At 42.5% G+C, this 68,217-nt stretch overlaps 1 protein-coding gene and 1 pseudogene across 5 annotated transcripts; one reads left to right on the top strand and one right to left on the bottom strand.

The window, feature by feature from the left end:
- Positions 1-19,481: 19,481 nt before the first annotated feature.
- Positions 19,482-57,879, bottom strand: Clrn1 (clarin 1). 5 transcript variants are annotated; one of them, XM_035451643.1, is made up of 5 exons: positions 57,490-57,879; positions 49,777-49,793; positions 43,355-43,387; positions 33,336-33,515; positions 19,482-20,086 (listed from the first exon to the last, which is right to left on the bottom strand). In XM_035451643.1, the coding sequence occupies exons 1-5, from the start codon at positions 57,744-57,746 to the stop codon at positions 19,821-19,823; spliced, it is 753 nt and encodes a 250-aa protein (XP_035307534.1). In that variant the 5' UTR covers positions 57,747-57,879; the 3' UTR covers positions 19,482-19,820. The 5 variants fall into 5 exon arrangements, 4 of the variants coding, with proteins under 4 accessions (XP_035307534.1, XP_035307535.1, XP_027247461.1 ...); XM_035451644.1 differs by lacking the exons at positions 43,355-43,387; positions 49,777-49,793 and adding exons at positions 28,575-28,590; positions 30,510-30,535 and having other exon boundaries at positions 57,494-57,879; XR_004772017.1 differs by lacking the exons at positions 19,482-20,086; positions 43,355-43,387; positions 49,777-49,793; positions 57,490-57,879 and adding exons at positions 34,470-34,553; positions 51,674-51,832; positions 55,831-55,934 and having other exon boundaries at positions 33,380-33,515.
- Positions 57,880-63,695: 5,816 nt separating this feature from the next.
- On the top strand, positions 63,696-66,298 carry LOC100773710 (annotated as a pseudogene).
- The last annotated feature ends 1,919 nt before the right edge of the window (positions 66,299-68,217 follow it).

The raw sequence follows: 68,217 nt of genomic DNA, 5'->3' as shown, positions 1-68,217 counted from the left end.
TGTAGAGCAGATTGTTTACATCTCAGTAGATGGGATACAGGGCTCAAGATCAGGATCGAGCCAATCTATAAGCACTCCCACACTCATAGTGGTCTACTGTCTTAGCTAGGCCTAATGTCAAAAGGTTCCACCATCTGCAAAACAGCACCACCAGCTGGGGACCAAGTGTTCAAACATATACACATGTCCAGGATAAGTCACTGTCAACCTTGGATTCAATGCAAGCACTGCAAACAAAAATAGTATTTAATACACTTAACCTAGCATCATGGGTCAATCTCACCTGTCTAAGACATATTCAGGGCACTTAATCAACAGACAGTAATGTAAAAATCACCTGATCCAAGTGACACCTATCTTATATCAGTGTTGAATATCTCCATAGTTTATTGAATACCAGAATGGCCATGTGGATAAGCTTTCCTTTGGTGTTCCAAGCATTATCACAGAGAATCCAACAACCAACACTTATAACATATGTCCTAAGGCCTGACTTTATTACTGGGAAACTTTACTTCTCTTTGTGTTAGTGTAGTACAAATTACCATAGACCTGACCACTTCAAATGGTACCTCTTTATTATCTCAGCACTTGTGGGTTAGGAATCTGGGCATGGCTTAGTAGGAATCCTGCTAAGAGTCTCACAAGCTCGTGGGCCAGGCTGGGGCTCCATCCTTGTCTAGACTTGGTGGACTAATTCTGAGCTTCCATGGTTGATAACAGAACTCACTTTTTGTTTTGTTTTGTTTTGCTCTGTTTTGAATGAGGGTCTCACTCTATAGCCTTGGCTGCTTGCTATGAAAACCAGGCTGGTCTCAAACTTATAAGAGATCTGCCTGCTCCTGCTTCCCAAGTGCTGGGATTAAAGACCACCACACCTGGCCCAGAACTTATTTCTTTGTAGTGATAGAATTGATTGCTTCAGGACGACGGCAAGAGAAGGGTCCTTGTGTCTAAAGACTCTGACCCTGGGGAGAAGTTATACGTGTATCAAGGATCCACAGGCATGGATTTGTGATCTCACTACTTGGGAGGCTGTGGTGAAGTTCTGGCTAGCCTCAGTTGCATAGTAACACTCTGTTTTAGAAAACAAAACAAGGTCAGCTGTTTCTGTGGGTTTCCTCAACATGGTCCTGACTCCTTTGCTCATTACTCCTCCCTCTCTACAACTGGATTCCAGAAGTTTGGCTCAGTACTTAGCTGTGAATCTCTGCTTCTGCTTCCATGAGCTACTGGATGAAGGCTCTAGGATGGCATTTAAGGTAGTCATCAATCTCATTATAGGGGAGGGGCATTTAAGGTAGCCTCTCCACTATTGCTTAGATTTTTAATTGGGGTCGTTCTTGTGGATTCCTGGGAATTTTACTAATGCCAGGTTTCTCAGTAAGCCCATAACAGCTCCCTCTATCAAGGCATCTCTTTCCATGCTCTCCTTCTCTGTCCTTCCCCCAACTCAGCTGATCTGAACAAGTGGGAGCTCACAGACTCTGGACTGATGGCTGGGGAACCTGCATAAGCCTAAACCAGCCCCCCCCATGTGGGTATCAGTTGGGGGGCTTGGGCAGTCTATAAGGCCTCTGGCAGTGGAACCAGTATTTGTCCCTAGTGCATGAACTGGATTTTTTGAGCCCATTCCCTATGGAGGGATACTCTCTCAGCCTAGAAACAGTGGGGAGGGACTAAGTCCTGCCCCAAATGATATGACAGACTTTGATGATTTCCCCCATGGTAGGCCTCATCCTCTTTGAGGAGTGGATGAGGGATTGGATGATGGGAGGATGGGAGGAAGAGGGAACTGGGATTGGTGTGTAAAATAAGATTGTTTTTTAATTTAAATAAAAAAGTAATGAAACAAACCAAGGAATAGCCAAACAAAACCCAACAGGGACAACTGTCCTCTCAAACCACATTACTTCTTGAATGAATGCTAGGAGAGAAGGACAACTGTTATTTCAGAGCACACAGCATCCTGAGTGATTGCTCATCTTTCTCCACCTCTGAATACTAACCCATTAAACCCAAGGACCACATGCTCCAAGTGATGGCATTGAAGTTTATCACTGGATAGCTCCAGCAATGTGGTACACCCTGTTCTTTTTGTTCTTTACTGTGTTAACAAATGTCTGTTCTGTTTTCTTGACCTGCAGTGACAGACAAGTGGGTGTTTACACTGACAGAGTGGGGACACAAAGGCTCCTCCTGATTCATCATGTATCTGCTCATTTTTCAGCTCAGAGCTGATCTCTGTCTGGATTCAGGGGCCACTCCAGCATCTCAGAGGTGATGAGGAAGCAACTCAGTCCCAGTTTGTTAAATCTTCTGGGAAGTCTTACATAATTCACTTTCCTTTCTGGACCTGAGTAGGGGAATAAAATACTGGGTTGGACAGCACAAGACAATCCCTATGTATTATGTTCCTGGTGTCAGATTCTGATTTCTACCTAATTCTCAGTGTGTCTAGCTCTCCTGAAGTCTCTTGACTTGGGGCCAAGGGCTTCTTCTGGCCCTGATCTGTTTGTGGTTAGATTTTGTAGCACTCTGGGCTTCTTTCATGGACATAAACATTCCAATTTATTTGGAAACAGAAAGCTCCTTCAGCAGCAACAAAATTCTAATTCTGAGAGCCAGAAGCCTCAGGTATTGCTAACACAATCAGAAAGGAGGGTAGGATAGCTGAAATGCCCGATAAGAAATAACATGTATCGAGGCTCCCCAAGCCTCCATGTTGGTGGTGGGAGGCCACCTCTCCTCCCAGGGCTTATACCATCTGCTCCATGTGTCCAGCCTGCAGGAACTGCTTACATGGGGACAACACTGCATGGAGCTTTCCCCCACCTGGCAGCTGTGGCTGTGAGGCTGTGCCTATCCTAAGATCGTAGATCAGGATTCCTCCGGCTATTGTAAACTAAATGTAATCAGATCACTCGCTTTCTCCATTGGGAAATAGGTTATAAATAACAAATCAGAGCGCTCTTCCATCAGAGCGCTCTGGTTACTAGGAGACAGGCACTGCAGTCAGGTTCTCTGTTGTCATTGAACATCCTCATTGCAGTATGAGCATGGGTTCTTGCCCTTGGCCTTTCGAATCGTTCTTAAATAGACATTCTTGCATAGCAAATGATTCTTTGGTGGCTTTTGAGGAATGAAGACAGGTTCTAATCTGATCTGCTGTGAAACTTTGGATGAATTGATTCATTTCTCTGGTTCTCAGTTTAATTCTAATTAAAGATATGAGATGGTTGGATTACATTAATGCCTAACAAACTATAGTCCACAGTCCACGTTTATTCTTCTATCTGTTTTGATACATCTTGTAATTTAAGAATGATTTATGTGTCTTAACTTATTATTGCTATTCTGATTTCTTGAGACAGGATTTCTCTGTGTATCCCAGACTGGTCATCTTCCTCTGCCTTCTGAGTGCTAAGATGACAGGCACAGGTCACCATGCCTGCCTGATTTTTTATGTGTTTATATGACTTAAGAACTGAAAGAAGACTATTTATGACATGAAATACTATACTATTTCATAGTATATTATACAGGATACAATTATAGAAGGTATGATAACATAATTATCTACTGTATGACAACATAAAACTTTATAACTGAAAATTTGTGTCTATAAATAAAGTTTTATTGGAACACATATACACTCTGGGTTTCTGTACTGTCACTGAATATTTTTGGGAATGAAGAGTGGCAACAGAGATGGTAGGGTCTGTAAAGCCTAATATGTTTTCTATTTGACACCATCTAGAAACTTTGCCCACCCCAGAGCTGGCAGCCTCTTAAATTTTTACAGTTCCACTTTACAAATTGCCTAATTCTCACCATAATTCACTGTCTTTCTTGAAAGAAATGCTAGGCTCTTGGTGACCCAGGCATGGGACAGTGGTGGAGGATGTCAATTACTTGGGCAGGTCCTGCAAAGAACTAGGACATGTATTGTCCAGGGAAAAGACTGGATGCTGAATTCAGGCTTCCTTGCTTAGTATCAGTCCAGATCTCAGACAGGCTAAGGATGCCCGAGCTTTACCTGTCCGGGGGCCACAGTGGCTCTGGAATTAGGGTACCCTTGTTTTGAAGAGAGATCCCTAAATATGCAAATGAAGCATTGGAGGCTCAAAAATCCTTTTCTTAAAAGTATGTCAAAAGACATGTGGCAATTAATTATAATATACTGAGTATATTTGAAGTCTAGAAAAGTCACTTAGGGAAAATTAAGCACTGCATGCTTGACAATAAAAAAGTTTTATTCTTTATATATGATACTGGTATTGTGATAATATTTTTTAAAAAGAGGTCCGCATTATTAAAATATTTATGAATAAAATATATGATGTCTAGAATTTGCCACAATTTTGTTTGCTTCCTGCTGTTAGCTCTACATTCCAGAACAGAGAAAAAGGAAAAGGAGGAAGGCTTTGTACCTCAAGAATATGACATGGAATTTTCATATGGCATTTTGCTCATTCTATCGATCAGAGTCCTGCCACTGGTGTCAAGGGAAGTTGGACATCCAACCTAGTGGAACAGCTATCCATTCATTCAGTCAGAATGTCTGAATTATTATTATTACCCAGAAGGGGAGAGTTGACATTGAGGGACCCTAACCAGGTCCTTCCATGAATGTCTTAAGTGTTTTCTAGGTCCCTCCTTTAGGTCTGAGCCTGTTTCTTGCCTTTTCCTTTCCTGCTGTTCTGTGCTCTGTTTCCTGTCCCCTTCTCCCTGCCTTGTTGTCAGTGGCTTGGATCATGGCTCTGGTGATCACAGCTCATCCTGTCCTGGTATTTTTGGCTCAGTTGTCCTCTCATTGAGTGTTCCTGCACTCCACTCATCCCTCAACTATCTCCTGTCTGACAGTCACAATTACTTCGTAGCCCTGGCTGAAGTCCAGCCATCTTTAGTACAGCTGTCACCACTGTAAGCCTTTTCTTCCTTCTCTTGAGGAAGTCTTTATTATCTTACAGAGTAGGCTGCTTTACCCTCCTTAAAACACAGTTGTGGAGAACCTGCCCGATTCATGGAGAAGAGAGCTTGGGCTCAATGAAGGGGAAAGAACCGAGTAGTGGAAGTGATAAGAGCGTGGAGGAGGTGAGTTGTACTACATGTGCCCAGTGTGTAGTCACACTGCTCTTTGCACTGAGGGAATCTCCAGCAGCTGGTTCGTGACAGCTCATACCTTCATCCAGCCAAGGCCACCTGATTCAGATGTAGAAGCCTGTACTGAACAGGTAGATGCTTATTTAGGGAATATAATATAATATTTCAACTCCAGGGTCAGATGCTGATGATGATAATGATGGTGGCGATGATGGTGGTGATGGTGATGATGCCACTGCCTGAGGTCCTCAGGGATCACTTCAAACCTGCCTTCGCTTACATCTCTTAGAGTATTCTCTCATTTGCTCCCCTTCCTTCTTTCTTCTGTTGTATCCTCCTTTCCTCTCTCCCTCTCTGAGACAGGGTACAGATGCCATGAAACTCACTATGTAGCCCAATCTGATATTTAACTTGGGGTCTTCTTGCCTTAGCCTCCCCATCCCAAAGACACAATTTCTCTGATAAGAACCTTAACTAAGGGGAATGGGGAGACAGCTCAGAGGTTGAGAGCACTGGGTTGCTCTTCCAGAGGACCCTGGTCCAATTCCCAGCACCCACAAGGCAGCTCACACCTGTCCAGTCAGTTCCAGGGCTTCTGACACCCTTACACAGATATGCATGCTAAAAAAACCCCCAATGAACAGAAAATGAAAATGAATTATATATATGAACCTTAACTAAGCAATTGTATTATTGACAGAAGGAGGAAGAGGAGAAAGAGATGACGATGATGATGAGGAGGAGGAGGAAAAGGAGACGAGAAGAAAAGCAGCTGCAGCTGCAGATTAGACACACAAATCTGTGCCCTTGTCACACACCCACGGTTAAAGGCAAATTGTGTTTTCTTAACATTCCGTGTTCTGGCTGCAGTCAGAACTAGCCATTAGAAAAGGCTCCACCAGGAAGCTGGAGAGCTGGCTCAGAGGTTCGGAGCATTTGCTGTTGCTATAGAGGCCCAGAATTCTGTTACTGTTGGCTTACAACCACTTGCAACTCCAGCTCCAGGTGCATGCACACGCGTGCACGCGCGCGCGCGCGCGCGCACACACACACACACACACACACACACACACACACACACACAGAGGAAAATAAAATAGGAAGAACAAAAGGCTCTGCCAGCAAATCATTGGCAACCAGGGAAAAATGTGAGTTTGTAGATGTATATGTTTACTAGAATGACTATAGAGTAATTATTACATAATTAACTCTCATTATGTAATGAAATGTATTTTGCCTTGGTAAGGGAATTTTGTGTATTATGGTCAAGATGAGCTGGTGGGCTTTCTGAAGAGAGTCCACCCTCTTCCTCTCCTCTTTACGACATTTGAGGCATCTCCATCTCCATCATAATCCTTCATTTGTGTGTCCTGTAGGCTACACAGTGGCAGGTGAGTTTTCCTGGGCTGGATTTGCAGGCAGAGGACATGCCTTCCCTTGTGTTTGCATGGCTGCTTCACCTTTTCTTCTAAGACACCATCACACCTTTAGTCCTCAGAATGGAACTTCTGATGACCCCTCTTTGAACCCTGCCTGTAAGGCTTCTGTTCTGGCTCCTCATCTCCCTTGCATTGTAACACATGGGTTGTTTCTCTACAGAACAATAGAAAAACTTCCACCAGATCCTTGTTGAAAATTAGTGGGTCAGTTATTCATCCACCTATGCTCTTTACCCTTCTGCTGCCTAAGTCAGTCTTATTCTCTTCTCGGTGAGTTTCTGTGAAGTGTTCTGATGGTCTGACTGGTTTCCGATCGTTTGTCTGTCAGGCCCCAGGATGCTGTTTAGTAATGCAGGTCTGATAAAATAATTTCGGCTCAATGATCTGCTGGATAAACTCTAAGCACACAAGACCTTCCCCAGCATCTGTGCTTAAGTGTCCCCAGAGTTGGCCTCCACCAGGACACTGGGCACTTCTCGAGGTGGATCCACTCACATCCATGTTGCCTGTACTTCCTTGGCTCCATCAACTCACTGCATCACCACTGCCTTCTCTACATCTAATGGATTTGGGGGACATGCCTCAACTGAAGGGAGTCATTAATTGGACCTAGAATCGGAAGTGTATGCAATGCACAGAATGAGAACTTTGAATTCTCTGGGCAGTGAAAAGATTTGGAAAGCCCCAAAATGTCTCACACTGAAGCTTCTAAGTTCAAAGCAGCCATTTTAAAAAATGCAGATAAACCTTACACTAATTAAAGAAAAAGGAGTTGTGGCACTCATAAAAAATAAAGCACGAGGGCAGAAGATTATAGGTAGGAAACACATGCTTCGGGTATGTCTTCATTCTCTTTGTTCACCTAGGATGACTATGTGCAGAGTCCAAACATCACTGACCTGAGATTGCCTGGGTAAGGCAGGCCTGACACCTCATACTCATCACTGAGTGGCACACACCATCTCGCAGTACAGTTTCTTGCGGCATCATTAGCTGTGCCAACTGTGATGGTGGATCATCTTGTATGTTGTGTATAATTCAGTCATGGACTGACTCCTAACCATACAGAATATGGGCTGAAGAGCCTTCTAGATGCATTAACAGGACATAAATGAAAACTGATAAGACTTAGGCTTCCCCTTCTTGTCAGAAAAGAAGTGTTTGCACCTGCATTTGGATAAGGGAAAATGAACTTGTGGGGAAAGGCTGTATGAAGACACGTGGCATCCCAGATGCAAACAAGGCTGGTTAGGACACAGTTCAGAAAGTACCTCAGTGCCAGAGGACTCTTCTCCTCCCTGACTTGACCCCATCACAAGTTCCAGCACTTTCAGAATGGGGAGGCAGCAAAACATTCCCAGGGAACAGTTTGTTGTTGTTGTTGTTGTTGTGGTTGTGTAGTTTGTTTGTTTGTTTGTTTGTTTTCACAGAGATCTAAGGTTGGCTGTGCTATTCGGATATAGAAAATGGAATAACAGACTTATTTCTGAGGACCCAGATGGATTTTAAAACTTTCAGAATGCAATGTGAGGGGCTTGAGGGAGAAAGGATGGGTGAGTTCATTATCTGCTGGGAGGGGCTATTAAGAGTTATGAAAGGCTATCATGATTATTATCTGGGTTCACGTCCTACAGTAGCCAGGTGTGATGGCTATTCTTGGTTGTCAGCTTGACTACATGCGGAATTAGCTAAAACCACCAAATGGAGGAGAACAGCTGTGAGTAAATTTTGCTTAATTTGAAGTGGGAAGATCCACTGCTAGTCTGGATCTTTGGGGTGTGAAGACATACCTTTAATCTGAATCTTTGAGCTGGGAAGACATAGCTTTAATCCAGACCTTTTGAGGTAGGAAGACCTAATTCTAATCCGGGCCATGCCTTCTGCTGGAATCTTTGTCTGCTTATTCTTGCCTCTTTAGTAAGTCCATTCCTTCACTGGTGTTACAGCTTACTTCTTTAGGATTTTAGTGTATTTGGAAGATCAGCTGAAACATCTAGCCCCATGAACTGAACTATTACTGGATTCTTTTACCTTCTGTAGAGAGGCAGCCATTATTGGATTAGCTGGGCCACAGCCTATAAGCCATTCTAATAAGCCACAAGCTCAAGTTGTAGAAAATTAAACCAAAAATTTTGTTATAAGGTTGGCTGAATTACTGCACAAAATCATCTTAGTTCAGAGGATGTTGGCAGTTAAAGTAAGAGCATTAAATGGTAAAGAATGGGATCCTATAACTTGGGATGGGGATGTGTGGGAAGATGTGTGGTTCTTCCAATCCAACAACCTGAAATATTGTCTTTTGCACCTTTGACTGAGGAAATGAATCCTTTATTCGATACTAAACTAGCAGTGGCTTATTTGAAGGAGATGCCAGGCAAAACAATACTGATGTCTGTCAGAGCCCACCAATAGTTGCCTCTAGAACTAGAACCAGACTTTAGGCAAAACAAACTCCTAGAGGAGAGGCAGAAAGTGTAGTCCATGAGGAAGTGTGCTATACTACCAAAGAACTTAATGAATTTGCTAATTCATTCAAGCAGAAGTCTGGGGAATATGGGTGGGAATAGATTTTAAGGGTGTAAAATACTGCTGGGAGGAACATAAACCTTCAGGCTGAGTTCAATGATATGGTCCCACTGAGTGGAGATATTAGGTTTAATATGGAAGTTCACACAGTTTGTTTTTAAGGTGTCAAAATTTGTTTGAATGGTTGGTTGAAGCATGTATCAAAAGATGGCCTACTGAAAGGGAGTTGGAGATGCCTGAAATCCCTTGGCTTAGTGTTGATGAAGGGATTTTAAGGCTCAGTAAAATTGCAATGCTAGAGTGGGTATGGTGTGTAAAACCTAATCCTCCACAATGGGAAGGCCCAAAAGATGTGCCCTATACTCATCCTATAAGATACAAAATTGTGAAAGGGGCACCAGCATATTTGAAGATCTTTGTTGTCACTACTCTTCTTATTCCAGTCCTTAAAGTTGGAGATGGTACAGCTCATTTGGATAAACTAAATGCAATTAGGCCCCAAAGTAGTAGTGCCAGGTGGCATCACTGAATCTTCAAAGGCAAGGTGACGAGTTATCATAGTGGGTAGCATAGACAAAGTAATGCCCATAATGGCCTGATGTATCATGGTCAGCACAGGCAAAGTGAATTTTATGGAGGCATGAGTCATATGGACCTGCAGTACTAGTTAACCAATCATGGTGTTTTCCATGCACAAAGTAGACAAGAAGCCTGCTGAATTCTTTTTATCTGTATGAGCAGAAAATTTCTCAAACTAATGGGGGAGGGGAGGCTACATTGGATTATAGCAAAAGAGAATTTTAGCTCATGAACCAATTTCCGGACCTGAGCCAGTTTGCAGACCCAGAGTGCCTTGAATGAAGGGGTGGCCAGGTTCCTCCGTGGAAGGACCTTGATAAAATGCCTAAGAGTTCTACTGTTAGCATTTCTCCAGTCCTTCCCCATAGAGGCCTGCAGCCTTTTACAAGTATAACTATACACTGGGGGAAAGGAAACAATCAGATTTTCCAGAGTGTGTTGGATACTGGTTCTGAATTGATGCTGATTCTGGGAGGTCCCAAGAACACCATGACCCTCCAGTTAAAGTAGGGGCTTATGAAGGCCAGGTGATTAATGGAGATTTGTCTGAAGTCCAACTCACAGTAGGTCCAGTGGACCCCTGACCTCATCCTGTGGTTATTTCCCTAATCCCAGAATTTATATTTATCCCAGAAAATGGGATAGATATACTTAGAGGTTGGCAGAATTCTCAAATTTGTTCCCTGACCTGTGGAGTGAGGGCTATTTTGGTTGAAAAGGCTAAATGGAAGCCTTTAGAGTTGTGTCTGCCGAAGAAAATAGTGAATCAAAACAGTATTGGATCCCTAGAGGAATTGAAGAAACTCTTGTCACCATAAAGAACTTGGAAGATACAGGGGTAGTGGTTCCCACCGCATTTCCCTTAAACTCTCCTATCTGGCTTAAAGACAGATGGGCCATGGAGAATGACAGCTGGCTATTGAAAACTCAATCAATAGTGACTCCTATTGCAGCTTCTGTACCAGATGTGATGTTCTTACATGAGCATAAAAACACATCTCGTAGTACAGAGTATGCAAGTATTGATCTAGTAAATACCTTTTTTTTTTTGGTACCTGTCCATAAGGACCACCAGAAGCAATTTGCTTTCAGTTGGGAAGGTGAACAATATCTTTACTATTGTACCTTAAGTATATATTAACTCTCCAACCCTGTGTCATAACTTAGTTAGAAGGGATCTTGATCATCTGTCTCTCCCACAGAATATCTCATTGCTCCACTATTTGGATGGCATTACATTGACTGGACCAAGTGAGCAGGAAGGGCAATCACTTTGGTCTCATTGGTAACACCTATGCACATCGAGATGGGAAATAAATCTAAGCAAAACTCAAGGACTTCTGATAGGGGACATTCTTCTGTGTATGTTTATCTTATTGGTTGTTGAATAAAGCACTGATCAGCCAATGAGGCAGCAAGTTAGGCAGGACTAGGAGTCAAGGAGGATTCTGGGAAATGTAGTAAGGTCTTGATCCAGGCAGGAAGTGACATAGCAGGCAGACTCAGAAGATAAGCAGGGACAAGCAGGAAATCGCTCTCTTCCTCCTCCTCTCTGTGGAGCTGCTATGTGATCCCAGGAAGACAGGATGTGTTCTGCCGGTGTCTTCCATAAGATAAGTCTTATAAAATATAAAGATTAGTAGTTATGGTTGATAATTAAGACTGAGTTAGCATAGAAGAAATCCTAGTCATTGGCCAGCAGCATTGTAATTAATGTAAGACTCTGTGTGTTATTTTGGCCAACCATGTGGTAAGCAGAACTCTGGTGGCTGGCGGAAAGATTTATCGTTACAGACTTCTACCTCAGTGAACATCTTAGGAGTCCAGTGATGTGGAGCATGCAGAGATATTCCTTCTAGCATGAAGGAAAAGTTATTGCACCTGGCCCCTCCCACCACCAAGAAGGAAGCACAACCTTTAGTGGGCCTATTTGGATTCTGAAAACAGCACATTCCTGGCTTGGGTGTGTTACTCTGGCCCATATACCAAGTGACTCAGAAAACTGCTAGTTTTGTGTGGAGCATGGAACAGGAGAAGGCTCTTCAACATGTCCAGGCTGCTGTGCAGGCTGCCCTATGACCTTATGATCCAGCAAACCTGACGGTACTTGAGGTGTCAGTGGCAGACAGGAGTTCTGTCTAGAGCCTTTGGCATGCCTCTATAGGTGAATCACAGAAGTGACATTTGGGATTTGGGAGCAAGGCTCTACTATAATCTGCAGACAGCTATTCTCTGTTTTAAAGTCAGCTCTTGTTCTACTATTGGGCTGTAGTGGAAACTGAACATTTGACAGTAGGCCACTCACCAAATCATGGTATATAGTAGCATGATCCAGTTGATCAGGCCCTGAAGGCAAAGAAATTTACATGAAGAAGTTGTCCAAATGCCTATGTTTTCATTTCCCATTACAATGCTGCCAAGCATGCAACTATAGCTTCTTAGGGTGTGTCATAGGATCAGTTCACTAAGATAGGGAAGACTAGGGTCTGCTTTATTGTTGGTTCTGTGCATTACACATGCACCACCCAAAAGTGGACCACTGAAACATTATAACCCCTTCCTGGAACAACCCTGAAGAACACCAGTGTAGGGAAATCTTCACAGTGGGCAGAATGTCAGACAGTGCACAAGGTCATATATTTTGCCTGGAAGGAGACGTGGCCAGATGTGTGATTGTTTACTGATTCATGGTCTGAGGCAAAGTATCAGTTGGATGGTCATTAACTTGGTTAGACTATGAATGGAAAATTGGTGAGAAAGACATCTGGTTTCCATTTCTATGAAGAGACACCATTACCATACCTACTCTTATAAAGGAAAACATTTAATAGGGGTCGATTTACAGTTCAGAGGTTTAGTTCATTATCATTATATTGGGAAGCATGGAGGCACACAGGCAAACATGGTACTGGGGAGGAGCTGAGAGTTCTATATCCACATCAGCAGGCGGCAGGAAGAGAGAGTGACACTGGGTCTGGATTGGGTTTCTGAAACCCCAAAGTCCATCCCCAGTGACCCACTTCCTCCAACAAGATCACACCTACTCCAACAAGGCCACACCTCCTAATAGTGCCACTCCTTATGGGCCTATGGGGTCATTTTCATTCAAACCACTACATTCCACTCCCTGGCACCCATAGGTTTATAGCCATATCATAATGCAAAAACGCATTCAGTCAGACTTTAAAAGTGGTCATAGTCTATCATAGTATCAGCACTGTTCAAAGTCCAAAGTTTAAAGTTTCTTCTGAGATTCATGTAACTAATCCCCTGTAAAAATAAAAATAAAAAAAAGCAGATCACATACTTCCAATATATCATGTCATTCTAAAGGGAGGAAAGGGAGCATAGTGAGGAAAGACTGGACCAAAGCAAGACTGAAAACCAGCTAGGCAAACTCTAATCTCTGCATCTCCATATCTGATATCAAAATGTTGTTCAGATCTCTAACTCCTTTCAGCTTGTTGACTGCAACACACATCTTTCTCTTGGGATGGCTGCACTCCCTGTTAGCAACTTTTCTCAGCAGGTATCCCATGACTCTGGCATCTCCAATATCTTGGGGTCTCTAATGCATTCTAGGACTCACCTTCACAGCGTCACACAATGGCCTCTCTAGGCCTCCATCTAGGCCCTAAACTTTTCTTTAAATCCCTTTTACAAGTTGGAAGCTTAGCTGGGTGGGGTCTTACCCTGAGGTCATCAACTCCCTTTATTTCATTTATTATCAGGCTTTACTTGAATTTGTTTACCTCCTTACAGGACTCAGCTTTTTTACACTCTCTGGGTCTCTCTTCATCCTCAGCGTGTTCCTTTTCATTATAGATCTGTGTAAGTGTGGCCACCAATAACCAAGCAGCACAGTCAATACTACACTACCTGGAAACCTCTGACAAACTGTTAATCCATAACTCTTCAATTCAGCTTTAGGTAGATTTTCTGGACAAGGGCATAAAACTGCCAAATTCTTAGCCAAAATATCACAAGGTTGGGCTCTAGGCCACAGAGTAATATTATTCTGCTCTGAAACCTCTTCAGCCAGCCCCCCCCCAGTTCAAGTCTCCTTCAGCACCACTGTCTTCCATGCTCCTACTAGTATAGCCCACTAAGCCCCACTTAAAGAGTTCAACTGTTTTTCTAGTCCAAAGTCCCAAAGTGTTTCATATTCCTCCAAACAAAAACATACTCTGGCCAATCACAGCAATACTCCAGTTCCTGGTAGCAACTTCTGTCTTAGGGTTTCTGTTGCTGTGAAGAGACACCATGACCATACCAACTCTTATAATGGAAAACATTTAACTGGAACTGGCTTACAATTCAGAGATTTAGTCTGCCATCATCATGACAGGAAGTGTGGAGGCACATAGGCAGACATGTTACTGAAGAAATTGGAGAGATAGCTGAGAGTTCTACATCCAGATTGGCAGGCAGCAGGAAAAGAGAGTAACAGGGGGCCTGGTTTGAGTACTTCAAACCCCAAAGCCTCATCCCCAGATGCTTTCTCCAACAAGTCCACACCTCCTAATAGTGCCAATCCTTATGGGTTTATGGGGGCCATTTTCATTCAAACTTCTAGGGAAGAAGTGTGTGGATAGTTCTTTCCAAATGGGTTTAGGATGGGAAGATATTTGTCCTATGTAAAGGCTCATCAAAAGGTGACTTCAGCTGAGGTGGAGTTCTGTGGACAGTTAGCCTCTCTCCCCAGCCATTCCTATCATTGCCCAATGGGCTCATGAATAATGTGGTCATGGTGTCAGAGATGAGTGCTATGCATGGGATTGAAAACATGGGCTGCCATTCACCAAGTCTGATCTAGCTACAGCTGCTGCTGAGTGACAGATCTGCCAACAGTAGAGGTCAACTTTAAGCTCCAGATATGACATCATTCTCCAGGGTGAGCAGCTAAAGACCTGGTGGCAGGTTGACTACATTGGACTACTTCCTCCATGGAAAGAACAAAGCTATGTCCTTATTTTAGTAGATACTTTCTCTGTTTGTAGATTTACCTTTCCAGCATGTAATGCTTCTGCCAAAACCACCATCTGTGAACTTACAGAACGCCTTATGCACTGTTGTGGCATTCTACGCAGTATTGTTTCTGACCAAGGAACTCACTTCACAGCCAGAGAAGTGCAACAGTGAGCCCATGATGATGGGATCCACTGGTCTTCCCATGTTCCCTACTATCCTGAAGCAGCTGACTTGATAGGGAGGTCTTTTGAAGACACAATTATAGTGCCAAGTAGGTGGTGGCATCCTGGAGGTTTGGGGCAGGGTTCTCCACAAGGTGATATATACTTTAAAATCAGTGTCCAATATATAGTGTGGTTCCTCTCATAGCCAGGATCCATGGGTTCAGGAATCATAGGGTGGAAAAGGAAATAATTCCACTATCACCCCTAGTGACACACTACAAAAAAATTTTGCTTTCTGTTTCCATGACCTTACATTCTGCTGGCCTAGACATTTTGGTCCCAAAGCAGGGAGCACTCTGGCCAGGAGCCACAATAAACATTTCATTGAACTAGAAGCTCAAACATCCCCCTGGCCACTTGGGTTTCTGATGCCCTTAAACCAACAGACTAAGAAAGGAATAGCAGTGTTAGGAGGGATGATTGATCCATATTACCATACAGATATTGGATTGCTTCTCCATAATGGCAGTAAGAAAGATCACGTGTGGAGTGCAAGAAATCCTTTAGGGTGTCTCTTGGTGCTACTATGTCCTGTGATTAAAGTCAGTGGGAAACTACAACAGCCTAATGCAGGCAGAATGACAAAGGGCACAGACCCATCAGGAATGAAGGTATGGGTCACTCCTCAAGCAAAAGAGCCAAGATCGGTTGAGGTGCTTGATGAAGGTGGAGAAAATACTGAATGGGTAGTAGAGGAAGGTAATTATAAATGCCAGCTAAGGCCATGTGACCAGTTGCAGATACAAGGATTTTAATTAACATGAGTTTTTCTGTCATGTTTTGTTAAGAATACATTTGTACAAGTATTTGTATTTTCTTTCCTCAATTTATCATGTGATATTATATCAATTAAGAGAATATCAATGATTGTCATATTTATGTTTGAGATACTAAAAGAATGCCCCACCTATTCTAAATTTATCATGTATTTGAGGTTGTATGAAGGATAGTTACATCACGTTAGGCATAATTATAATCTGGTTAAATAGGTAGTGCATTTGAGATTTTCCCATGGGATAGTTATGTCAAGTATAGGCATAATTATAACCTGATTATTGTTTTTATTTGGAAATTAATCATGACACAAGGAAATATGATTGTGTGTCAAGTTGGCAAGGAGTGAATTTGTGATTGCTACTCTTGAACTAGCTAAAACCTAAAATGCTTGTTTTTGCCTAACTAGCAAGTCCATTTCTTCACTGGTGTTGAGCCTACTTCTTTATTATTTCAGTGATTACAGAAGACCAGTTGAGATATCCAGCCTCATGAACTGAACAATTACTGGATTCTTTGACCTACCATGCATAGGCAGCCATATTGGGTTAGCTGAACCACATCCCACAGCCTGTAAGTCATTGTAATAAACTCCTTTGTGTTTGTGTGTTTGTGTATGTGTGTGTGTGTATGTGTGTGTGTGTGTGTGGTGTGTGTGTGTGTGTGTGTGTGAGAGAGAGAGAGAGAGAGAGAGAGAGAGAGAGAGAGAGAGAGAGAGAGAGAGAGATTCATTCTAAATTCTGTTACTCTAGAGAATCTTGACTAATACACCAGGTGTCCTGTGGGCTAGTTTCAAATAATCAAAGGAAATTGAGGAGAAGTCAGGTGATAGCCAGTGTGAGAGGAAGAATCTGGGCATAAACTTAGGTTCCTTCTCACTTTATCAAGCTGGTTCATTTTTAATTAAGTTCCTGAGAGAAAGATCTGTATTTCAGAGGGAATGCAGTCTCTGTGACCTTTGGAACTGATTTAAAAGCAGGCAGGAGGCCTGCACTCCCCTGTCATTCATGACGTGTAGCTGAAGCTCCATCAATATCTCAGGAGTTATTTGACTCATCAGAGTCAGCATTACCATGTTGCCCTGAGTGTCATATGTAGCTACAACACTGGGAAGGTCTGGTGGTGTTGAAATGCAGAACTAAAATAGTGCCCCTCCTTAAGAATTCCAAGGCCTTGTCAATAGTGGAATGAGATGGAAATCAAAGAAAATGAAAGGATCAGATGGTAGGAAAGTGGCCCAGTTTAGGGATGTTAGCCATTGTTAGAAGCTGTCAGTTCTCTGGAATAGAAAGGACTGAGACTAGCTAAGAGAGTCATTCAAGAAATAATTACCAAGTGTCTCACACAGGTTCTGGGATTCTGAACTGGCTACAAGTTGATACATTTTATGTATGTGTGGCCTTAGCTCCATGTTGTATAGTGGCAAGGTTTGGATTTGATAAAGGTATATCACACCTTTTTCTAAAACAAAATCCAGTTAAAAACTTAAAGCAATTTACAAGGGTGTGGTTCATAAAAATACTATAAGCCAGCAGGAAAAGTGAATAGAAGAAAGAGTAGGCCTGGTGGTTCAGGCTGTGATCCTAACTCAAGAAACTCAGGCAAGCATGATATAATGGTGAACAATAAAAAGGCCAAGTGCTCAGAGTGGAGTTAAGAATGAAATTAGTCCTTTGTATACAAGATGCACCCTTGCAATCCTAAACACTGGCTTTGCATTTTCAGTTACTAAGATACAGTGGCACTCATCCATTAAAACAAGCAGTGACAGTGAAAGCAGTTATTTGGAAAAACTAATCCTGGTAATAATCCAGTCATATTAGATCTTCATTCTACTCCAAGGGACACCCAGGACTCTTTCCTAGACAATTACCGCAACTCTCCCTCCAGGCAGTGTCACAGTCTTAATATTTGGTATCTGATAACCATGAATTAGGTCCTAATCTTGGCAGGATGCTTGCCAGCCCAGGGCCAGCAGGGGGCCCTGAGTCCTCATGAGAATGCTGGCCACCAACTGTGAGAGGCCTAGCTCAGCAAAAATGAATGTCAGTTTCAAGGCCTTTGATCCCTATGAAGGAGCAGACAAAAGAGTTTCACACCAGGCTCCCATCTCAGGGCAACAAACCCCAGGCATTTCATCTGTTGGAAGAGGGGGCAAACAAAGAGTGTGAACTGTGAGTGTTTAGACTGATTGCGTGTGTGTGTGTGTGTGTGTGTGTGTGTGTGTGTGTGTGTGTGTGTGTGTGTGTGTGTGTGTGTGTGTGTGTGTGTGTGTGTGTGTGTGTGTGTGTGTGTGTGTTTGGGGCAGGCGGGGGTTGGGGGGGAAGGATTTCATGAACACTCTGGTGACTTTAAGGTCTGGTTCCTGCTCCGGTCCAGGCCTAGGAACTACTGCTAATCTGTCTGTGAGGTTCTCATTCGATTTCAGTGCCTGTCCCAAGCCTTCATTTTTATAGAACAGAGAGCAATCAAACACTTTTTTCTAACATGAAGCCACCCCCCCCAAACAACAACAACAATAATAACAACAACAACAACAACAACCCAACTTGTTGCTACAGGAAGTTTTCTAGGCCTCTGAGCTAGGAAAGAGGGGGAAGGAGAGGCCTTGGGGGGAAGGGGGCATTCACTCCATCCTCCAGCCCTGTGGTGTTCCTGTCCACTTCCCCTCCTAACACAGCTTTGTGCTTGAGGATTTCAGCTGAAGAATTTCAGACCTGGGCATTACTAGCCCATCACCAAAGCAAGTACCTGCTCCTGGACAAGATAGCTGGCGGGCTTCTAGATACTTTCAGGTATTGTGAATTAAGATGCATGGACTCCATCCTGAAAACATGAAGTGTGTTCTATCTGTATAAACAACACTCTACTACCAGAGCTGGTTATTTCAGTTGTACAATAGCTCCTTCCTTGTAGATTATTCCAAGATGGAAGTGTGTGTGTGTGTGTGGGGGGGGTTGTGGAGGCTAGAGATCAACTTGGATGTCTTTCTCTATCACCCCACCTTATTTTGGGTCTCTCGATGATCTTGGAGCTCACTGATTAGGCTTGACTGGCTAGCCAATGAGATCCCAGATTTCTGCCTTCTCAGTGCTGGGATTACATGCACCACAGGCTTGTCGTGCTGGGGCTCTGAACTCTGGAGCTTTTGCTTCTGAGGCCAGCACCCTTAATTGAGCCTCTTCCTAGCTCCCAGGTTTGTTTTACTGAGCATTTCCAACCCCTTTATAAGCCCTAGTGTTTGTGATCAGGGCACAGTGGCAATCTCTCTGTTCTTTGCTCTTTCCAGAGCGCTTTCCTGCGGATAACACATTGAGAGTTAAGAACCTGAAACTGACTTCAGGTTCACTTGTGGCCTTTGGTCACCAGCAGATTAATTTGGTAGATAATTCAAGGGAAAATAATTTACTTGGATCATGCTTCATGACAGCCATGGCACACTGCAATACCACCTCAATTCAGGGTTTATGTGCTTTTCATAATTTGGAGTTCATTAGTGCTGAAGACAATAAGCTAGAAACAGTCTCTAGTGGGTCACTTTCACCAAGTTATCTGCTAGGGATCATTTCCCACCATGCTTGTGTGGCTGCAGCAAGCAGCATTTAGATGCAGAAGGGAAAAACATTTGATCTTCCTCCCTTCCTTCTTTTCTTCCTTCCTTCCTTCCTTCCTTTCCTATCTGGCTTGCTTGCTTTCTTGCTTATAAAACTTTTCTAGTTTTGATCACCATAATAACAATGCCATGCCTTAAACAAACTTTTACAAAGTACCCTTTCAAAGATTCAGTGCATTGTCACTTTAGGACATCAATTTTATCTCTGTTTTCTGGGATCTGTGACAACAAATATGTGGACAATTAGATATAATGTCTGTTTTATTAAAATGTTCCGGATGCCTGTGGAGTTCTCCTTGGCAGGCCATGCGCCTTATCCTTCGGTGAGTACGTCTGTCCATCTAGCCATTGCCTTGCACTAACTGTGCAAGCAGTTTCCCACCACACAAAACACCTTTCTGAAACCACCCTCTGCCTCCATAATTTTTTCCAGCCAGAATCCTTACCACACAGCCTGTAAGCATAACTTAAAGGGGGGGGGGTGCTTGGTGCTTAAGAAGTCTAAACACACTGATGAAATTAAGCATATCTAAATGTGGCCAAAGCACATCAATTCCCTTATTGAGAAATTATGGAGATATTTGCTTTTCAGTACATTAAGTCTGCAGCCACATTAGTAGTCTCTGTATCTTTAGATTTTGCAAAAGGGAACTGAAACCCAGCAAGTCGTATCAAGAGTCCATTCAAAAAATGAACAAAAAAGCAAATGAAAACAACCCAGAAAGAGGTGGTATAGTTTTCATTTTGCGTTTTGTAGGCATAGGTCCCTTCTTTAAAATTTGCAATTTTCTCTGAGAGGTGGTGGATTTTCACTTCAGAGGCAAACAATATCATGACGAGACAGCCACAGGAGCCTGCAACACAAAGAACAAACAACATGTTAGGACAAATAGAACTTGATTGTAGGAGTCAAAGAGGACATCAAGGAGCAAACCAAAGATAGTATGTCACCACCATCCTCTTTTGCATTCTTCTCCAAAATAATGCTATTGAAAAATTGCAATCATGAGCTCGATTCTCCAACCCGTGACTGGTCGTACTTGGGGTGTGGCTGTGAATAAGAAGATTAATGCAGGGAGGGGACATTGGTGGCTTGAATATGGCAGTTAGAATCAAGCTGACTTCACTGCAGCCTGAATTCCTGGGCACCTTCAAAGCACAGTGACAAACTCCACTGCTAAGCAGTCACTGTGGCTTCAAGAGAACACATTTCTCTGTACTTCACCAGTGATAATGGGTAAATGACACTTATGCAAACTCTGTAAAAAGCCACATGGTACCCCATAGAAGGGTACCATGACCCCTTCAACTCTCAACTGGCCACTACTGGCCAGATGAGTACCTGGGGTAAAGGTAGTTGTAGATAAAATGTGGTTGACCAAGAGCATATCTGCTCTCTCTGCAGTAAAATTCAGATTCTCATCTGGGCATGGGCGGCCTTTAATCAAGTCAGCATTGTTCAGGTGAGATGGGGATAGCTGAAGTGGGGAAGCAGGAAGTTTCTGCTTCACTCCTCCTTCTCATAGCTGCAATGTGGATGCAGGGCCTTCTGGTCCCGGTGGCATCAGAAATGGAAGCCATGGGCAGGGGAGAGAGCTCTCTGGTTAAAGTACTGACTATGCAAGAGTGAAGACCAGGGTTCAGACCCCCAGAACCCACATAAATGCAGGGTGGGCATGGTTGTTACCCTGTAATTCCAGCTTAGATGGTAAAGACAGGGCCTCCCCAGAGCAAGCTTGGCAGCAAGACTAGTCATATCTGTGAGCCTTGGATTTAAGTGAGAGGCCCTGCCTCAAAGAACAAGATGGAGGTGAGATCAGAGCTGATTCCCATCATCAGCCTTGAGCCTCCACACATATGCTCATACAAAAAGAAATAGAAGCCATGGTACTATTGCAAAACAAGAAAGGCAAAGTCTGGATTCCAGACACATGAAGCCACCAGACTGTCCCTGGATTTTAACCTCTAAATTTCAATGTGTGAAGAAATTTGATTTTGCTTATCTCTCTTCTATGATACCCCATCACTTATCACTGATTATAGCCTAAAATAAAGGGTGTGACTATAGGCTGTGTGACACCTCTGAAGAAGAGGGTTGCTCCATTCTAACTGGGTCATCTGTAGTGGCTCGGTTTTGCTCTTTTGGATTTTTTAAGGGACCCACCATCCAGCTCTCAGATAAATCACACTTGGATTCTTATACTTACTTATGAATGCCAGGCCTTAGCTTGGTTTGTTTCTAGCCAGCTTTTCTTATCTTAAATTAACCCATCTACTTTTTCCCTCTGGGCTTTTATCTTTCTTACTCCTGTATATCTTACTTTCCTTCTTACTCTGTGGCTGGCTGGCTGGCTGGCCCCTGAGTCCTCCTCCCCTTGTTCTCTTGTTGCTTCTCCTCTCCCCCTTTCTCCTTCTGTTCATTCTCTCTGCCTGCCTCCCAGCCCTCCCTATCCTTGCTCCGGCCTCGCTATTGGCCATTCAGTGCGTTATTAGACCATCAGGTGTTTCAGATAGGCACAGTAACACAGATTCACGGAGTTAAACAAATACAGCACAAACAAAACTCACAGTAAGCCCAAACAGTAAGCATTCTTCACCACTGAGCCACCTCTCCATAAACTGCTGCCCAGCCTCCCTCACACCAAGAAAACCTTACTACATCCAAAACAATAAAAGAGTATCTTATTCCCTCAAATAAGATTATTGTCAATTTAGCATACAATTCTTTTTATTCTTTGATTTGTTACTTCAAATACTATGGGAACAGCAACATAGTACTCTCAGTTCCCATTCATTAATTCACTCATTCATTTTTTTTTTCAGTTAGACATATTATAAGCCAGGCACATGGATAGCAATGAAGATCCAAACTTGAAAGAAAACATAGATGGTCTCTGTTCTCAGAGAGAATACGATGAGTTAGGTAGCATAGCAACAATGATAAACTCTTTGCAGTGAGTGTCACAGCAGGGAATGCTGGGTACTATTACTGTGTGGGGGGAGGGTGTGTAGACAGCATCCTCAGAGGTATCTATAGGAAAAGTTAGCTCACAAAGGGAGGCTAGACTGTGAAGGAGGATCCAGTGAGTGTAAGCACAGGTCCCCATTCCTTCTCCAAAAGCAGGCCTGGATTGCTGCCCAGATAGAGACTGATAACTGATTGCAAGGAAGGGGAGCAGGTACAACAAATAGGAGAGGTGAAGTCCTATTGCTTTGGGATTTCACAGAAACACATCTGCCATCTGAGCACTTGTGAGGTTGAGGCAGGAGGATTTCATGAAAAGGCAGGCAGACATAGAGAGAGAGAGAGAGAGAGAGAGAGAGAGAGAGAGAGAGAGAGAGAGAGAGAGAGAGAGAGAGAGAGAGAGAGAATTCTTCTACCCAGGGATGGTCCCATCAAATCGGTACTCATCAAACAACACCACAAATAGCCGGATGGTATCACTTTCTTGACACTTCACATCCACCCGCCTCAGCCTGGCTGCTGAGAAGATTCCTTTGTGAGATTTGTCAGCCTAACTATTTTTGTATTCCAAGCTTCACACCAGAGCTCTCCCCTTGCAAACCATATTATTCCTTTATTGTGAGATGCTAACAAAAAGGCCGAGATGCTGTTTTCTCTTTATCTTTTATTTGAAAATTATAGAGAAAATGCCATTGCTGTTACCATAAGAGCTTTCTTTGTCTGAGGAGATGGTGAGTTTCAGACAGGAGAGAAACACTATTTCCTCAGTGCCTGAAAGGAAAATTCAAGCTCAGTTTCCTTTTGAAGTTGTTAAATATTTTAAAGGGATCCTTTGTTAAAGGGACAGCATCTTAGTGAGCCTGCATTCAGATTCCTCAAGTCAAGTCACCTGCACATCTCAGGACACAAACAGTAACTCATCATGAAGATCACAAGCAACTGGGTTAGAGTCTGTCATCATTAATAGAGCAGTCTGGGGCTCCCCTCGAGATTCTGAGTTTGACCACAGTCAACATTTTCATCTTGAAGTTGAGCCCCGACAACCTGCCTGCCACTGCTAAAGGGAAACATCTCAGTGTGAACTGGAGATATTTTTGCTTCTCTTTGTCCATATCCATAAAAGAGATGTGGGATCAAGGATAGCTATTTATGAGTTATCAACCAAAAGTTACAGATGAAGGCTTTCCATTTGCTGTGTGGCCCAGCTGCTTGGGATGTGGAGAGAGGTGGGCTGAGAGACAGAGAGAGATAGTGAGAATAGGGCTTGTCACATTACCAACATGATTCTTGGTCCCAGTAAGAAGGGCCTCCACATCCTGTCCACTCTCTAGAGGGGCTTGCTTTGCTCTTCCCTCAAAGTAGGAGGTGCTTGAACTCACTAGAGCATGCCCACCTGGAGAACACATGCCTGAGTTATAGGCTATACTGTGGGACTCTAGAGCTCTTGCCCCCATAGATCTGAGACTATATCCAGGGCTGCATGATCATGAGGTCAGGGTTAGTCCTCTCAAGAGCATGTTGGTGGCTGTTGGTACCCATCCCTGAGCACTGTGAGTGTCTCATGAATAGCCATTTGGTATGCAGCTCAATGACACCCCCTCTATATATACTCAAAGCCTTTCGTGAGTGAGAGGAAGCCAAACTAGGAAGAGAAGTAGACTAAATGGGAACCCATGGTGCTTCTGTCACTTACTCATGTGCAGAGTTCATAGCAGTCAAGATTTCTAAATTGAAACCCCTCCTAGGTCCTTCTGGAGGGATGGGTCTTGGGGAGAGAAATTCAGCATATTGTATATAGTGGTTTAGTTCACTTTAAATTTAAATTTTTAAACACGTGGAATATGGATTTTCATTTGTATGCTCACAAATGTCAGGATTAGGCCTGCATGTCTCTCTCCTCTTTTATCCCAATGAAAATGTACATCAAATTCCTTAGCTCAGCTGGAGCTACTGGGACAGATCCCCCACGTGTCTGTCCATCTGATCCTCACTGCAAAGATAGAATGAACCAGACTTTAGAAGCCTGCTGAGCTGCACTCACAACCAGGCACAAGGCCCACATTTGCAGCCCAGGATCACACTCAATGACCGCAGCCGTTTTCCTTTCATCTGTCTGATGTCCCCACCATCTGGATGCTGCTGCTGTTGTGCTCCCCGCCTTTAATGGCTTTGATTACTGAGTTAATTTCTGACTGAATAAGATAGCTGAGTTATAGGGCTGTCACACCATGAATGATCAGACATTAACAATCATTTGTGATGTGCTAGGCAGTGCACATTCGTGACTCTCATCTGGCAGCTGCCTGCAAGTGCTGAGTTAGGTGTCTGTCTCCTTAGGTCTGACAATACAGGGAACATAGGTGTCTTAGGGTTTCTATTGCTGTGACAAACAGCATGACCAAAAATCAAGTTGGGGAGGAAATGGTTTATTTGGCTTACACTTCTAGATCATCATAAGCTATCTGGAGCTGATGCCGAGGCCATGGAGGAGTGCTGCTTATTGGCTTGCTTCCCCCTGGCTAGCTCAACCTGCTTTTTTTATAGAACACAAGACCATCAGTCCAGGAAGGGCACCACCCACAATGGGCTGGGCGCTTCCATATTGATAATCAATTGAGAAAATGCCTGGATCTCATAGAGGCATTTCTTCAATTGAGGCTCCTTCCTCTTTGATGACTCTAGCTTGTATCAAGTTGACATACAAAAAACCAACTAGTATAACAGGTCACAGCCAGTAAGAAAGTTGCTTCTGCTGTCCTTCTTGGCCCTAAGCTTAACTATGCTTTTGGGTGAGAACACTTGCCAGGATGTGTAGGCCTCCAGTGCGCTGTGAGATGAAGTCTTCATGGGGCAGAAATTCTGAAATTATCCCATTAGCACTAAACTCATATTTTGGAAAATAATGAATTAGAATGCCAGTTCCTTTGAAAGTAATAGCCAACATCTTCAGAATGAAAACAATTTCTCAAGTCTCTCTTAGGTGACAAATGGTAGAGGCATTCTCTGATTAGAATGACAGTCATTTACTTCTTCAAAATATGGAAAGATGCAAAATAAGGATGGGAAATTCACAGCATCATAGCTGGGATGTTGATCTCCTGTGACTTGACACAATCCCACTCATTGAAGGTGAAGTCCCAGTAATGATTTTATTCCCAGGTCGAAGCTTTCTGAGTCCACACTGCTTCAGAGAACATCGGTCACCACATAGAAAGCACTTCAAGAGACAAGGAAATGAAGCCCACACCAGGAGTGAATTTTGAGGTTATGATAGCAAGCAAGTTGGTTATGTGGTGACACAGAACAGAGATACAGGCAAAGGAGCAACATCAGCTACACTAAGCTTCCCCTGTGTTCTGTAACAGGTGGCTAAACCGCCCACATTTCCCCGAGTTCTGCCAATGTCATCTTATTGAGTAGGGCCCAAAACTCGAAATGCTTAATGTAAATAGTGTTTTAAAGAAGAATGTTGTTGTTGCTAGTAGATATGCAGAGCTGGTTTGTTTCATTCATTATTCCACAAATAATGTATAGTTACTGCACTATTCTGGGCACTAAGGATGCATGACTAAACCAAACAAGATTTAAGACAACTTTCCCTTACAGGCCCTTGGCACACTAGAGAGATGCAATAACAAAGTAAGTATATTCTATAGTTGAGCAGAGTATGGTACCTACCAAGGAGAATAAAATAAAGCAGGCAGGAAGGATAGGAAGGTAGAATGGGTAGTGAGAGCTTATGAAGGTAAGTGTCCAGTATATTCCAAAGGGAGAGAGAGAGAGAGAGAGCGGGGGGGGGGGAGAGAATGTGAAAGGACAGGTATTTCAGAGAGAAGGCAACTGTGTGTGAAAAGGGATCCGGTATGTTAAACAAAGAGGAGAGGAAGGCAAAGAGTGGCAGAGTCAGACATAGTATATAGGGAGCCAAGCCATGGATTTCATAGTGTGTGCAGCAGGTGACGCTTTGAGGGCTGAGGTAAGGACTTGGGCTTTGATGCTCAAGCAAACAGAAAGGAGGACATGCTTTCCAAACAGAACAAGAGTCTCAGTAAATCTGAGAGAAAAGGAGATGAATACATCCTTGCCCATAGTCCTTGACATTGGTGATCAGAAAGCAAAATCACCTCACAGCGCTGGCCCTTCACTTCTCTCCTGCATTTGAAAATGAATTTCCATGCCCACTGCCATCATGGAGTCCACCACCACTTTCTCTTTCCTTGTTTGGTCCTGTTTTGAGGTCTGTGCAGAACCTAGTGGGATATTTTCAGTCCTGGCTTTTCCACGGCTAGACATCCCTGAATCTTTCTCAGACTCTTGAAAAACATCTCCTCCATGAAGACTGAAATAGGAAAAGGTGCAAATTGTTTTCAATCTGCCAATTGCAGAGTATTAAGTTTTACAAGAATTACATATCATGGAGAGGCTAGGGTAGTATTAAAACAGAATTTGTGTGTAATGTAAGAATCCTTCTATTTTATGCCATTCTTTATTTTTCTCATCCTCATGTTTCACATACAACCGTGCTTATTTTTGTTCTGTGCCATAGCTGTAATCATAATTAATTGGACTGGTATTAGGAGCATGCCTTCTAAAGAAAGGCACAAATTGTTTTTCTTGCTTGGGATAACTCAAGACACATGCCATCAGTCCAACTGCCGTAAGTCCTGATTTGGGTGCTTTTCATCACCCCACAAAGGCCTGATAAGTGCCATGCCAACTGCAGAGAATGTCCCTACGCCATCAGGGTTTTCTGCCAAAGGTCCATGGCAAGTCTTCAACACCACAGTTTGGCTAAAACTCTCCATTCTCACTTCGGCAGCACTGAAAATCAAATATATATGGATGTAATACGCTCAAATATCAATGTGACTCTATGTGAAAGTATGGGGTCAGTCACCTCCACGCTCAGCTCCCTCTTCTATGGTTCCTTCTTTTTCTCCACCTGGAACTTGGAAACAACTTCCTATCCCCCCCCCCATATTAGCAGTCTTTCTCCATTAATCACCTCCAGCTTCTCTCACAGGAGGCCACCTTTATTAGAAGCTCACTGGTGACTGCTGTCTTGAAACACTCGTCTTGAAGCCTTTAAGCACCACAACTTCCCAGGTTTCCTTCTCTCCACATGCTTTTGCTAGACCCTTCCTCCTCAATCCCCAAAGCCACTCACAATGTTCTTCAGGGGCTAACCTTGAGCAACTGTTTTCTCAGTCCATTCTCCCCACAAGCGACCCCACCCATTTTCATTCTACAAACTTTCTGTACCCTGGCAACACTTACATTTAAGTCTTTCATCTAGACATGTTCTCTGAACTCTAGATTCATATATCCACTTTCTCCATCACACCTGTACTTGAATATCTCAGAGCATGGAAGAACTGACACACCCCAAATGGAACATTTGATTTCTAGAAATAAGTGCCTTGCTCTAAATTGTAACCCTCATCCCCCCTTTGCCTGTCTACCTCAGTGAATGCCACCGCACGACCGGCCCGAGGGCGAGTACCAGGTGGGCCGGCCCGAGGGTGAACACCAGGTGGGCCGGAATGAGGGCGAGCACCAGATGGGCCGGCACGAGAGCGAACACCAAGTGAGCCGGCCTGGGGCCCTGCCCCTGAGCCCCCGCCCGATGAGAAACACTCCATCCCAAGGTCTCCACCCCCAAGGTCAGCCATCTGGACGCGGAGGCGGGGGAATTGAGTCTGTTGTACCAGACACCAGACCTTGAGAATATGCTGATCTGGAATGGCTCTGTGTCTCATTTGAACCATCCAATAGAAATGACTCTGTACTTTACCTCATTTGAATGACTCTGTGTTTCACCTCATTTGAATGACTCTATACTTCGCCTCATTTGAATAACCCTGTATAGCGCCTCATTTACATTGACCAATGGGAATAGCTCTGTACAATGCCTCATTAGAATTATCCAATAGAATCCCTGCTTCTAGCTTGCGCCTTTTTCCCTATATAAGGACCCCTTTCCCTTGGCTCGGCGCGCTTGGCCTCACAGAAGTTAAGTCGCCCGGGTACCCGTATCTCCAATAAAGCCTCTTGCTTTTGCATCCAAGTCCATGGTCTCGCTGATTCCTGGGTATGGGTCTCCTTCTACGAAAGTACCTCTTCGGGGGTCTTTCAATCTCTCTAGCTCCAATTAAACATTTTAATTAATGAACGTGCATTTCTTGCTGTCTATCCCTCTAGCTGTGTGAGCTTGCATTCTGTTCTTCTGCAGAGCTCTCCTTCCTCAGGGTCTTGTGTGTACCTCCTCTGGTGCTTGGGACGATATCCCAGGGTTCTCAGCAACTCAGCCACTGGGAGTAGACCCTTTCAAAACTCAAAGCCTATCCTGCTCTCATTGACAGTAACCTATTTACGACCCTTAGAAGAATGGCGCTGTGTGGTCATTTAGTTATTTGCATACACCTTTGCTTGCCTCTCCCAGTAGGCTGTGGCTCCCCAAAGGCAAGACCTCATGCTAGCTTCACTGTGCAGTCACCAGCACCCTTTATGAGGCTGGCGGGTGAGTACTCTGTGTGTCAAGTAAGCTAAGTGAATACACCTGTGGCACACACGGGCTGCAAATTAAGATCTCTTCATTTGAGAAGCCCAAATCCAATCCAGTGCCCAAGCCCCAATCCCATAGCCTCCAGCTTAATTAGCATGGTAGGGAGCTGGCTTCACTGATTTCAGAAAGCTCTTCAGAGGATTCTCCTGGCTTAGGTGGGGCCAAATGGACTATGGGACCCATTAAGATGTTACCAAAATCTTACATTGGGGGGAAAAGGCTTCTTAAAACTAGTTTGTAAATGAATAGAGGACAAATAAAATGAACTGATTTGCAACAATAATAGTGGCCAGAGATGTCATATAGAGAAGGCAGAGGCACACAAATGATACTGGAATTTCTAAGGAGTGGAAAGCAGTATGCAGGCTCTTGGGCTGTAAGCATCAGTGAACTGCAGTGGTGGCAGCAGCCATGGCCATGGTTTTTCCTTTGTTCTGAAGAACTGACAAACTCCACACAGAGAACTGGAAGGCAACATTCTCTCTCTCTCTCTCTCTCTCTCTCTCTCTCTCTCTCTCTCTCTCTCTCTCTCTCTCACACACACACACACACACTTCCTCATGATTCAGGACACAAAGTGTGGGTCCCCACCTAGCTAGGAAGCAGACATCTGAAAGACGGCCCCATCATGACTTCAGTGTGAAGAACTGTGGAGTATAGAGGAAAGCTGGAGGCGAGTAGGGAGGAGAGAAAGGAAAGGAGGAAGTCCAAGGAGTGTGGGCAGCATCTATAAGCACAGACTCCTGAGCTGTGCACATGGTGAGGGAAATGGGAAGGGACCCAGTGAAGGGAGAAGCCCTCCGGTGTCTCCTAATGGAATGTGACTCACCTAAAATCAATGACTGTAATGCAGTCACAGGTCTATGAATATTCGTGTTGACACCCATATTCAGGGTTTGTGATTAAAAAACACTCTAAAAACTTACCTTGACACACCAGGATTTAGAACTGGGGTCTGAATGAGTACTACAAAGGTAGTTAAACATTTTCCCAACTCTAGGGACTCCTGGGTTCCCTGTATGGATTTAAAGGGAATGAGGTGGTTTATACTTCAAGAGTGACCTGTTTATCCCCAAAGGCTGCCACTTGTCAGTCTGTCTGATCCTCACTTTTTTTTTTAATTACTGACAATTTTTGATGTTTAAAGTGAGGTTTGGGGTTTCAGAAGCATCGACTACTCTGTGAACACTGGGGCTTGGCAAGGAATTGCTCTGGACACACTCCAGCCCTTCTCCTTCTGCCCCTTGATTCACTACTCTTTACCAAATACCTGCATTTCCAAGTTCAATATGAATTAAGATCCCGCATGAGCGTGGGACTGATTGTTCCAGTGTATATTTATGTGCCTGGGTTCTGCTTTACATCACACTTGGCTGAAGGCCAAGATAAGATCTGGGACTTGGATTAAATCCTGCATTCTTGGAGTCATCTTGCTTTCCAGACATGGCTGGTTAGGCTGTCCATCAGAACTGTCAATCTGTCTCCAAATGGGCTACCCTTCTGAATTTCACCCTGGGCATCCGAATCTTAGGTTAGGAAGATCAAGTGTCTCCCCTGCAATCACAAAGCCCTCTACTTTGTGAGGCTGGGTCAAGATCTCCAAACTAGTTTTGCCTCGTCAGCTGTTAGTTAACCTCTGCTCAGAACGAATAGGGAAAGGCTGCTCTTTCCACAGTGGCCGTGGGAGCAGCACTTTCCCCATTGGCAGCAGTTCGTACTTTCAACATCATTCCACACTTCCAGAAACCTCTGCTGGTGTTCTAAAGAGAGACACTGGCATCTCTTCCAGGTCTGAGACCCAGCACTCTAAGAGTCTTTCTAGTTCAGGTGAAACCCCTGAATGGTAGGTGCTTCCAGAAATTACCCTCCGAGCTACCTCGGGTTTTCAGTCTTCTACTCCCTGCTTAGTCAATTCCCTCTAGCTCACTGGCTCTCAACCTGTGGGTCAAGACCCCTGGGGGGGGTTCAAACGATCCTTTCATAGGGGTCACATAAGACCATTAGAAAACACAGATATTTATATTATGATTCATAATAGCAGCAAAATCACAGTTATGAAGTAGCAACGAAAATAATTTTATGATTGTGTAGTGGGGGTCACTACAACATGAGAACTGTATTAAAGGGCAGAAGTACTAGGAAGGTTGAGAACCACTGCTCTAGCTGTACTTGCAGCTTGCAACAGAAGGGCTTCGCCTACAGGACAAACTAAAGCACAGATGTGTGTCCACGCCAGCATCTCCCATTCAGTCACTCTGGGGCTGTGGTCTCAGAATTCACCTTGCTGACGTGTTCCGAGATGATGTGGATGCTGTCCACCTGGGGGGTCCTACCTGAGCCACTGCCCTGCTTTAAGTCTAGAGGGCTAGGGTGAGGGATCAGAGGTTAAGAGCACTGGTCCTGAGTTCCAGCGGTCCTGAGTTCAATTCCCAGTCACCACACTGTGGCTCACAAACATCTGTAGTAAGAGCTGATGCCCTCTTCTGGCGTGCAGGTGTACATGCACATAGAGCACTAGAACCCATAAAATAAATCTTTAAAAAAATTACATCTCTGTTGAAGTCATTTGTAGTTTGTCTACTTCCTAGATGCTCATAGACTCAACCAACTGCCTACCAGTTTGGTTTGGGATGCTTAGTGGGTGACATAATCCCCAAATGCTTAACCCTTGACCTTCCTGCGAGACTGAATTGCTATCTTGGCTTGTGTATCCCACCTTGAGCCTGTACCTTTCTCGCCTCCATTCAAAGCCAGTCCTTTGTCATAGTCCTGCCTGCTGCTCTCTGGTACAGGTTCTCCTGCCTTTATGGACTGCATTGTTAATTTTATCCCCGTATTCTTATTTCTCTCACCATCCAGTTAGCATCACTTTTCCCAGCTTGCTTTTTAAAGTCAACAAATGCTTCTGAAAATTTTTTTAACTATATACAGAAAGCTTTCATGCTGGCTGCTTTTGCCAGAGATAAATGAGAACTTACTCCTTGGATTGCCCTCATAGACAACTCATTACTGTAATAAAGATATATATATTATATATATATATATATATATATGTATATATATATATGTATATATGTATATATATATATGAGGAAATATTAGCAGAATCCCTACTGGACAGTGATCCTTTTAGTTGGGTAAATATTTTGGTTAGTAAGGTATGAATGGAGACCACCTTAAGCATATGTAAGTGCACACGCACACGTGTGTGTGTGTGTGTGTGTGTGTGTGTGTGTGTGTGTAAGTAGCGAGTAAACTGCCTTCTGAAATCCACTAGCACTGTTGACTACAGGACTCTGTTTTTAGGCAGTCACCAGTACAAGTTGGTGCTGGAGTTGGCTTGTATGGGAGAAGACAATCGTGTCAAGAGGAATGAGTCTGTGCTGACTGCCTCAGAGCTAGCTGCCAAGGGCAACTTCAAAGGAGAAAGAAATTGTCCAGCAGGGACTTTCATTATATTTTTGGCTGGCATGAGCTGTTATCTCCCAGAAATCATCAATAGAACATGATAGAATGTTAAACTGATCTGTAAGTTTGGAATGGTGTAAAATCAGAGACTCACTATGGAAAGATAGTCACACATGAATTATGTAAATAGATTTCATTTTCTCATCTTTTTTTCCACCTTCAAAAAATATATTATAGGTACCTTGTGGTACTGACTAGATTTTACATCTTTTTCATTAACCCAGTTATGAAGTGGGTTAGTCTACATGAAGTACTGACAGTCCTGAGTATGGTTATTCATTCATCTATGGTTGCCTTTATCACTTTCATGATGAAAATTCCTTATTTTTCTGATTATGAATAAATAAATGCACACTAGTGAACATTTAGAAATATTGATAATAGGGCCAGGCAGTGGTGGCATATGTCTTTAATCCCAGCATTTGGGAGGCAGAGGCAGGCAGATCTCACTGAGTTAGAGGCCAGTCTGGTCTACAAAGCAAGTTCTAGGACAGTCAGAACTGTTGCACAGAGAAACCCTGTCTTAAACTGCCCCCCCAAAAAAAAGAAGAAGGAAGAAAGAAAGGAAGGAAGGAAGGAAGGAAGGAAGGAAGAAAGAAAGAAAGAAAGAAAGAAAGAAAGAAAGAAATATTGATAACCATGAGGAAAAATAAGACCATCCATGGAGATAAACACAACTAACAAAGTAACCCCACCCATCTCTCATATATAAACATAGCCTCTATATTGGTGTGTATGTGAGAAAAGCATATGTCTATATAAGCAATTCCATCAATATATTATGTGTATATTTTCTGCATTTATAGTTCAACAGGTTCATAATATTTGTAAAATCTTACTGCTGTTTTCATTTTGATACAAACATTTATCCTTCTGATTACATCTTCAAAATTATAATGTGAAGATTATATTCATTCATAGAGACTACTGTAATGTACACAATGAATTCCATATTGTTAGATAATTATAGTATTTCTTCCTTACTTGCTGTCATGTATAATGCTACAGGAGTATTACCGCATGCATGGCATAACTACATTTAGGCTGAGCATCTTTTGACATGTTGAAAAGCACTTTGTCATTTGTGATAGAATTTTATACTTGCCTGAAATGAAGCTCACGAGATAGAGCCCTAGTGGGCCATGTAGAGTTTCAAAGGGCTTGCCAAAAGCATTGTACATGAAGAAGGCTGTCCCCACCATGGTTAAGACGACAAGAATCATGGAGAATAGAATGATATTGACATGGATGCTCACTGGGATGGCTTGGAGCAAATCTGGGAAGACTGAGGATAAACCAAGGATTAGAAAATTTTTTTCTCCATTTTTTTTATTTAAATTAGAAACAAGATTGTTTTACATGTCAATCCCAGTTCCCTTTCCCTCCCCTCCCCCTAGAAGAATTTTATGATCAGTATTCTGCAGGTGTAGCTTAAAATTTAAATCCCTATTCTTTTACATGCTCTCCAAAATCACTAAAAATCACTTTTGATAAATACATTTTCCCTTCACTTACAATTTTACAAGGGGTTTACACAAAGATTTAAAGATGGGCTCATTTCCTAGGATTCACCAGTAAACTATGGCACTTGGGGGGTACGGGAGATTCTTCAGTCCTTGATTATACTCAGGTGCTAGATTAATAACTCAAAACCTGTCTAGCCAGGCGGTGGTGGTGCACACCTTTAATCCCAGTACTCAGGAGGCAGAGGCAGGTAGATTTCTGTGAGTTTGAGGCCAGTCCGGTCTACAGTGTGAGTTACAGGACAGCCAGAGCAGTTACACAGAGAAATCTTGTCTCAAAAAAAAAAGGAAGAAAGAAAGTCTATCTAAATTTTATAATAATATTTAAAATTTTAATACACCTGGGAGAATTCAAATATCAGGAGTTTTTTATACTACTTTTCTTTGTTATAATATAAAAATTGGTTTCTAGGCCATAACAATAGTAGAGAATTGGAAATTTTCAATCAGCTTCAATATTTTGATGTAGCACAAAGCTGTGGGAAAGTTATTTCTGGTACTACAAGAAATGTTTTTCCATTTAGTAAACATGATGAATCTATTCCTAGATTTTGTATTCAGGGCAAGTTATTCTTGTCTGCTCAGGAGATGAAAAACCTTACAGATGCCAGCTACCAATGTTGCATCAGCATACCGCCTCCAATCAATCTGGACAACAAAGGGAAGTACAGTTCAACGCATCTACCCAACGCCTAACTTACTTATTGAGCACCTACTATGTGTCAGCCATTGCTCTGGGAGCTGGAGGTAGAGCCAAAAAACAAGACAAACACCCAGATGTCTTCCACAGAGCTTGGAACCTGATGAGAGTATACAGACAATTGGAACATGAGCAAGCAGTTTTGATTGCTTATTTTCAGATGTGTTTACTATGGTTGTCTCCCTTTACATAGGTATCAGGTATCACTTGTCCTTTAAGAGGTAGAGTTATTTCCTCAATGCCCTTCAAGAATTAACTACATCATGTAGCTTAGTTGTCCCTTTATTGTCCTGTGATAAAAACTGCATCTGCTACATCCAGAACATTTAGCACTGACCCATGTTAGTCAAGGTGTAGGGAAAGGGAGCCCCTTGTGCACTTCTCTTGGGAGTAAAAAGTAGAAAAACATCCTTGAGTCTGGGCAATATCTATGAAGCACTGAAATGGCCACACCCTTTAGCTCAACAACTTATTTACAGGAGCCTCTCCTAGGCATATTCAGGCATATGAGTCTGGTGAAGTATTAGAAGTGTAGTCATTGCTAAAATCTTTGGTGATAGCAAAAGCTTTGGAAGAGCTTGTATGTCTAACAATAGTGCATCTAATCCCATACAATGGAATTGTACAGAGATCAGAGCAATTCTATAGGAACAGATGTGGAATTATCATCAAAATGTGATGTTAGATGGAAAGAAGCAAACCACATAGAGAGAAATGTGCATTGTCCTGCCACTGGGGGCTGGGTAGAGGGATGTGTTTATCATGATTGTTTAAGTGCTCTGCTGTCCTGACTGAATTCTCTAGACAGCTGAGATAGGTATATTATTAAAAACTGAGTCACAAGGGCTGAGAGGACACCTCGGTGAGTAAGAACATTTGCTCTGCAAACATGAGGGCCTGAGTTCAAGATGCCAGCACCCATGTAAAGAGCAGGGCATAGGTGCACATTCCAAGCATTGAAAGGCAGAGTTGGGTGGACCCTAGGAGTTCACTGGCCTGAAGGCAGGGTGTTAATGAGTTCACTAGACCCAGGATAAGAGATATATGGGTGTTTATTGGGGAACAACTTACATAGATAATAGTAAAGAACTGTCATGGCGTTTCTGCTCCAGAGGATGCAGCCTCTGCCCTCCCGATCCGAGAGAGAGAGAGAGAGAGAGAGAGAGAGAGAGAGAGAGAGAGAGAGAGAGAGGGAGGGAGGGAGGGAGGGAGAGAGAGAGAGAGAGAGAGCCTGTTCCATGCTTCTCCACCTCCTAGTCACTAGGAACCTGAAGCCACGCCCAAATGGGTGTGGCCACTAACACAAATACACTGGCAAGGCTAGATGCCACTACACTGGCCAGCCAACCTAGTAAAAATGGTGAGCTTTCCCTCAGAGAAGGAGACCCTGCATTTTCTTAACTTTTTTCTTTCTTTCCTACATTTATTCTAACAGGGTCTCACCATGTATTCCTAGCTCGTCTGGAACTGGGCCTGGAACTCACTCTGTAGATCAGGATGCCCTCATACTCACAGAGACCCACCTGCTACTGGTTCTAGAATGCCTGTCCCACCATGCCAGGAGAGACCGACCCTGTCTCAAAGAAATGCCGTGGAAGTGAAGATGATCAGCACAGATACTTACACCCACACCCCCCCATCACACACACACACACACACACACACACACACACACACACACACACACACACACCACTGAGTCTATGTACTAATGCCCAAGATTTATAATTAGTGTAATGGCAATGTGTGTGTTAAGTTCATAGCTGGTCAGTTGAAACTGACCTCATTTCAGCATCACAGTGGCCCACTCCGCCCTGCCTCCTTGGGGTATGGAAGTCTCAGACTTCTAGGGGAAAAGCTGGCCTTCTGCTACCATAACCTGCCCTCTGGGGATTCTAATTGTGGAGACAATTCAAGCAACTCACCCTGCTATTCCCACACTTGCTTTGGCCAGCTCTTTACTTGTTTTTTTAGCAACAGTTATTAAAAGCCAGTTCCCACCCACCTCTCTGGAAGTCTCATTGTGTGGATAGGGAAAGTGTGTTAATCCTCTTCAAAAATGTAAGGTAACAACTGTAAGGTAACAACAGGGCCAGGGAGCCAGACCAGAGCCAAGACAGGTTTCTAATGGGCCCTGCCAGAGACCAGGCCTTAGTTTCAGTTTACTGGAGGTGGCTGGAGCTGAGCAAACAGTTCTCAGGTAGAACTACAGCTCAGGGGCAACCAATCAACAGTCACCCCTTGACCTTCTGCTGATTCAGAAGATGACCACAGTCTCCTGGTAACTACAGATAGCTTTCCCTACCTTGCCACTGAAAAAATCCCTAACCACTAGGCATCCCCCAAAATCAGCTACCACCAATCAGCTCCAGACTAATCTTTCCTCCACCAATCAGCCCCAGATTAATCCCTGCTCCCTGGAATTTCCCTAACTCTGATTAAAAGGAGCTTTTGACCTTCTTTGGGTATTTGCCATGTGCCACCCATGTTAGAATAAAGCATTCTTGTTTATTACATATGTGACTGTTGGTCTTTTGGGGGTCTTCTCTCGGACTCTAACAACAACTAACTTGAAACAAACATAGGTAGAAGTTTCACTGAAAATACACTACCATGAAGAGCATTCTGATTCTTAGGAAGGATTTTAAGATTCCCTGTGAGAAAATGGAATGAAATGAGGGCAATGCCACTCCAAGGTGTGGTTGAGGAAAATGTTTTTATTCTAGATATGAGAGAGACTACAGCCAGACAACTGGAAGAGCCCAGAGCATGGAGAGAAAGTAGCAGACTGAACATGACCAGTAGACTGAACTAGGCCATGACAGGAGGGGGCTGGGGAGAGTGATAGAGAAAGACAGATGAGCAAGAGAGGGCTAAGAGCCAAGAGAACTAAGAGATTAGATAGCATGGCATACTTGGTTGGGTTATATAGGAATCAGAAACTGGAGGAAGGAAAGGGAAACCTATAGGTTGGAGAGGTTGGGGTAGGGGTAGAAAGTTGAAGAGCTCAGAGGAGCCACAGTCACTGAGTAAGCCTGGAGGACAAGCAGACACTTCGGTATGCTAATAGACATCACAATTAGCCATTTGAGTTTCTTTTGGATCTGACCAAAAAAAAAAAAAAACACCCAGCCGGGTGCACAGGCTTACATTTTATGAGGTTTCTTATGTTTTGGTAATAATAGCCCATCCTCCAAGCATCCTTTTCATGATTACTAAACATTTCCCCAGAGTCATTTATGAATGTTAATAATAAAAGCCAACAATCACATCACATTTGCTCTGCTATCAGAGAGTGCATACACTTTATTCTTTTTAAGTTTTTGTGTTTTACTTATTTAGAGAGAGAGAGAGAGAGAGAGAGAGAGAGAGAGAGAGAGAAACCAGATAACAGTTTTTTGAAAGTTGGCTCTAGCTACCTGTTTTAGCAATTAACTCCCATTCACTTGTTAACAGCTGAGAGATTTCTGGAGGCCTAGGTTATTGGGTTAAGGATAGCTCCTCCTCCATAGATCTAAATATTTGAATATTTTACTGTATGGTAATATTAACCCTGAAAGAACAGAAGACTACAGGATACTACTTCCTAGTTGCACACTACCCAATGTCATTAAAGTGACACACTATTTCATGGACTGTTCCCAGCTTTAGCCAGGCACAAGTCATATTAACACTGATTACAAAACAGGTTTTTCAGCAGCATTGGCTCTTCCACAATGCAATTGATTTTAAGTCCTTAACCTTGGTAGCGGGCTCCTTTACCACAAAACTTGGCCCAGCATATTCAATTCTTATAAAAATAGGAGGGAAATATTATTTTACAGTAAGTGTGTAGAGTAAAATTACTGAGGAAAAGAGAATTAATTTACGTAACCTCACAGTGACATAGCTGCCTTTGTGGTCACTTCTGGTACCCTCTAGTTTTAAGATAACTTTAAAGTTAACATGGGGAAAATGTATCTATTTATGACTGTAAGTTTTTAAAAATTTACATTGTTATTGTTGTTGTTGTGTATATGCCACATCATATATGGAGGATAGAAGACAACTTTGTTGAGTTGATCTCTCCTGTGGATTCCTGGAATCAAGCTCAGATCTCCAGGCTTATGCAGCAAGCTCCACTGAGCCACCTTGCCAAACCTCTGCAAGATTTAACAAATGTATTCCATTTATAAGACTGTTACTACAATTAAGATGTAGGATGTTCTGCCCATTCCAAACTTTCCCCATTTTCTTACTCCAACTTCTCAGCTTCTGCAGGTAGAACTCCAGAAAAAAAAGCCAAGTGCTCTTCGAAATGTAGGTGCCATCTACTTAACCACCAGTAATGCTAGGACCCAGATATCCCATAATTTTTAAAATTTTTTTTATTAGTCCAAATAAGGAACAAGCTTGCTTCACATGTCAATCCCTTCTCCCTCTCCTTCCCCTCCCCCAACCCTCCTCCAACTCCCCACCTGCCCCCCACCACATCCACCCTCCACTCCCAAGGCAGGGTAGGGCCCTTGACGGGGGTCCCCAAAGTCCACCACATCATTCTGGACCCGGCCTAGGCCTTCCCCCATGTGTACAGGCCGAGAGTGCATCCCTTCACGTTATCCCGTAATTTTTCAGCAGAGCTTTAAAAACTGTAGCCATTTAATAGGTGTGTAGGCTATCTCATTGTTTTAATTAGCCTTTCCCAAATGACTGATGAGGTAGACTATGCTTGAGCTTGTTTTTGATATTTGCATTGGCTTTGGTGGTATGTCTGTTCATACTTTTTATATATTTTTTATTAGATTATTTGTTTTGAATCAGCTTTATACATGCTGGATATAAGCTTCTTATCAGATAAGAAAATCAAATATTTTCTCCATGTCTGGGGTCCATCTCTGTGCTTTGTGAAGAATTTTTTTTATTTTTATGAAGTCCAGTTTATCTATTTTTTCTTTTATGTGTCAGAGTTTAGATGTCAAATCTCAGAAGCCTTTGACAATGAAAGGTCACAAATATTTTCTGATGTTTCTTTTTTAAAATTTGTAGTGTGTGTGTGTGTGTGTGTGTGTGTGTGTGTGTGTGTGTGTGTGTGTGTGTGAGTGAAGACTGGACAACCTTGGGTATTATCTCTCAGGTACTGCCCACCTATTTTGTATTTGGTAGCAGGTTTCTACACTAGCTCAGGACTCTCCAGTTATGGTAGGTGGGTGTTGGGTGACAAAACTTTTCTGGGGAAAACGCAGCACACCTGTGTCTACTCACCTCAGACTGACTAAAGTATGTAGTGTAGACCACCAAAGCCCAACCAGTGAGTTGGACAAATGAGTTTTATTGTAACTACTCACAAGAGTATGGGTGCTAGTTTACTTATAGGAACAGAAATGACTCAAAGACAGCTAGCTGCACTTTAAAGCCCGTCCCAGCATGGGCGACAGCTCACAAGAGCTGGAAAACCTGGAGCTCCCTGCACAGCCTATGGGCAGCTCAACAGGTTAGAGTGTCCTTGCCAAGTGACCTTTCAGGCCACTGAGCAGGTGTGTGCTTCTCCCAGACAACTGGTCAGAGTCTTCTTTGCAGCTTTTATTGCTTACTCTGGCAGGGAGGGGCCTAGTGAAGCTGGTCAGTTTCAGGGACTTCCTGGAGCTTATTTGAATTGTTTACCTTCCTACTTAAGAAGCTTCCCGGAAGGATAGAATGTTCTAGGAAACTGCTATATATCAGTGGGTTTACCAGCTGGTCACAGGTCTGATTGTTTTCCCTTCTCCAGTCCTGGGATTATAAACTAAACCATATCTAACTTATTTAGTCTTTATTCGTTACATGGATTCTGGAGATGAGAGCCAGGTCCTCCCACTTACATGGAAAGTACTTTGTTGACCCAACCATCTTCCCCACCCCTTGGTTCTATTTTGAGGTTTTCATACACAGTATAGCTGGGGGCCAAGGTTATTTTGCTTGTCTGCACATGGCTGTACCTGGCCGTTCCAGAACCTAGCTTGATTTAGATTATCAATGCACACCATTCTGATTCTTAGGAACTCACCTCAGAGAATGCAAAAACACACTTCACTCAAACCTCTGTGCAGATGTTTATACGTCTTCATTCATATTCACCAACACTAAAATCAATTAAATAGCATCAGTGGGCAGATGACTGAGCAAGGTGTGCATGTCCATGCACTATAAATCAGCAACAAAAACAAACAGACAATTGCTGCACACAGTAGCATGGAGAGATCTGAAATGATAACCAGTTGTTCTTTGGGTTCACCCTTCTGACAGCAGAATAAAGGCACCTAAGTGCCCGAAAAAAGAGGATGAGGAAGAAAATCCAGGCTACAGAGCTGACAAGCAAAGAAAGGCTGTCATATCCTTGTTCCAGGAGCTGGCTGTTATGAAACAGAGCTGGATAAGTCATCAGTTAATGACTTGCAGTGCAAACACAGAAACAGGGAAGCACTGTGTAGGAGCTTTGCTCTCACGCATTGATTTCATAGGGTCTGTGCTCCTTGGACTCTGTCTCCTGCCCAGATGGGGACACTTCAGGCCTCTAATCTCTGCACTGACAAACCTGTAAAGGCCTTTTCAGTCTTCCCACTCCTGTCCCTGTCAGGGGTTCCCACCTGACTTTTAATTTGTTTGTTTGTTAATTAATTTATTTGAGACATAGCCTCTATGTAGTACAGACTAACCTTAAACCTATTAAGTAACCCAGACTAGTCTTAAACTCAAAATCATCCTTCTCAGCCTCCCAAATCCTGGAATTACAGGCCTGCATCAACATACCTAGTATCCCATATTCTTAGGCACCTGTCACTCCCCCTTCCATTTCTTATGGTCCTACAAAGGGCTCATTAAAGTCTAGTAAGATAAACTCCCATTTCTCAGAGCAAGCGGAAATATTAGAAAGTTTTTCAAGTTTTCAGTCCTTATGTCACATGCCCACATGTAGTGGCTTGAATCAAAATGGACCCCACAGGCTCATATATTTGATTGCCTACATGTTGTTGGAACTGTTGGGAAGGATGAGGAGTGTGGCCTTGTTAGAGGAGGTGTGTCATTAGGGGTGGATTTTAGCTCTCTCTCTCTGCCTCATGCTTGTAGATCAGACGTGAGCTCTCACCTACTGCTCCAGCACCATGTCTGCTTACCTACTGCCATGCTCCTTGTCATGATAGTCATGGAGTCTAACCCTCTGGAACCATCAACTCCAATTAAATGCTTTCTTTTATACATTCCCTTAGTCATGGTATTTCATCAGGGCAATGGAAAAGTAACTAAGGTACCATCATTTCCCCAAGTCTAGCAAAAGTTTCCCTTTGCTATTTGTGAAAAGAATGTTTTGCAGGATGAAGCCTTTTCTCTGTGCTCTGCGACTCTTCCCACCTTATCTTGCCTACCTCTCCTACCATCTTCAGCCTTTTGTCTGTCCTTCTGTCCTCTCACACAGACAAACTCGGTAGCCTGGCCTAGGGGAATCTACCATTTTCTAATCTCAGTTTTTCCCTTTACACCTAGTCCTTATGCCAGAGTCCTTCCTTCCAGTTGCCATTTCAACTCCTGTAATCACCTGCCTTCCCCACTTCATCATGGCTTCTTTGAAAAAGGCTTCCTATCTTTCTGATTGGGACACTCTATGAACCATATTCACACTCTCACTTGCCATCTATTGCAGAATATTCCTTTACATTGTGTGAAGATGTGTCACTGTGATTGGTTTCATAAAGAGCTGAATGGCCAATAGCTAGGCAGGAAGAGGTTAGGCAGGAATTCTGGGGACAGAGACAGCTCTGGGAAGAAGAAAGGCAGAGTTGTCAGCTGGATACAAAGGGAAGGAGACATGCAGGAGGAGAGGTAAAAGCCACGAGTCACGTGGCAACACATAGATGAATAGAAATGGGTTAAATTAAGTTATAAGAGTTAGTGGGACACGCCTAAACTATAGGCTGAGCTTTTATAGTTAATAATAAGTCTATGTGTCATTGGGGTTTTTTTGTTTGTTTTTTTTGTGGGTTTTTTTGTGGTTTTTTGTTTTGTTTTGTGAGTTGGCAGTCCTATATATGGCTATCTGCCTATAGCCATCCCTGTGGTGTCTAGACCTATGAACCATTTTCCATGAAGGTCTTTCCTCCCAAGGATTCCCTCAATCAGTCTCTTGTACCTTAGTCTCCCTTCTGTCAGTGTCTCATCTCTCTCCCTCAGGTATACAACTCTTCTCCAGGACATGTCTCTTTGTATCCATCCCTCCCTGAGAAATTCCATCCTGAGCTGTGCTTCCAACTGCTGCCTCCCACCTGCAGGCTGCCCGTTCTCCGTTTCTACCCCAGGCTGCTCTCAAGCTCAAAGGTTATTTAACAGATGGGTGTCTTTTGTTTGTGCTCCACAGTTGAACCATCAAATCAAGCAGAACCAACTCCTGCTTCATCTTCTCCTACAATTGCTTCTTTTGCCCTTCTTATCTCACTGACTAGTAACAACTTTCCAGAACTTTGTAAAAATTCCTGTGTATTCTGTCATATATCCAGCTGCTATTTTATAGGAGGATTTAGGAAGTGTGTCTCTGTTTTTTCCACTCTCCTTTAGCTGCTTTGTGGTGTTGCAAGTCTCCTCCTGACTTCCTGCCTCAGCCTTTCTTTAATTCTTCTTCTCATCTATCATCTGTCCTGTCATGGGCCTTAACTTTCTTAGCGGCTTCATATTGCCTACAATCCCAAGGTAACTGCCTCAGGATAGCAAGCATCTGTCATATCCTGGTCACCTCCCCACCCCCACCCCCCACAACCCCACCCCTGACTGCCAGCCTTATCTTCCTTTTCCCACTACACATCTTTTGTTCTCTGGCTTTAGTAAGCCCTGCTGTTCCTTTACTTGGAAAGTCCTTGCTTATAGTCAATGAAATATGATTCACTCTTGAGCACTTGCCTGATTTCTCTACCTTGTCCTCATAGAGAGTAACTCTTTTTCATTGAGCTTTCTGAGCAAATACAATAATTGGGATAGTGACCACTGTTATTCAGACATTGATATCTGTGGTTCTTTATCACATGTTGGCCCTTCGGAAACTTGGTGTGCTATGCAACATGCCTTGGCCAAAATAATTAAAGTGTGAAAGTGGAAGGTTTGAGCTCCAGGTCAGAGAATTTAATTGCTAGTGTGATGGTCTCCAGAATACTTTCTCTGTTACAACTGCCAACTGTCAATGTTTCATATGGCAACTGTGACCTACAGTGAATCTATTGCTGACCTACAAATAGCTATGTACTATCATCAAGAAATACATTTTTTAAAAAAACTTATAGGGTTTGGATTGTTATTGAAACACAACTTAGCTCATTCTGACTGACAAAGTGATTGATTATGAAGACTTTCGATAGATTCTGTAATTGAGCAAATATCCTTTCTAATGGTTTTCACATCTTCGGACTCCAGCAGAATGCTAAGGTACACATAGGCAGTAAGGGGCCTTTCATAGAGAAAGAAGTTGGTGGTATATATATCTATAGCTTGCAATTTTTTTATTCTACAGGTAAAGTCATGTTTTCAAAAAAATCAAATAAAAAGAGGTGAACAGCATTTGTTTTTACTAAATGCTACATATGTTCCTTTATTGCTTGTCATTAATCCATGTTTTATTTGATACCCCCAAATATATGACTTTCATTCCAATTGCTTCAAAATTTATTTTAGTTCTAGCTGCTGGATTTTTTTGTTATATTTTACGCAAAGCCTTCATTATCCCTTTATGCTGTCTGTCATGTTTCTTACTCTAGTAGTCTTAAAAACAGGACTTGGTAAATTTAATCTGAGTTTATGTATAATACAGCATTGCTCAGGAGTGACAAATGACTGAAATGTAATGAATTACCAAAGCAAAAGCTGATGCTGTTGCTGCTTGGAGGGTTAGGAATAGACAGGGAGGGAGTACCTGATTGAGCCGAGCAGCACTTTGGGGTCATGAAGATTAGGGCCTAATAAAGTTTTGCCTTTACTATTTATGAGATCTCCAAGCATCTCAGCTCCCATATCTGTAAATGTGGGTAGTGAATCAGCAATATCACAGAAATAGGGAATTGAATAGTGGTTACCAGAGGCTGGGCTGGGGAGAGATTGGTCATCAGGCATGGAGTTTCAATTAGGCAGGAGAAGTATGCTCTGTTGCACAGTAGGGTGACTCTGGTTACAAAATTGCATTGCATATTTCAAAATATCAAAGAGAAGATTTTGAATATATCTCCTTACCCTGATTTGATACAACACACACGTATTGAGGTACCTCATTGTGCTCCATGAATATGTACTATTGTGTGTCAAAGGGAAGGCGGAAAGAAAAGAAGGAAGGAAGAAATGTCACAGAGCTTATGAAAAATATAAATGAGATCGCTTATGTAGAAGTTCTTTGGAAATGTGCAGTAATTGCCTAAATATTTCTTTAACCTGATGAGAACAGCAGGAGGGTTGCACTGCTGACAAGAGTAGGATGTGATCACGCAGTGTAGAGTGTCTGCATTTTCTAGTCTGAGGACCAACCACTGGGATTGGGCAGGGGCCATTAGGTGATCAGATTACATGTTTTACACTGGGACCAAAGTGCCTCCTTCTCCCACTGTAATTCTTGGATTATGTGAAATCAATTAAGACCAACTTTTCATTTTGTAGTACAGATTTTTCTTTTTTTTTTTTCTTTGTCATCAGGTAGGTGGCTATTACTGTTTTTAAAACACTAGATTTTTGCTTTCTCGTTACATATTTGATGCCTGTCACACACTTTCTTCATCATCTGATGTACTGTTTCCTTTCTTGTTTCTTCTTCCTGTGTGCAAGATGTTGGACACTCTCTGTAATGGCTTGTCTAAAATGATCTTCATATTGGTATCATACTGCTAAAGGAGACCCCTGTGGGACTCTTTTGAAGGACCAGGGGCTTTTCAGGGAAGACAGGCAGATGTGAGTCAAAATAGTGGCTTTGTTTCAGCTCAAGTGATTAAAGAACATGTCTCAGATCTTTGGGCAACTTCCTCAGATTAGGTAGCTTCACTGACACAGACAGGTTGGGGTGAACAGCCAGGAGCCATTCTAGCAGGGCCAAAGCTGACTCTTTGGCCCAAGCAGCTGGACTTATCTATATGTAGCTGGTGGGCAGACGTACAAAGAAAGAATGCCTCTTCGACAGAGAGGCAAGTGCACTCCATTTCTCATTGCAGATTTATCCACCAGATTGTTCAAGGGCATGCACAGTTTAATGACTGAAAGCCAAGGACCCCAGCATGCTTTTGACCAGAAAATCTCCTAAATGTGGAATGCTAAACACTGCTTCTCACCCTGTTTCAAACCGAGTTTTGACTTCTTAGCCTCACTTGCTGCCACCTGTCCTGACTGCTACCCTCAACTATGAGAGGGTATTTCACTCACCTGGGGAGCTGTTAAACCCACCAACACTGCAGCTTCTGCCCCACAGAGCCAGATCCAACAGTCCTGGGATGGAGCCTTGGCATCGTCAGTTGTTTTAAAAACCCCCTAGGTGCTGCTAAGCGACAGTCAGGTTCATGGACCACTGATCTAATAGTTTTGGTCTTGTCAGCCCTCTTGCCTTCATCTGCCAGATGTGAAATGCAGATAATGCCATCTGTGAGACTCTGGGAACAGAGGCGGCCTCTGATAATGATGTCAGCAATGACAGCAACTTCTGCTCAGATTAAAGCCTCAGAGGTAGTATCAGAGGGTCTGCCTTTCTTCTCAACTTGTCTTTCTCTACATAAAAGACATTTTTATTTTTAAAGACCCATTTTGCTTCATGGAGCCCAGCTATTCATTTTCTTGAAAGAGAATAAGAGGAGGAGAGATTTCTTTCTTTTTACAGAAACACTCTTGATCTGACTTTCCCCTCAGCCCATCAGCAGCCAGTCATTATGAAAATCTGATAAAAGAGATTTCCCTGGCATAAGCCCCATGCATTCATCTTCCTTAGTATCACCCACAAGCTCACAGCCAGATATTGAGCCAAGCTCCTGATGGCTAGGTGGTCAGACAGAATGAAATCTGCGACCCTGCACTTAAAAGGAGACCCGATGATATGACAGAACCTCACCTGACTCTTTCTTAGCTGAAGTGCATCCACCTGGCTGAAGCCTACTTGCAGGCAGTCCACCAGTGAGTCTTAGTCACCCGTGGTGGCTTACAGGGGATAGCTGATTTGACATATGTGTCTCTGATAACAGAACACAGTTAAATTCTCTGAATCCACAGGGGTATAACCACGCTGGGGCAATAACTTCTGCGAATGACTTTGCCACCATTATGACATGCTGAGATGGAGCAGAACAGCACCCCTGAACAGATTAGTCTACCAGGTACTAAGTTTGCTTCTTCAATTCTATCATACCTGTAAAGAAAGTATATCCCACCTACCACACCTAGCCTGGGCACTTAGCTGCATATCTATGGGAAGCAAAGTTTTCCATTGTTTGGTGCCAGGCTTCTTAGTATGGGATCACATGACTGAATGTTGGTGGTTTAAAAGGTCTGGCATCAACGAAAAGTTTCTGAATGAGTCGAAATTAATTCAAAGTCATATGTATAATGAATCTGAGGTGTTTCAGGTAGAATTCCATGTTACAAGACATGACTTTCATTTCAGTTTTGGGTCTTAGTTCACAATAAGCTCACTTTGCACTGAACATGCTGTTACATCACACAATGACAATGTATACTGGCTTGGAACACCTGGGCTCAGCCCAGGCTATCTTATGTTACAAACTGCAGTGTTTTCACTCTCCATACAAAGGTTATCTGTTCTAATAAGCACATAATGGTTTAATTATGGAAAACAAAGTATTTTTAGTATTCTACCATCATCTTTCAGCATGTAAGTGTCAAATTAGTTTGTCTTTGGATTGTATTGTCCTAGAATGTTTGATTTTAAAAATTGCTATTTGAGTTTCTGACTTGTGTTTCAAAAAAGTTTGTAACTAAATTTTGGCTTGGATTGGGATTGAGTTTCCAACCATTTGCTGAAATATCTGTAAACATCCCTCTTCCACTTTGTACTACAGGTGTATACAAAGTAGCAATCTTAGCAATGACAATCATAAAATCAAAATATCGATCAGCTTTGAACAATGTTGGAAATGCTCTGTGTCCTGATGTATTAAATTCAGCCAAGACTTCTTTATAAATGATCACATCCATATTATTATTATGAAAATTTGCTTTCTGACTCAATAAATGACAAAATTATATATGTGCCAACTAATTGTCTTATACTAAACTTCTTTATGATTCATCATCTGCAAAAATGCTGGAATTGTGTAACTATATTATCTACCTATGTCCCCAAGGTCCAGGGTCACACAAAAATTTTTTCAGCCCAAAGGAATTGTGCATAAAATTTTCAAGAAGCCTTAGTAACACATCTGTGATTTTTTTTAAAAAATATGATTATAACTTTATAAAATGCAGATTTTTCTAAGGTAAAATGAAATCTTATTTATTTCATTTTTGTTTAAATGAGACTTTAAGCCAGGTATAATGGGTTAATGGGTGAGAAAGCCTTTAATCCAAGCACTTGTGAGGCAGAGGCAGGAAGATTTCAGTGAGTTCGAGATCAACTGTAGTGAGTTCCAGGACAGCCAGGTCTACACAGTGAGATTCTGTCTCAGAAACGAAGGAGACTTGAATTTGATGCTCTAATTCTGTGGCCCTAGTTTTTAATCATGAGTCATGATACCTCTGTTGTGAAACTGCCGACTCATCAGGGAAGTCTTCCATTTTGCTAATTGCCTTAGTGCAGTCATTGCTGTAGTCACAGCAATGGATTAGTGGTCACATCATAAAGACTTCAGTTAGCTAAACAGTGTGTCTTTGGATGTCTTTGCCTTAAACCTAAACTGTGGATATGTAATTTATAGCTCAAAGACTCAGCTGAAGCATGTGACCTGTTCAGTCTCCATTATCAAGCAGGATTGACTATTTTCTCTTCCAAAGGTCAAAAGCCAACTTTTGGATACTTAAGATTGAATTAAAGCAAGGAATGAATTTAAGAGTATGTTCTTGTGAGGTTTCAACATCACAATAAAGAAGACCATGAGAGATCTGGACAGCTGCCCAATTTGGACCCCAGCACTACAGAAAAACAACAACAAAGACCAAAAAACTATCCTCTGGGTATTTTTTGATGCTCCTCTTACTCAAATATGATGAAAGAGTCTTATTTATCATCTGCACATGAACTGGAATCCAGGTCTGTCATATACTGGTTCCTTAGATGAGTTGGGGAAATTTTTGTGATCTTTCAGTGCTTCCAGACTCCACATTTGAACAAGAGAACTGGCATCATAAAAGTAGGTAGCTAGAAAGATATTAAGCTTTGAGGATGAACACCTTCCCTCCCCGTAAACTTTGAATACCACCTCCTGTTTCTCTGAGTATCCTAGAAAGAGAAGCCCTGCTTTAGGATTTAAATCACTATATGAGAAAGTCAAAGTTTCTGGACTTTGTTGAGGCCCACTAAGTGAAAGCTACTTTTTCCTGGTCCTCAGTAGAGGCGTGGCATTCTGAACTTCTTCAAAGGTAAGTCCATTACATACTATTATCTCCTCCCTTAAGGAAGCAGGGCTTGTCAATCATCTGGTCAGGACTCTGATTCTCCTGAAGACATGCTCTCCTTCCAGAATATTTGAGCAGTGTTTCCCCTTCTTCTTTTCTATCTCTTTTTCTTTCAGATAATAGCCCAAAGCATGCTCCCTCTCACTGGTACTCTGGCCTTTCTCAGTGTTTCACAGTGTCCACACCTTCCACCATCCTGGTGCTTGCTCTCTTGAACCCATGACCTTTTCTTTTCTCCTCTCTCTCTTTCCTCCTGGTAAGTGCTAAGATTTACACCTTGTTTGCCCTATCCCCCCCCCCTAAAATTCTCATAAAACTGACCTTGAATCTAGGTTCATAATGAAGCAAAGAAAAAAAATACCTGTTTCCCTTACTGCCTTTAGTACATTATTTACTCAATAAGAATTAGCTGTACTGGATCCCATGTTATGCTGTTCTAGTTATATCAGTTGCTATTTAACAAACATATCCAGTTGAGTGGTGAAGGTCCACACCTATAACCCCAGCACTTGGGAGGCAGAGGCAGGTGGATCTCTGTGAGTTGCAGGCCAGTCTCATCCCAAGGCAGAGCTATGACACAGAGAAAACCTATCTCGAAAAAACAAAAACATAACAACAACAGCAACAAACAAACAAAACAGATCCACTATACTAGACATGGAAGCCATTGATAAATACACTTAAATATTCTATTACAGTGTTCTGTTGATAACACAGGAACATTTGATAATGCCAAAAAATGCATCTGTCCTTGAGCCTTCTTCTGAATCTGTTTATAAACTCTTTCTTTCATAATAAAACTAAGAACCCAAAAGGGAATCCCAGGTTTTCCTAGTAACAACAGTGCCTATCATGTCATGATTGTTGCTAATACATAGAAAATACTTGGCACCTATGAGGTACTCAATAAATGGGCACTGAATTCACACTTTTTTCTTCTGAGATGTCTGAAAGATCTTGAAGAACATAAAGTCACTTTCAGAAGTTAAAAAGAAAAGCAGAGAAATGGGAGATCCTGAAGTCACCTCACAGTATTATTTATTTATTTATTGGTTTTTCAAGACAGGGTTTCTCTGTGTAGCTTTGGAAACTATCCTGGCACTCTCTCTGGAGACCAGGCTGGCCTCGAACTCTCAGAAATCCACCTGCCTCTGCCTCCCCAGGGCTGGGATTAAAGGCGTGTGCCACCAACGCCCGGCTCACTGTATTATTTTATCTATGGTTGCTTCATTGAGAGTTTTACACCCTGATGCACAGGTTGTGTGCTGCCATGAGGAGATGAACCTAGGTCTTCTGCAAGAGCAATCAAGTGCTCTGTGACACACCAGGGTTCCTGTTCAGACATCTATTAGGATCGTGACTGCATTAACTGACAGGAGCCAGGCACAAAAAGACAAGTGCTACATGATCCCACTCATATTCAGAATATAAAAATTTGGCTCCTGTGGTGGCTGGAATGAGAGTGGCCCCATAGGCTAATATGTTTGAATGCTTAGTCCCCAGTTAGTGGAACTATTTAGGAAGGATTAGGAAGTGTGGCCTTGTTGGAGGAGGTATGTTGCTTGGTGGTTGGTTTTGAGGTTTCAAAAGCCCATGCCAGGCCCAGTCTCTTCCTCTCCCTGTCTGCTGCCTGTGGATCAGGATATAAAGCTATCAGCTATAACCCCAATGCCATGCCTGCCTGATTGCTTTCCACCATGATGACAATGGATTAATCTTCTAACACCGTAAGCAAGCCCCAATTAAGTGACTTCTTTAGACGTGTTGCCTTGGTCATGGTATCTCTTCAAAGCAATAGAACAGTAACTAAGACAGTCCTGTAGACTCTCAGAAGAAAATGGTGGTTACCAGAGGCTGAGAAGGGTGAGGGGATGAGTTTGGTCAATGGTTGTAAGACAGTTAGGTGGGATCAGGAAGACCCACTGTGATGCTGCATTGAAGTAATTATAGAGGAAATAATACACTGGAGACTTTCCAAAGCTACAAAAGGGATTTGGTAAGTTTTCCCAATAGAGAAATGGTAAATGTTTGGAGAGATGGATATGCTTATCTCAATTTAAACATCACATATATTAAAGGGCTGGAGTGATGGCTCAGTGGTTTAGAGCCCTTGCTCCTCAGTTTCCAATATCCATATGGCAGCTCGCAACTATCATGACTCCAGTTCCAGGAGGTTCAGCCACATATTTTGATCTCCACTGACACCAGCTATGCTCATGTGCACATACATACATTCAGAGAAAGCACTCATAGATATAAAAAAGAAAGTCTAAAAAAATGACATACATTTTGGCACTTTAAATATGTACCATTTGTAGGCCTTAGTTCAAAAATAAATTTTAAGCCAAGCATACGGGTGTATGCCTTTAATCCCAGCACTTAGGAAGCAGAGGCAGGCAAATCTCTGTGAGTATGACTCCAGCCTGGTCTACATAGCTAAAGATAGTGAGTCATTCCTTTATTCCTAGCACTCAGGAAGCAGAGGCTGGCAGGTCTCTATGAGTTTGGGGCCAGCCTGGTCTACACAGAGAATTTCAAGATTATCAGGGCTATATGGTGAGACACTGTCCTACCCCACATCCACAAGAAAAAACAAACAAATGAAAACAACAACATTCCCCCCCCAAAAAAAAGCATTACCTTGTCATCCAGTCTTTCCTTCTAACTATTCAGGGACAATAATTGCCCAGCTGTCAGCATGGAGATGATTCAGAGGGAGGGTAGACTGGTACCTAGCACTTTTATGCACTGGCCCACACGGTTGAAACTGTGATTCTCAGCAAAGCTGGTTCTGTTGGTCTTTTGATAAGAAAGTGGGAGAAGGGAACAGTGACATTCAGGGGAAAATCAATGTTTGTCTTTTAAAAAGCATTTTCCTAACATTTCCCAGTGCTTACAGAATAACAGGTAGAACCTCTTCTGGGTAAAGAATACCTTTGAAATTTGAAATGTTAAGCAGATTGATCTTTTTTTCTTTTTTGTCATTTTCAGTATAAGAAATTAGATTGGAGGAATTTTTCATGGAGGGCAAACTAGGAATCTACAGAGAAAAAAATAAGCAAGGAGCCTCTCTCAGCCTCTCAGCCTTCACTGTCTCTTCTCTGGTTCAGGTGTTTGGGCGCTGATGAGAATGACTGCTCTCAGAAACCTACGAGCCCATTGCGGCTAAACTCCAAAGCATCTGTTTCTTCACTAGATCCTTCTTCAACTTGCTGCTTTCAACATAAAAGGTCCAAAGAGTGACAAAAAGGCAAGAAAGTCTCCTCAATAGAGAAAGGAGCCTGGGTTCTGACTCACAGCACACACCTCAGAACACTTCATAAAACACAGCCAGAAGAAGGGCTCGCAGAACTCGCTACTTCTCAAAATGGTGGCTGAAATCTGCCAGTCAGGGAAGACATCAAGTGACAGAGACTAGAAAGGCTGGACAAGGACCTCATCCAAACCAGCAGATCATTGTATACGTCACATTCGAGTGGAAAGAAATTCAGAAACCACTTCTACCTCCATCTTACGACAGAAGAAAAAAGAACGGACACATGGTCAGAGTGCCAAGAACCTGAGCCTCAGCCAGCGGTACAGATGCATCTCCAGTCTAGGTTGCTTGATCCAAATAGAGTCACTTACTAAGCAGTTGTGAGTCCTTCTTGGTGCTGCTATACTCTGCTTCATGCCCCTGTTTGGGGGCAGAGCTTTCATGAGCAGTAGCCACCCTGTCTCTTGGGATTAATCTTTCTGCAGAGCAGAAATGCACATGCTCGTATTTATACACTATAGATGTTGAAAATAGTAAGGGCCAGGGTTAGGAAGGGCAGGAGGCTGTTTGGCTGAGAGAAATCAAAAGTTGTTCCTTCTCACATATCTGTTCCATTAATTACTATTGTTTCAATGGAAAAGAAGGAAGGTATCTATTTGCTGGACTGTTTCTTAGGTGAATGAGTCTAGATAAAAGTGTCTCCAAACTAAAGGAAAGGAGGCCTGTGCATTCCGGGTAAATGTGCAATGGTTGGTTCCTTCCATCAGGAAAACTTAGACAAGCCACACAAGCTTCTCTCACAGACCCATCTCCTCTGGCCAGTATCCATACAAGCCATGTGCAGAGGAAGTGAGGGGACAGGGGGAATGTTGCATCAGCAGGACATTAGAGCCTTCAGCTCTTTCAGGAAAGCCATCGGAGAAGGGTAGGGAGCCTGGATGGGACCGGCCAGCTGAAGACAAGAGACACACTTGGAAGAGATAGAGTGCCAACTCTCATTCATGGTCACAATGACCCCCAAGTCTCAACTATTCTATACCACAATATGTTCAAGAAGTCACCTCTTGTTCATAGAAGTAATTTAAGCACCACCCCACTGTAATCTGGGCCATATACCTCAGTTGGTACAGGACATCTGCTTTTCTAAAATATGAAGTACACCAGCTTTGTCAAGGCTTTTACAAATTTTCAATCTCAGTGACCAAATTAAAATGCTTTTCAATGTATGACTGAAGTTGGGAACTGGGATACATGATTGGTTAAATTCTATTCTTTACATATCAAAAAACCCAACTCCATATGTTTTACCAGATCATTGAACTGTGTTGGCAAAGAACAGATCATTATATCTAGGAATGATTGATACTATATGATTCTTGCATATCATATTTTGATAATGTTATGCAGTGTTTCAAATGAACAAAAATACAGAGAGAGAGGAAGGAGAGAGAGAGAGAGAGAGAGAGAGAGAGAGAGAGAGAGAGAGAGAGAGAGAGAGAGAGAGCAAGCTTAAAACTGGCAGTTTCTGTCTTGATGGCTACATTTGATATTTAAACATTATTATAAAATTTGATAGTTGATGTTAGGTGACAAACTATGTCAACCAGTTGTGTTGCCTTCAAAGGCAAACATTCCATCATTATAATGAATGAAATCATGGTCTGGGCAGGAATGCTAGTGACCTCTAGCCAATGAACCACTGACCCGTAAATAGATGAGGATCAGCCTGAGTAAATGAGGCAGAAGTTTTCCCAGCATAACTTTGCATGCTAACAGGGCAGATTCTTGTTATAATTAAAAGAGATAGAATAGTCAGTAGGGACACTTAATAGAAACAAACATCACTGCACTGCCAAACTGCTCTTCTTGCTCATTCTTCATTCTCATGTTATACCATATATACATAGGCTTTAAAAGTGACACAAACATTGCACATAAAAATCACACACATAGACCTGTCCAGCACAGCCAAGCAAAAAGTCATTTAAAATATTGACATTGTCAATAGCCAATTTATTCAGTGTAAATCTCCTTCTAAATCCATTCTGTACAATAAAGTACCATCAAAATGAGCACTTGAAATGTGGCCAGTTCTAATCTGGTGGGCTGTGTAAACATACACTAGAATTCAAAGACTGCACAAGAAAAATAGAAATATGTAAAACATTTCAATGATTTTTATATGGATTATCTGTTTATACAATAGTATTCTGGATATCCTAATTAAAGAAAATTATTAAGTGGCTTTCACCTATTTTTTCTTTTTGCTTTTATGTTCTAATGTAGCTAGTACGGCTTACATTGTAACTCTATTGGTCAACGATTATCTAAGCAGGAAGTCAAGACTGTGGCTTAGTGGTATAGCATTAGCTGACCATATACAAGGCTTAGAGTTTAATCCCCAGTACAAGAAAAAAGTCTAGACAAGCAGAATACAGGTAGAAATCCAATAGAATTGAAATATGAATCTATAGCAACTGATGTTGCATGACAACTAGCCACAGAGTTATTGATACTTTTATAAGTTATTGTTTCTATATCTCCTGTACAAGAATACTTCTCTAAATATCTGCTTGATACCTTTCTAAAGGAACGCTGAGAAAGGGGGATGCTCTGGGAATGGTTGTGTTTAAATTTTTATTTAGGCTTCAGAAACAGTGGGGCAGAATCACAGTCTCTGGAGGCCATAGCATTGCTCAAAGGGAGCTTTTATTGAGATGCCAGGATTAAGCCACTTACTGTCTTATATTAACAGGACTTCCACTTACCTGTTAAGAGAACCTATCAGAAGGCTCTCTTCTTTTGAACAAGTTGATGAAACACCATTGACTAGGTACGAATGGCATCTTGAACGATACCATGTGGCCCATACACTATACTGTGATGGGGGTAGGAGTGTGAACTTAGGAAGTACAGTGTGTTTAAATGTATTAAAAGTGTGCTTTTTTGAGAATTCCATGGGGGTTACTTATTGTATAGTTTTCCTAACATTCTTTCATGTTATACTGAAAGATATTTTAATTTCATTTACCATTTTATTTTTTGCTTAGGCAGAAAAAATTGCATCATTAGTATATTTCTCTAGAATTCAAAATAATAAATAAATGGAGTTTTAACATGAGTATTTCCATGTATTAATTTGTGTCTATTTAATATGTATATCCTACAGTATAGAAAGGGCTGTCATCACACATAAAACAAAAATGTAAGCTTTTCTTCACCATGCTGGGAGAAACGTACAGGCTAGCAAGAAGGCCAAAGCAATTTGCAAGGTGGGCGGTGGTAATGTAAAAACCCTGCTCGGCTCTGCTAATCCTCATAGAATACAAGCGAATGAGGACTTGACTAGAATAACTTCCCAGGGGAAGGCCAGCACAAGAGATAGTCACGGGAATGATACACCGAACCACAAGAACACATGTACTGGTGGGTGCTGAAGGAAGGCAAGACAAAGCATATGGAGTATCGAGTATGCTGTAAGTGCTAAGAAAACAACGTACTGTTGTTTTGAACCACATGCTGCAGCAGAAGCCATGTTTACCTCTCGTCCACTGTCATAAACACGAGGCCTCCGGAACAGTCCCTGCCATTCCCTGCTTTTGTCTGAATTCCTTTGTGAGAAGCTTTATTCAGCCTTTAGCTGCTGGTGACTCACAGTGAAATCATCTCACTCATCTATTTTCCTTTTTTATTTTTTATACAGTTGCAAGTCACACAGTATAGTGCTTTGTTCTCTCTCCTGCCCCCACTTCCAGGGAAGCTGCGCCACTGTCACAGCCCAGCTACCTTAATGAACTAAAGCCATTCGGAGAAAGTAGCTGTATCCACTTCATCAAATCTAGTTGATGTTAATTTCTTAAGAAGCTGAAGACTAGTTCTTAGGGATTTCCTGGAGCCCTGTGAAAATTCCTCACTCTGTAGCCCTTGTGAGTTGGAAGTTGGTACCAAATGACTGCTTACAAGATATAAGGAATGTTGCAGAAATATAAATGGGCCAGGGCTGAAATTTAATTAGACACTACATATGTTAATAATAAATTCAATTAATTTCACCTTCTACCTATACCATAAGAGAAAAGAAGCTCAGGAAAAATAATAATTCATCTTAAATACCCCAACTGGGAGTCCCCTTCCTGAAGAGTGATTTATGCAGTAATTTCCTGACTGCCTTTGTAAGATTGCTCCAAACCAGACCTTTGAAATAATAATAACTTCTGGATGTGTGTAGTGAGAGATACAACAAATGACTTCTTATTAATTTTCATTTAATGAGTTGCCCATTCTCACGATAATTTTTTAAACCTCTTTTCTCAAGATAAACATGTTATAAACACTTACATTTCACAAAAAATTATGACAGTCAGTCTCCCCCTATTCCCTACCTGAGTTGAAGGTCAATCCATTGCAGGATTTGTGTATGGCTGGCATGCATTTCTTTGACAGTTATCTCAGCAGATGATTTTTAAACGTTTGTAGCAAGTAATTTCAAATTGGTTAAATATGAAAACAGGATATTTATCAACTGCAAGGGATTTAGCAGTGCTGGGCAGGGCAAACATGGGCAGAGGAAAAAGCAAGTAAACCTGGGTCCTTTTATAAAGGACAAAAGGCACAAAGATCATTCCTTACAGTGGTTGTATCTCCTCAGGTACTCTTTCTATTTAACAAAGACACCATGCTGTCTAGCATGGTTAGTAATACTTAGGAATCTTAAGGGTTGTACTTTCATTTTCAAAAATATAGAATTCAAAGAGGAAAGAGAGAGAGAGAGAGAGAGAGAGAGAGAGAGAGAGAGAGAGAGAGAGAGAGAACATGAGCACCATGATATGCATGGAGGGAGGTCAGAGGCCTACTTGGGGAGCTTGGTTTTCTGTTCCCATCATGCAGGTGCCAAGGATCAAACTCAGGTCATCCGTCTTGGCATCACATACCTTAATTCTGAGTCATCATGTCAGCCTTTTAAAAGGCTATACTTTCAAAAAGCTCAACTTCATAATAACTAATTATATGTGACCACAATAAAAATAACAAGAATGAAAAATTAATAAGAATAAAAACAAAATAAAAATACAAGGGAGAAGTCCTGAGTATGTCAAATGGCTCACAGTGGTTTGAGTAGTCCTGCAATAGACAGGTAAGATACATACAACAGCTGCAAGAGTGTCCGGAAAGCATTAAATAATTCAGATGCAATAGTTACTTACATGAGAACCGGAAAGGCCTTGCTCCTAATCCACATTGCCTTATGCCTTCTCCGTGGAAAAGCCCATATTGCATCTCGCCCATGAACTTGCTCAGCTCTTCCCCTGAGGCATTGACAAGCAGAGCCCCTGTTTTGCAGAGGATTGTGGCTTTAATCCACAGTGGTGTCCCCACTGCTGTTACTACTCCAAGAGCACAGAGGAAGCTCAACACACCAGCCATGCAAAAGATGACTTTCTTCTGCTGGTTTGGCATGATGAGAAATAGCTTTGGTGAGGGTGCCGTTCAAAACCAAGTCCTTTGTGAGCATCAAGAAGGAAGTGCCCCTTCAGCGGCATTTATTACAGGAGATGAAGGGACTAGCTGGAAAGGCAATGTCCTTCCCCACGGTGGCTCCACCAGGCAGAATGCCAGTCCACGAACTCACAGTGGGCTCTCTCCTCTTCTGCTGCTTCTCTTTAAATAGAAATCTTTGAGCTAAGAATTTGTAAAATAAAACTCTTTCAAACTGCCTTCAAGATCCCCTCGCATGTCACATACAAAGAAAGGTCTAGGGTAACAGATGGAGTGCTCCGTGTAACTTGAGAGAAGCCTCCCTTCCTCTGCCTGTTGTCTGATTGGGTGAGCTGAAACCTTCAGAAACATACTTGGCTCCGACAGTAACTTTGCAGCAACGTGAGACGTTTCCGTATTGATAAGATTTTATTTCTGGGTTTTGTTTGCTTTTAGCAGTGGGAAAATGGGAGCTTTGGCATAGGTAATAGTAATTAGCTGATTTTGAAAATGTTCAACTTTAGTTAGATGAATCATGGCATAGCATTGGGTCTGGGTAGACATAAAGAGCTACACAGACCTTGTCCTCCTCACCCCAAGTTCTCCCAGACCCACATTTTCTGTGGGATCTACTTAGAGGAAATTTGATTCACATTCTTCTTGTGAGTCAGAGAAATTCAGAGATGCAGATGCAAATGAGTACAGATGCATCAGTACAACAGCGAGGGAACACGGTTCCAAGGAACTGTGGTCCATAAAGATGAAAGCATTGACATAGAAAGAAGTGCTGTGTCAGACATATCCACCACTCATCAACAGGTCTCCCAGAGAAAATAACCATTCGAGGGACCAGAGACGTGGCTAAGCAATATGATGTAGCAACATGTATTTGGTTTAGGAATTAAGACCTGAAAACTCAAATGTGGAGTTCAGTGATAGCCTCTTAGTCTGGGTGTCCGATGAGGTTCCTGGAGGGGGGGCAAATATAATAGGCTCCCTCTGTCTCTTTGTCTCTCTGATTCTGACTCTGTCTCTGTATGCAAGAAAGAGAGATTGTTTACTGAGTAGCTCATGCTATGCTGTGCTCTTACTTTTAGTACAAGTTTGACACTGGTTCTTTGAAGCATCCCATCAAAGTTGCATTATTAACTCTTACGAGTATTATAGAGAGACTGTGCTGCTGCTAATCTTATTCCATTGTACAGATAGAGAAATCGAGGCCAGAGAGACTAAACAACTTATGGAACTTACTAGCAGAGCTCTGTGGTTTATGTACTATTTATTCTAAGCAAAGCTCTGATCTTGAAAGGGGAGGCATGTGTTATACTTCAGCTGGGGTGGGACAGATGTAACAGGGCAGGGTAGTCCATTATTGTTCACACAGATTTGGTCTCTGGAGAACACAAGTATCTGCAAACATAACTTCCTGGTTTACCCTGTCTACCTGTTTGTGCTAGTTTCTATTCTCTTCATCCACCTGGAAGACTATAGCTTAGAGATGAGTCTCTCCACTATGTGTAGTTCGAAGGGAACTTTATGGTTCCAGCCTTGAGGTAGAAGTAAACAGTTCTGGCACACTATACTCTCTCAGGAGTTGCTAGCCCCTGACTGTTGAGCACAGACAACTAAGTGTGGACTCTTACGGTAGACAACACTCCTTCAGCGCAGAGCCGAGGGGACAACGTCCAGCCCAGCCTCAGAACTGACTATAAAATCCACACGGGCACTAGAAACAAGGTTTTAAAACATAAGTAAGGCCTTTTCTTGTATTTATTTGACACATATCCAAAATCTCCTCTCAGACAATTGGGCCTTCCAATGAATTCTCTTCTAGATTGAGTGCATCAGTCATCATAGCCAAACAAGTAGAACACAGTCATCTCAGGTAGCACTTACCTAGGGATATTTGCTCCACTCATTCCAGAAACATTAATTTGAGAGTATCTAGATATAATCCAGCTTATTTGATCAACATATTTGGTAATTGAGGGGGGAAAAGCAAACAAAGAAAAAACCAGAACACCCCTAAAGTTTGGGAAAATAAATTTCAGCTTAATCAATTGTATTGATACCTCCTTAGAAAGAATGTGGCAAGAGAGGAGTAGTTAGCATAAGACAGTGGTCTAATTAACCAAAACCCTGCCAAAGGTGTCTAAAGTCTACCAACAGGAAAGACTGACCGGATGGAGAAAGCAATTTGGTTGTTTAACCTTTTAGGATTGCCCCAGTCTACAAAGAAGAGAACCCTGTCTGAAGAGAAACAGGAAAATAAATACAGTCTAGTGAGTTAATCAATTTCTCACCCCCAAATCATGTCCTTCCTACTATATGTTAAAATCTCCTCTCTTTAATAAAACAATGATAATAAAAACATTTTGTCTCCACTGAACATACCTAGATGCTTACCTGAAGTCAGCCTTTGTTCTAATCAAGGGTGTTCAGTTTGCCTGCTCAATGGAATCGCTTGCAGAAATGTTTAAAACACTGTGTCTGCACCTCAGCTAAGGCTCAGACGTGTTTGCTTTTCATGTGGTCTCAGCACTGAATCACCCGATGATTGCAGTGTGCAGCCAAGGCTGAACGCTACTGCCCTCATTCACTCCCTGCATAACTTGCTTCTGATTATTAGCCGGGCTTCTCATCCCTGGAACGCACAGAAGATTGTCCTTATCCTGGTTGCTAGGGAGGATGATTGCCATGATAAATTAATGAACAGGCACTGAGATCTAGAGCTCCAGCCTCCCCACATTCCTTCAGGACCATGTGCATGGCTCCTCTACCTGTCCCCAGGAGTAGGATGAGGTGGGCCTACCCCCAGTTACTATCTGCATTTCAGTAGTGATGGATCCTGGTCATGGAAGGCAGCTCCCCCTTGAGACCCACACCCACCTCACCTCTTTGCCTGTGCAGCTTCCTTTCAAACTTGAATGTCAACCACCCACAGCCTGCATAGTAGTTTGTGATCCGCCCTCTGAGGATGATATAATGGAACCTGGCAGTCATTATGCTGACAGCCTTCTTTTGAAATTTCATCTTAAGTGGCTTGAATGACAGTGATGACACTGTCTTCCTTACAGTCTCTCTGAGAATTTGAGTCATTAATGTCAGCAAGTTTCCACCAAGAATCCTACTGAAACCTTCACTTCTTTTCATCTTAACATTTGGTGACATTAAGAAAATGGAACCATGCCTAGTCCTCTCCCCTGTGGCCCTTTTCAGGTGCTGGATAATAATATAATTTCTCAGAGCGACTAGAGGACTAGAGAGGAAGGAGCACAGTTGTAGGCCATTTTTGCTTCCATTACAAGCATCAATGTCTCTTTTCTTGCTAATTCTGCTACACTCTTCTTCTTCTTCTTCTTCTTCTTCTTCTTCTTCTTCTTCTTCTTCTTCTTCTTCTTCTTCCCCTTATTCCCATTTTGAGAGAGGGGAAAGAGAGAGAAGAGAGGAAGAAAGAAGGGAAAACAAGAAAACAAGGATCAAATACTCACCATGTTTGTTTCTTATCCCTCAACCATATATAAAACACAGCATAGCCTGGGTTGTAGAAGAAAGATATTAGGTTCTTCATTACACTGATAATTTTTTCTGACACTTTGTAGATTCATGAACATGGTGGTCTGGTCCACACTGGTGATGCTCAGTAATTTCTAAGCAGAATAATTACGTTCACTTGCATGAACTAGCCATGAAGAGGGAGTTGCTAGGCTGCAAGGATGACAGTGAAAGAACTCTGTTTGCCAGCCTTATACTGAACACTCCCCAGAGCACCCCACTCCAGCTTTGGGAAGCACACTAGGGAAGTTAATACTCTCTGGGGCTATAATCTTGCTTATTTGCCTTCTTTCTTTCCTGTGCTAACCAGATATCTATAGAAGCATATCACACTACCTAGGTACTCTGCACAAAAGGCTGTTCCAATTATTAATTTGTTGATTAATGCAAAGTTCTGCATTTTATCTGATTTGCCATTGGTAGTAATGATTTCTATCTTCTTCCATATGACTCATAATGGTCTAGGACCTCTGTAATAGAAATTCAACAAGGCTCTGAGAAACATGCTATTCTAAGACAGGACTTTGTAAATCTATCCCATTTTTCTCATCTTTAAAGCAAACTCTAGCAAGTTTGATTGACATTCCTTGACTAATTCAAGTTGCTGGTGATCTTCAAGTCGCATTGTAATTCTCTAATGACTATAAAGGGGAAAAACACTTCATAGAAAGAATTGATTGATTTATTAGAGGGAAAATTACCACATGTGCTAGACCTTGATTGCAGCTAATATTTGTAGAGCTAATTGCCTGAACCAGAGGATTAAAAGGATTGAGGGAAGGGAAGAAAAGGAAAGCAAACTTCTCCTGGAATACTGATGAGTCCACAGTGGGTTCAGGCTGAGAGGGAAAACCCAAGAGTAGGTGTTCTTGGGGCTACTGGTGTGGGCATTGAGAAAGATCCAGACATAACACACTGGCCACAGAAAAGCATCAGGGATAGAGGGAAAGTGCCTCTTTGTGGTCTGCCAAAGAGGATCCCATGGCACCATCAGACTTGTCTTGGTTTCTTGTTGGAATGTCATGCCAAGGCTATATTCGTTCACATGTAAAACCATAATCCAAGATTGGAGATGTCACTCAGCGTGAGTACACCTGTTCAGAGAGCTCAAGGCCCTGGGTGAGATCTTTACCCTGCAAACAAAAGGGAACAATGAGAACAAAAGCAACCCCTCAACCCAGTGGGTCTGGGTGAGTGAGTTAATTACATTGAGCAAGGAACAGTCACTTAATCTAAAGAGCCACTGTGGTTTGAGATGCTTCTGTCAACAAAAAGAAACCAGATTTCTAGTACAAGGAAATAGGTAATAATCTTCTGTCTTATTTAGGATTATTTTTTGCTATGAAAAGACACCATGACCAAAGCAACTCTTATAAGAGAAAGCATTTAATTTGGACTGGCTTGCAGTTTCAGAGGTTTAGTTTATTATCATCATGGTGGGGATCATGGTAGCATGAAGGCAGACATGATGCTGGAGAAGTATCTGAGCATTCTATATCTGGATCTATAGGCAGAAAGAAGAGAAAGCCACTGGTCTTGGCTTTGGCTTTTGAAACCTCAAAGCCCACCTCCTGTGACACTCTTCCTTCAACAAGGTCATACCTCCTAATTCTTTTCAAGTAATGCCACTCCCTGATGAGTCAGCATTCAAATATATGAGCCTATGAGGCCATCCCTATTCAAACCAGCATGATTCCTCTATGATAAAACCTGGGGTAGATGTGCCAAAACTCTCCCAAAGTTTGATTCTGTCACTGATAACAATTAAATAATGATAATTTTCTGAAAGAGTTAATATCAAAATTATAGTAGCAATATTAACAAAATTGGTGCTTGTAGACCCTGCTATGGGTCAGCTCTTTTCTAAGTGTGTAAGGTCAGTCGGCTCATTTCTTCTCAGGTTCACCTGGGCAATTATTGCCTTTCTCCTTCCTTCTCTGAGAAGAAGTGCTAGGCATTAGGCCAGTTTGATCTTCAGTCAGATCACAAGCATTCCTAAAATACTCTTGTGGTGAAGAATAATACAATCAGGTAGATATTTATGTCTTGCTAAATCCCCCAAAACAAGGAAAATTGACTTGTAAGACATGACTGCAGAGATCTTTAGACTAATTCACAAATATATGTTTATCAGTGAGCTGGACAGAAGCATAGACAGACAATATCTTATCCAAAAATACAACTGTATAAAACAAAAACTGTAATACAAGACCAAACGAGGAGATGAGCTCATCTTTAATAGTTCATATAGGTATACTAAAGCAACAAAATGCATTCAGACTTTTAAAATGTAATTACTTACAGAAATCTGGGCAGGCTGGCTGTAATGTGAAAAGACAATTAGACCAAAAGCTTGGCAGGACCCAGCAGTGCAAAATGACTGTGGAGGGTGCTACTACAGTGTAAGACACACCTTTAGGGTGTCGGCATAGCCCTTGGCTCTTTCTGTGAGGAATATTCTGATTACACTTTTTTTTCCCAGTTCCTCCCAAATCCTCCCACCTGCCCTACTCCACTCCTCCCCTTAGAAAGAAACAAACAGATAATCCAGCCAACCAACCACCAAAATAAACAAAACCCTAAGCAACTTATACACACAAAACCACAAAATCGGAAAATGTAACATCTAAGTTTGAGTGTTTTCCGAGGAACCTGATTGGATCTTGGCCCCGGACTACCAGGTGGACCCGGCTTACAACCAGGGAAAGAAGTTAGGTATCATTGGAGTCAGCACTCCGCCCATCACCGCTCCTAGTGTAGTGGGAATTTCCAAACATGCGGATCTTGCTTGTTCAGGTCTTTCTTTAGCAGGAATCTGTGCTGTTCTCTCCTGGTGTCACCACCCCATAGCTGCCCACAATCCCACCCTCCAATCCAGGAGGAATAAGCATCCTTCCCCGATGAAGTTTCCAAGATTGAGTTCAAAGACAGCTACAAAGCTTGGGGAGGATTTAAGTATATCCTAGAGCACAGAGAGGCAGCTCTTTTATTTTACAAAAGCAGGCAACATACTGGCCCTACTAGCAAGCTGTGACAAGGACCAGGTAATTGTTTGGATACAATGAACTGGGACTCGACTACCTCTTTGGGCTATAGCTTTAGTTCTTCTCCCTGCCTCTGGGTTTCTTTCTCCTTCCTCTCTGGTGTCTTTAGCAAATCTGCAAACAACATTGCCTTCCCAGTCAGATAAATCTGCCTCTTTTTGCCCCAGACTCCTAGAATAGATAGAAAGAAATCAAGTTTGGAAAGATGGGAAAACATACATGGATTAGTCTTTCACATTTCTTCTCTCTACCATTTTTACACTATTGCTGTCTCTTTTTCCGCAGTTTAAGAAGTATGAACAATTATTTTGCCCACCCTTGAGAAGTGGCAAAGTGTACATCTATGTGCCCTAAGAAAACATTACTATCATTTTAAACGATAAAATATAGTCATTAGGGCAGTAAAGTGTCCAAACGAAGCATTTAAAACCCCGTGGCTAAGATACTTTAATTAAGCACCAGTAAAGCAAAATGACATTTCTATATGGAATGCCATTTCCAGGAAATTCAGATTTAAATTATTATGAAACCTTTACTTGAGGCTGCACTATGGCTCAAGTACGTGCTTAACTTGTATAATTCCCTAGGTTTTCTCCTCAGTCCTGAAAGAAAACATAACTTCTTTGTGTGTATTCTGTGTGCACATGCTCATTTGAAAAAAGACTTAAGGACAGACTAGAGACAGAGCTGCCCAAGGGTCATGGATGCCTTCTTCTGAAGTCTCTTCTGGGTAAGTAGCAGTGGATAGGGAGAGATGGAGAGCACTGGGGCAGCCCAGACTGCATCTGAGCTTCGTATAGTATTGCCTTTAGCTGGGGCCACAACTCTGAAATACGCCCCATCCACAAAATACCAGTGTATTAGTTACTTGGCTTGTCATTGTGATAAAATATGTGACAAAAGTAACTTAAGGGAGGGTGAGTTTATATCATCTCAGTTTACAGGACATAGTCCATGATTGGGGGTGTACAGGGGAAGGCATGGCAACTAGGTGTGGGTCTGGAGCTCTTTACTTGTTAAACACAGAGAGACTCTCTTTTCCGGTTCGCGCGGCCTCCGCAGCCATGAGGTAGGCAGTTCTCCGGGCGGCATCCGCCGCCATCCGTGCACCCGGCGTCCCGCGGGCACCCTGACGCCTGCCGCGGGGGCTCTCCCGGCAGCGGCCCCCGTCGTGAGCCCCTTCGCGGCGGGCTGTGGGCCTGGGCGGTCACCGCGGGGCCCGGGGGACCCGTCATGGAGGGCCCTGAGCGTCCTCCTAGCTTCTTCCCCGCAGCAGCAAAGTGTTCCGCTGCGCAACACCCTGTACGAGGCGGTGCGGGAAGTCCTGCAGGGCAACCAGCGCAAGCGCCGCAAGTTTCTGGAAACGGTGGAGTGGTGGAGTTGCAGATCAGCCTGAAGAACTATGACCCCCAGAAGGACAAACGTTTCTCGGGCACCGTCAGGCTCAAGTCCACTCCTCGCCCCAAGTTCTCGGTGGGACTCCTGGGGGACCAGCAGCACTGCGATGAAGCCAAGGCCGTAGACATCCCCCACATGGACATCGAGGCGCTGAAGAAGCTTAATGAGAACAAGAAGCTGGTCAAAAAGCTGGCCAAGAAATATGATGTCTTTTTGGCCTCCGAGTCCCTGATCAAGTAGATCCCACGTATCCTGGGCCCAGGCCTAAACAAGGCGGGCAAGTTCCCTTCCCTGCTGACACACAATGAAAACATGGTGGCCAAAGTTGATGAGATGAAGTCTACCATCAAGTTCCAGATGAAGAAGGTGCTGTGTCTGGCTGTGGCTATTGGCCACATGAAGATGACGGATGATGAGCTGGTTTACAACATCCACCTGGCTGTCAATTTCTTGGTGTCCTCGCTCAAGAAGAACTTGCAGAATGTCCGGGCTTTGTACATCAAAAGTACCATGGGCAAGCCCCAGCGTCAGTACTAGGGCGCCCCAATAAATCTGCTACCATCCTTTCAAAAACAAAAAACAAACAAACAAACAAACAAACAACCCCCCCCAAAAAAAAAAACAGAGAGACAGGGACAAGATAGACTACAACCTTCAAAAGTTCTATTCCTAAAAGATTCCAAAACTTTTCAAAACATCACTACCAGCTAGGGACATGAGTCTACAAGGGACATTTTTCTCTTAAACTTTAACAACCAGCAATCCAATCAGACATGAGTGTGTCCATAAAATGCCTGGTACTGAGCCACAGACACTACTGAGAACAGAAGTAAATACAGCTAGCCAGGAATCTTCATGGAGGATAAGATTTAAATTGATATTGTCTTAGTGATGGTTTCTATGGCTGTGATAAAACACCATGATCAAAAGCAACTTTGGAGGAAATGATTTATTTTGCTTACACTTCCACATCACAGTCTATGTTAAAAAGAAGTCAGGTCAGGAACTGGAGGCAGAAAATGAAGCATAAGCCATGGAGGAGTGCTGCTTACTGGCTTATTCCTCGTGGTTTGCTCAAGCCTGCTTTCTTATAGAACTGAAGACCACCAGCCCAGGGGTGGCACTGCTCACAGTGGGCTGGTCCCAACCATATCAATCATCAATCAAGAAAATGTCCCATAGGCTGGACCACAAGTTAATCCAGTGGGGGCATTTTCTCAGTTGAGGTTCTCTCTTTCCAAAATGACCCTAGCTTATGTCAAGTTGACATAAAAGTAGCTGTACACATATGAAAACTGCATCAGAGGCTGAGGGGTAGCTCAGTGGTGAAGCAGATGTTCAGAATGTGCAATAGTCTAGGCATGACACTAAGCATGGAGAGAAGAAGATAACCTTTTATCAAAAAAGATATTCACTAAGCTTCATTCAATGCATTTCCATCTACTGGAATAAATTGGAATTCTTAGGTAGGATTTCTATTGCTGTCAAGAGACACCATGATCACGCCAACTCTTATAAAGGAAAGCATTTAATTGGGTGGTTTACAGTTTCAGATGTTTAGTCCATTATCATCATAGCAGGACATGGCAGCATACCATGGACACGGTTCTGGAGAAGGAGCTGAGAGCTCTACATCTTGATCCACAGACATCAGGAAGTAAACTATCTATCACACTGAACTAGCTTGAGCAAAGGAGACCTCAAAGTCCATTCACACAGTGTCACACTTCCTCCAACAAGGCCACACCTACTCCAACAAAGCTGCATCTCCAGATGGTGCCACTCCCTTGGGGGGCCATTTTCTTTCAAACCACCACATTAGTCTAGTCACTGACATTTTCTTTTTGATTGTATAAGACATGTTTTATCATAATGGAAAATATTATTTTAATAAACATTTTAAATCGTGAGCTCACCATTTAAAATATGAAAATCTAAACAGAAGTCTGTTATAGACTTTTATGTAAGTCCTAAAATATAAAATATCTAGAAGAAAATAAACATAACAAAATCTTTGTAACCTTGCATTAGGTAAAAGACAAAAGGTGTATGGTTAGGAACTTTTAGTACACACCTATAATCCTACCACTTGGGAGGCTGAGTGAGAAGGATGTTCACTCAAAGGCAGCCTAGGATACTAGTGAATCCTTGTCTCAATCAGCAACATAAATTTAGGAGAGACTGTCCAATTGGGAGAGGCTGGCATTATGTCTTCAGCTGGTGATAAAAATTCTAGTTGTCAAACTTGAGCCATTGGGTTGCTCATGCGTGATGGACAGAGATGATGAGAACACAGGACTTTATACACAAGACTTATCAAACTTCATTGCTCTGACTAGATGTCTGCTACCAGCTGCCATCTGGAAGACTGTGTGGATCCCCCCATGAGAGAAAAGTGCTATCCAAGCCAAGGGAGTCCTTGGGAACTTTGGAAATTCTAGGCTGGCATTTTGACT

Source organism: Cricetulus griseus (assembly GCF_003668045.3).
Source record: "Cricetulus griseus strain 17A/GY chromosome 1 unlocalized genomic scaffold, alternate assembly CriGri-PICRH-1.0 chr1_0, whole genome shotgun sequence".
NCBI lineage: Eukaryota > Metazoa > Chordata > Mammalia > Rodentia > Cricetidae > Cricetulus > Cricetulus griseus.
The sequence above is the reverse complement of the archived record's forward strand: the minus strand, read 5'-3'. Positions and strand labels throughout refer to the sequence as shown.

Coding starts and splice junctions, on each gene's coding strand:
- Clrn1 (XM_035451643.1), bottom strand. CDS start 57,746: ATGCCAAACCAGCAGAAGAAAGTCATCTTTTGCATGGCTGGTGTGTTG. Junction 33,516..43,354: donor GGACAAGGTAGAGAAATCAG/GCAAGTGCTCAA, acceptor GTTTATCCTCAG/TCTTCCCAGATTTGCTCCAA. Junction 20,087..33,335: donor TCTCGTGAGCTTCATTTCAG/GCAAGTATAAAA, acceptor TTTGTGTTGCAG/GCTCCTGTGGCTGTCTCGTC.